Source organism: Apodemus sylvaticus, chromosome 3 (assembly GCF_947179515.1).
Source record: "Apodemus sylvaticus chromosome 3, mApoSyl1.1, whole genome shotgun sequence".
Taxonomy (NCBI): domain Eukaryota; kingdom Metazoa; phylum Chordata; class Mammalia; order Rodentia; family Muridae; genus Apodemus; species Apodemus sylvaticus.
The window spans coordinates 7,654,824-7,715,771 of NC_067474.1; the positions used below are offsets into that span (position 1 = coordinate 7,654,824).

Below are 60,948 nucleotides of genomic sequence, written 5' to 3' on the forward strand. Positions count from 1 at the left end.
AAGAAGGAAGAACAAAGTATGGATACTCTGGTCCTTCTTAGGACAGGGAACAAAATAACCACAGAAGGAGCTACAGAGACAAAGTGTGGAGCAGAGTCTGAGGGAAGGACCATCCAGAGGCTACCCCACCTAGGGATCCATCCCATATACAGTTATAAAACAGAGACACTATTATTGATGCCCACAAGTGCTTACTGACTGAAGTCAGATACATCTGTCACCTAGGAGGGTCTGTTAGTCCATGAGAAGTACAGAGGGGGACGCTCTCAGCCAGCCATTGAACTGAGCACAGGGTCCCCAATGGAGGAGCTAGAGAAAGGACCCATGGAGCTGAAGGGGTTTGCAGTGCCACAGGAAGAACAATGATATGAGTCACCCAGTACTCCCAGAGCTCCCAAGGACAAAAGCATCAACCAGGTAGTACACATGGTGTTACCCATGGCTCCAGATGCATAGGCAGCAGAGGATGGCCTTGTTGGACATCAAAGGGGGGAGAGGCCCTTGGTCCTGGGAAGGCTCAATGCAGCAGTGTAGGAGAATACCAGGACAGGGAAGTAGGAGAGGATTGATTGGGGAACAAGGGGAGGGGAGATGGGTTATGGGATTTTGGAGGGGACAATATTTGACATATAAATGAAGAATATATTGGGGGGGGGGAGAAGGCTGGGTGAGAAAACCCAGGAGGAGAAAAAGGGTCCCAAGAGCAGGCAAAGGAGTCAAAGACATTCCCACTCCACTGTTAGGGATTATTTAAAAAAAAAAACTGAAACAAAAAATCTCAAGCTAAATAACCATAGCATATACGTAGAGGACCTAGCACGGACCCACGCAGGCTCTGAGATTGACAGTTTAATCTCCGAGAGCCCCTATGAGCTCTGTGAGTTGATTCTGTAGGGCTTGTTGTGGTGTTATTGACCCCTCTGACTCTTAAAATTCTTCCTATCCTTCTTCTGAGGAGTTTCCTCTGAGCCACATGTGATGTTTGTCTGGAGGGGGTAGGTGTCTGCATTGGCTCCTTTCTGTTGCTGGAGGAAGCCTCTGTGATGACCGTTGGGCTAGGCACATCCCTATAGCAGAGTATCAGTAGGAATCATTTCAGTTACGTTTTGTTGTTGTTGTTGTTGTTGTTGTTGTTGTTCTACCTTAGGTCTCTAGGCTATCCAGCTTCCGGATCCTGGCTATCCAGACACTGACAGGCCTGGGCTCCATCTTGTTGCTTGTGCCTCAAGTTAGACCAGTCATTGGTTGGCTACTCCCATTGCCACCATTGCCTCTATAACCTGTTGCAGGCAGGACAGGTCATGCACAGGACAAGTGTCACAGGTTTTTTTTTGGCTGGGTTTGTATTCCAGTCCTACCACTGGGAGCCTAGCCTGTTTCCCTGTTCATTTTTTTTAAGATTTATTTATTTATTATATGTAAGTACACTGTATCTGTCTTCAGATACCCCAGAAGAGGTCAGCAGATCTCATTACAGATGTAATGTAATGTACTGTAAGCCACCATGTGCTTGCTGGGGTTTGAACTCAGGACCTTCGGAAGAGCAGTCAGGGCTCATAACCCCTAAGCCATCTCTCCAGCCCCACCCTATTCTTTACTAGCATTTATCATTGCTCAAATATCTTCAACTCGCCAAAAAGGCCAATAATCTTAAAAATGTCTTGTCTCTAGCCATAGTTCCTCATCTGTTATAATCAAGCATGGTTTGCTTAATTCACCCTCAGTAATCCTTTCTTGACTGACAAGTGATCCATTTCAGTAACTTACTTAGGGCAAAGCCTGCTTTATTATTTTGGAGAAGAAATGTTGTTGTGGTTAGACAGCCTCTGCTGAATTTTCTGACTTTTATAAAAGTCGCTTTCCTGAGCCTGAAAGACTGTGAAAAATGATGTGGTTTGGTCAGTGCAGGCTGTCAGCACAGCTTCAGTGTGACTGAGTAAGAAACATGCTGTTCTATCAGCTGATTTGCTGACAAAACAATCCAGACTTCACAGTGCCTTAAAGCAGGATATCCAAATTCCGCTCTTCTGGTTTTGACATGATATGGATGTAGTGGCAATTAAAAAGTAAAGTAAATGTCGTGCCACAATGATGCACAGCTGGTAAGATGTCACTGGGTGACAACCGCATCAGCACAGTGCAGCAACGGGGAGCAACAAGCCATCACCTACGGTCTTCTTCACAGCCCTTCCACTCTGACAGCCGGGCCTGAAAGGCTCCACACACAGCACATAAACAAATAAATGTGGCTCTGCTTCAATAAAACCAACCGAGAGGTGCATCCCATAGTAATCCATTAGGAAATATTTATCATTTTGAATTGTTTTTAATCAGATAAAAATGTGAAAGCCAGTGTTTACCCACATAACTGAGCCAAAAACATCTGCAGACAGACGGTGGGTCCGTGTCAGAGCTGGTATCTTGAATGTGGTAGTGTACAATGTAGTTTTTCAACCTGTTACTAAAGGAACTTGCCCACTTAAAGCCAAGGCCCTAAACTGAATTCAAAGTTCCAGGAAGGATGAACAGCTCCTGGAGATGCCAAAGTTTTAAAAAGCAGCTGATCCCACCCCCAGACATGGACATGTGCGAAGGGCATCAGATGGATCCCTTACCCTGCAGGTCCAAGAACGGTGTAGCTAGACAACCATTCACTACCAGCTTACTGCTCCCATTCTGCCTCCAACAAAATCAGGAGAGAGCCAGTTTCTCTACCCCATGGTCCCATTCTTAGCTATAGTACTTCCATTCCCTACCCCCATGCCTCCCTGAGTAACCCAGAATTCAGGCAAACCACATGGCAGGAATTCTACACTCCTCTACACGTGGCTGCACTGAGGTGGGGCTTCTGGGAAGACCCTTTAGAACTCTAGGCTGTAGATGCTGGCCACTACCCCTGCACTTCCTTGTCAATATTGGGAATGCCATTTGGAACCTGTGTGAAGATTCTTCACAGACATATCTCTACCAGGTTTCCACTTCAATGAGAACTGTGGAGCTCTGAGGCAAAGTTTCTTCCCCACGATCTAGAAGCATTCGGTAAGCCGGGTTTCCACATATGATCCTGCAGAACTTGTCTTATTTCCTGAAAATGCAGTTCACGGGGTGTGTGTGTGTGTGTGTGTGTGTCTGTCTGTGTGTGTGTGTCTGTGTGTGTGTGTGTCTGTGTGTGTGTCTGTGTGTGTCTGTGTGTGTGTGTGTGTGTGTGTATGTGTGTGTGTGTGTGCAGCTCAGGGAGACCCCAAGGCCTGACACTATTACTGAGGCTATGAAGTGCTCACAAAAAGGGTCCTATCATGACTGCCCTTTGAAAGACCCAACAAGCAGCTGAAAGAGTCAGATGCAGATATTAACACCCAACCAATGGACAGAAGCTGCTGATCCCTGTGGTTGAATTAGGGAAAAGCTGGAAGAAACTGAGGAGGGGGAAAACCCTGTAGGAGGACCAGCAGTCTCAATTACCTCCCGCCCCAAGATCTCTCAGACACCAGACCAACCAGGCAGTTTATACCAACTGATATGAGGCCCCAACACATATACAGCAAAGGACTGCCAGGTCTGGGTTCAATCAGAGAAGATGCACCTAACCCTCAAGAGACTGGAGGCCCCAGGAAGTGGAGAGGTCTGGTGGGGTGGGGAGTAGGGTTGGGGACATCCTCGTGGAGATGAGGGGAGGAAGTATGGGTTGACAGTCAGAGTAAACCGGGAGGGGGACAAAGTCTGGACGGTAAATTTAAAAAATGAAAAAAAAAAATCTGTTACTGAACATATAGCGTGGCTCTTCTGGGCTCTCTGTCTTAAGCAAGGCTGCATATGCTAACATTCACCAGATGGAGGAGACCCTGAAATTGCCAGGCCCGCCACAGTAGCCTGAAGCTATTGATGCTTTTGACCTCAGGTCCCATGTCCCTAGACATAGAACCCTCAGCTTCCTCATTCCCTGGGATCTAAATTACTCCATGAGAGGGTGAACATGTAGGGACTTTGTTCTAGGTTCTAGCCCTAGTCCTGGCATAGCAAACTGCCCAAAGGGAGATGAGAGGAATAGCAAACTCCTCATCTTCCTGACCAACCCATGAAGGATGGCTCACTGACAGGACAAGCATCTGTGACCTGACCTTGTAAATAAGACCATCCACACCTGTGAACAGCATCTGCGGCCTGACCCATGAAGGAGCACCAAGGCATGTGACAGTCTTCTGCAAGCCAGGAAGGGGCTAAGATTGTAACAGGGAAGACGTCATTCAGACCCTATATCCCTGCCAGCTCCCAGGCCTTCATGTTTAGTTCCCCTTTATTTACTACCAATGTTAACCTCATAGGCTGATCATGTCTTCTCCTTCCTGTATACCTATCTCTTCATCTTTTCTTCTTTTTATTCTCTATTATTTCCTCTCCTCCCCTCCCTTCTTTTCCTTTTCCAAAGACTGTTTGCTAGCTTGGTATGCAATGACTCGGGGTGTCAGCTCCCTAAATCCTGAAGCTCTCTTCACTGACCCCACAGTAAAGTCCTCTTATAAGAATGAGGCAGATGAAATTCCAAACAAGAATCCAAAGCAACCAAAGGAGGCTCAAGGAGGCCCTAAAGAGCCCAACCCAGCAGCTGAATACAGTGAGAAAGCTGACACAGAATACAGAGAGGGTCCACTGATGGCTACAGTAAAGGAAATCAAAAGGAGACAAAAATATTGGAAATGAAAATTAAAAGCCCCACTGAAAGCCTCAGCAATAGAATGTGGGGGGCAGAATATCAGGACAGCAGGGCAGGGCAGAAGAACTAAGACCTCAGCACCTTAAAAAGATAAATTTAAGCCAGGTGTGATGGCACCTGGCTTAGTCCCAGCACTCAATGGCAGAGGCAGGTATGTCTCTTGAGTTTGAGGACAGCCTGCTCTACACAGCAAATTCCAGAACAGCCTGGGCTACACAGAGAAACCATGTCTCCAAAAACCAAAATAGAAAAAAAAGATACATTTATAAGAAGTATAAGCATAGCATTTATGATCCATAGGACAGTGAAAAGGTCATATGCATTAATTATGGGCACAGGAGAGCTTTATCCTAAATGTATAGAAAAGATTTTCAATAAAATTATACTAGTAATTTTCCCAAATCTAAGAAGAGATGCCCATTGAGGTACAAGAAGCATTTAGGTAGAATATCATATTATATTGTATTATAGTCAGAACATAGATGTCGACAGAGCATTCTATTCAAACACATTCTTCTCAGGAGCTCATGGAATCTTCTTTAAAATAGATATTAGAACACAAAGAACAAAAATAATACCTTGCATTCTATGTGATTCCAAAAGAGTAAAGCTAGAAATCAACAAGAGGAACTATAGAACAAATGCAAAATCGTGGATATTGAACAAAACTATTGAATAATAAATGAGCTTTCTGAGAAATCACAAAATATAAAGGTTTCTAGAAGTTCATGAAAATGAAAACACAACATACTAAAACTGTGGGATAGAATTAGAGGAATTAGGAAGAAAATGTATAGCTTTAAGTTCCTACATGTAAAAAAAAACAAATCAGGGCAGTGAGCAAGATGTAAAGTGAATAAGTAAAAAAACTAATTAAATTTAAAAAATCAGAGCATCGCAGATTAATAACTGGATTTTAAAGCCTTAGAAAAACAAGAACACAATTCACATATCCAATGATGCTCAAGAAAAAGGAAGAACAATGTATAGATACTCTGGTCCTTCTTAGAAAGGAGAAAAAAATACCCACAGAAGAAGATACAGAGATGAAGTGTGGAGCAGAGTCTGATGGAAAGACCATCCAGAGACTGCCCCACCTAGTGATCCATCCCATATACAGTTACAAAACCCAGACTCTATTATTGATGCCCACAAGTACTTGCTGACTGGAGCTGAATATAGCTGTCGCATGGGAGGCTCTGCTAGTACATGACAAATACAGAGCGGGACTGCCAGTACAATGACAGTGCCATGACAAATACAGTTCAGCCAGCCACTGAACTGAGCACAGGGTCCCCAATGGGGAGCTAGAGAAAGGACCCAAGGAGCTGAAGGGGTTTGCAGTGCCACAGGAGGAACAACAATATGAGCCATGCAGTATTTCCAGAGCTCCCAGGGACAAAACCATCAACCAGAGAGTGAACATTGAGTTACCCATGACTCCAGATGCATAGGCAACAGAGGATGGCCTTGTTGGACATCAAAGGGAGGAGAGGCCCTTGGTCCTGGAAAGACTTGATGCCACAATGTGGGGGGAATGCTTGGACAGGGAAGCTGAAGAGGGTTGTTTGGGGAACAGGGGGAGGGAAGATAGGTATGAGACTTTCAGGGATGGGGGGTTGACCAGGAAAGCAAACAACATTTGAAATGTAAATGAAGAATATAGAATAAGTAGATGCAAAGAAACAAGTAAGGTCAGGGAAGGAATTAATACAATGAAAATATAAAATATACAAAGAATCAGTGAAGTAAGGAAGGAGTTTTATGCAGCTAGGAAAGCCCCTGGGAGGAAGAGTCATCCGTGGCCTGACTTAGCTATGAACGCTGAATCCTACAATGCCACGCTGTGAGGCAAGATGCACCCACTTGTGCACTCGTGGCATGACTGTTATGGGGTAATCAATCATTCTCTGATTAGAATTTGGACCCACTCCACTGGAGAAAAAGCATGCCTTGTACAGTAAACTGGTCAAAAGCTCTCAGCTAGGGAGATCCTAGGCCCTGGGGTGTTTTGCTAAGTGGATGTGGTATCAAGCTGCTAAACATTTGTGTCTGTACTTGATTAGTGCTATTCTCAGCCTTAGTCAGATAGGTTTCTTTTTGTAGTGGATGAAGAAACTCATAATAATGAGTTATGAGATTAAGGTAATCAGAATAAATGATTGTTAGGTCATTAGCCTTAAGTAAGATGTTAATATCAGTCCTTTCAAAGCTAGAGAAACAACAGAGGATGACCATCCCTTCCATTATGCAGTGTTGATGGGCCCAGTGTTGAGCAGGTCTTGTGTAGGCAACCACTACTGCTGTGAGTTCACGGGTGCTACAGTCACACCATGTCCCCCAAACAGTATTCCTGGCGCTCCTCCCATCCTCCTCTCCCATTCTTCACACATCCTCATCTATGATGTCCCCTGAGACTTAAAGGGGATGATGATAATGTCATAAGCAGTAGTCCTGCTACTGAGATGTCCGCTTTGGGTGAGCTATACCCTCAAACTATTAGCAAAAATAAAAACATTTCCTTTAGGTTGCTTTTATCAGAGTATTCAACCACAGCAACAGGAAAAGAAACTAACATACAACCAAAACTAAAAATTCTCTCAATATTTTTTTATGAAGCATTCACTTTGCATTGAAGATTTCTGAAGAAAAATCATAGCATGGAGCCTTTTACATAATAACAATTATACTATAGTACAGTTACTATGCATGATATTAAGATACACATTTTCAGAGCTGGAGAAATGGCTCAGTGGTTAAGAGCACTGGCTGCTCTTCCAAAGGTCCTAAGTTCAATTCTCAGCAACCACGTGGTGGCTCATAGCCATCTATGAGATCCGGTGCCTTCTTCTGGCTTGCAGGCATACATACAGGCAGAACACTGTATACATGATAGATATTTGTTTTTTAAAAAGATACACATTTTCTGGTTTCTATCATGAGTACTTAAGGAGTTCATAACTCCCTCTTAGAGCAAACCCTTAAAACTAGAATTTTCTCTATCCTAAAGCATGTACATAAACTTTAATCTTCCATGATTTTTATCTTGTAGTCAGTCCTAAAGAAATGTTCTGGGCTTGCAAGTAGGTGCTTGCACTTTCTGTATAAGCCAGAATAGCAGAGTTTAATATTTAGAATATTTAAAAAGAAAACACCAGAATATAAAACTCCAGACAGGATGGCTTGCATTGTAACGCAGCGCTCCTACAATGAAATGGAGCAGAAGGAGAGGCCTAACTAGAATCTCACATGCGCACATGTATCACACAGGCACAACAGCAAGAGACACTTGGACTTACAAATGAAGGACACTCTAAACTTTGTACTCTAAACTCATGTGTGGTGTGACACATGTACCTACACATACAAGCACACACATAAACACACAGGTGCATACATGATGCACGTGCACATACACACATGAATGAATTAAAAAGGGAAGGAAGGAAGAAAAGGAAGGAAGAAGAGGAAGGAAGGAAGGAAGGAAGGAAGGAAGGAAGGACGGAAGGAAGGAAGGAAGGAAGGAAGGAAGGAAGGAAGGAAGGAAGGAAGGAAGGAGGGAAGGAAGGAAGGAAGGAAGGAGGGAAGGAAGGAAGGAACTTTCTGATCTATCTTTTCTTGTCTAGTAGTTGAGTAACTTGATTTCAGGAGTGCTGCTGCATACCTACAAGGAAGGAATGCTGTAAAAGTAAACTTTATTCTCCTGCTGTAATAGTCTCTGAGACTCACTGCCTGTGTCTGCTCACCTGGAAGCTTCTAGCCTCCATACAATCTTATCTGGGCCTTGTATGCTTCCAGCCTCTGAGACTTGCTGCTGAATAAACTCACCCTTTCTTGTTCTTTTTGATCTCTGATTGGCTGATTCAACTCAGCTGTTCTGGCTCAAACTCCTCTCCCAGCTGACTGATTCAATCTGGCTTCTCTTGGCTTCTAAATTGGTCCACTTGGCCTCAAACTAATTCTAACAATCTTTGCAAGTCTTCTGGCTCTTTCTCTTGCTTGTTCTGTCTTTACCTATGCCTAGCTTGTTCTCTAAAACTCTCCTGGTAAATCTGCCTCCTTCTCCCTCTCTGTGCGACTCTATTCTTCCTCTCAACTCTACTGTACAGTTCTCCATGGACTCTACTGTACTCCTAGACTGTACTCTCTTCTTCCTCTACTGTGTGTCTCTCCCTTAAATAGCTTCCCTCTCCTCTCTCTTCTCATGAGAGTTGGGCAGATCCTAGTCTGTCAAATCTTTTTCTGATTCATATGTCACCTCTCTGTCACCCAATTAGACATCACTTTCAAACGTGGTCCATCCTTCTAAAAATTAATTTTACCTTCATTGTTTGGCATTAAAGGTGAGTACTAAGTGCACGTCTGTATTCGAAACAGCCAGAGGGATTAAAGATGTGTGCTAAAGTCTAAACCATACCAAAACTAGAAAGAGCTTCAAATATCCTGTAGAATAATGCAGAAGAGTCTGAGTGGCCTTGCTGAGCTGACTTATTAGCATGAGATCATCTTCTTTTAGTCCAACCACATAAAACCCTAAGCAAACAAGTTTGAAGAGTTTCTAAGTAGCTAAACACCTGGAGGCTTTAAGTAAGGGAAGCAATAAATTCATATGCTGAGAAGGTGACCCACACTAACTCCCTGGGAACAAAAACTCCTATTTGAGACACTTCCCCACCATGACTTATATACCTGTTCATCTAGCTGCTTATTTTTAAATATCCTTTATAATAAGTCAGTAATTGTAAGAATAGTGTTACTAAGTTAGTGAACCACTCTGCAGAGGAATTTCCCTTAATTATCTGATTGGCTAACAAAGATGACAAATAGTCAATCACTGGGCAAAAATGAGGAGGCGGGTTTTCTGGGCAAGAGGGGAGGAGGAGGAGTCGAAGGATGGAGCAGATGGAGGAGGACAGAGGAAGAGAAGATGGAAGGAAGATGGAGCAGAAGCTCATGGCCTGGAGAATCTACAAGTATCAGGGATTTCATAGCTGGGGAAGAAAATGGTGTAGAGGCATATCTGCCCAATACAGGCTTTCCTTGCATGCGCTTATTGAGGTTGGAGATTTATTGCAACCGTACTCTAACAAACAGGTCAAGAGACCTCTAATTTTCAGTGGATCTCAGGTCTAGGCTTTCCCAGTTCAAATGAAATGGTGGAAGCACTGAGGACTAAGACCTCAACCTTCAGAATCTGGTGCTCTTTCCAAGTAAGAGCATCAAAACTGAACTGAAGAGTCTGTGACCAATTGTGTCCACTGTGGAACAGTTTTTGTTTGTTTGTTTGTTTGCTTGCTTGCTTGTTTGTTGCTGATATGAGGAAATTCCCCAGGCCTTTTGAGATCACAAAAGTGGAAAAGCTGAGGTCAACATCTAATTTGAAATATTAAAAGTGGATTCAAAACTATTTCTGCAATGCAGAAAATTAAGTGTGTTGTTGGTGATGATGTAACTCTTGGTAAAGCATGTCTCTTGATATCCTGCAAAGCAAACAAATTTCCAAGGGAACATGTATTAACTCTTTTTGACAACTATGCAGTCACAATTATGATTGGCGGAGATCTATATACTCTTAGACTTTTTGATACTGTAAGGCAAGAGAATTATGACAGACTATGGCCACTAAGTTATCCACAGACAGATGTTTTTCTAGTATGTTTCTCAGTGGTCTCTCCATCCTCATTTGAAAATATAAAAGAAAAGTGGGTACCTGAGATAATTCACCACTGTCCAAAAACTCCTTTCTTGCTTATTGGGACCCAAATGGGTCTCAGAGATGACTGTTCTACTATTGAGAAACTGAAAACAGAAGCCTATTTATTCCAGAGACTGCTAAAAACTTGGTTCAGGATCTGAAGGCTGTCAAGTATGTGGACTGCTCTTCCCACACACACAGAAAGGCCTAAAGAATGTGTTTGATGAAGCAATCTTGGCTGCCCCAGAGCCTCCAAACCTCCATAACTGGAAGACAAACCACAGATGTGTGCTACTATGAACACATCTCCAGAGTCCGTTCTGTATAGCAGGTATTGTCATCATACTAAAAGCAATGTTTAAATCAAGCTAAAGATTAAAAATAAAAATTCATTTCTACAAAAAAATCATAAAAGTTGTGTTGAGAAAATTATTATGAGAGCAGAGGAAACATAACTTGTTTTATTTATAGTCTGAGTAGATTTATCATGATATACATTGTGATTACATGCACAAAATAGCTTTTGACTTAAAAGTTCCAGTGTCAATTAATTTCTCACCAAGCCAATGAATATAATATTTGACACAATTCTCAAAATTATCAAGTTGAAACTAACAGTTCTTTATCCTTACCATTAAAACCCTTTGAAAAAACTGAAAATTTTGAAGTTCAAACCCCAACGATTCCATCTCATAAACTAAAAACAAAAGGACTGATTTTGGTGTTCATTTACTCACAAGACGTTTTTTTAATTTGTCAAAACACTTGAATGTAGATGTGAGGATGAAATGACAATTGCCATGGTATGTGCATATGTGGGTGTGGCCAATGGGTATAATAAGCAAGACTCCAGTTGGATATCAAAATAAAGTCTTTACAGCACTTGCTACTCCTGTCAGTGTTCCATGTCACAGAATTCCAGGCTTGTTATCTAACAAAGGTCTTAACAAAAGAGGCATTTCATCCTCTTTAAAAACTGGGTTGGACCCTCCAGTTTCTGTCTGAACACAGAGCTGATCCTGTGCCACAGGACTCCATACCAAATACCACCAGGAAAGACCTGGTCTCTGAGGAGTGTCAACACAACTGGGAGCACAGGAAAGACTAACACTTCTGCTCAAATTCTTGGCACAAGAGGGACCTGCGCTGAGCCATCAGGATACAGGAACCAAGGAACAGGTGAGGACAGGATCCTTCCTATTTCCATGTGCGCCCTGGAGCTGTCCCTGTACGCTAGCTCTCCATACCCAAATTCTTCCCAAATAGAACTGGTCTCCCAGGAATACTGACACAAGAGCTTGCAGGAGGGACAGGCCACGGTCAGACAGCAAGAACAGCTAATATCAGAGATAACCAGATAGTGAAAGGCAAGGGCAAGAACATAAGCAACAGAAACAAAGGCTACTTGGAATCATCAGAACCGGGTTCTCCCATCACAGTGAGCCCTGGACACCCCTGACACACCAGAAAAGCAAGACTCCCTTAAAGAAATACAGGAGAACACAGGTAAACAGCTAGAAGCCCTTAAAGAGGAAACACAAAAATCCCCTAAAGAATTAGAGGAAAACACAACCAAACAGGTGAAGGAATTGAACAAAACCATCCAGGGTCTAAAAATGGAGCTAGAAACAAAGAAATAACAAAGGGAGACAACCCTGGACATAGAAAACCTAGAAAAGAAATCAGAAGTTATAGATGCAAGCATCACCAACAGAATACAAGAGATAGAAGAGAGAATACAGATGCAGAAGATATCATAGAAAACATTGACACAACAGCCAAAGAAAATGCAAAATGCAAAAAAGATCCTAACCCAAAACATCCAGGAAATCCAGGATACAATGAGAAGACCAAACCTAAGGATACTAGGTATAGAAGAAAGTGAAGATTCCTAGCTTAAAGAACAAGTAAATATCTTCAACAAAACTACAGAAGAAAACTTCCCTAAAGAAAGATGCCCATAAACATAAAAGAAGCCTACAGAACTCCAAATAAGTTGGACCAGAAAAGAAATTCCTTTCATCACATAATAATCAAAGCACCAAATGCACAAACCAAAGAAAGAATATTAAAAGCAGTGAGGGGGAAAGGTCAAGTAACATATAAAGGCAGACCTATCAGAATTACACCAGACTTCTCACCAGAGTCTCTAAAAGCCAGAAGATCTTGGGCAGATGTTATACAGACCCTAAGAGAACAATAATGCTAGCCCAGACTACTATACCCAGCAAAACTCTCAATTACCATAGACAAAGAAACCAAGATATTCCATGACAAAACCAAATTTACACAATATCTTTCCACAAATCCAGCTCTACAAAGGATAAAAGTTGGAAAATGCCAACTCAAGGAGTGAAACTACGCCCTAGAAAAAGCAAGAAAGTAATCTTCCTTCCAAAAGAAGATAGCCACACAAACATAAAAATAACATCACAAATAGCAGGAAGCAACAACCACTATTCCCTAATATCTCTTAACATCGATGGACTCAATTGCCCAATAAAAAGACATACACTAACAGAATGGTTACATAAACCCAGCACTTTGCTGCATACAGGAAATGCACCTCAGTGTCAAAGACAAGCACTACCTCAGAGTAAAGGGCTGGAGAACAGTTTTCCAAGAAAATGGTCCCAAGAATCAAGCTGGATAATAATCTAATATCTAATAAAATCAACTTTCAACCAAAAGTTATCAAAAAGGATAAGAAAGGACACTTCATACTCATTAAAGGAAAAATCTACAAAGAAGATCTCTCAATTCTGAACATCTATGCAAGGACACCCACATTCATAAAAGAAACTATACTAAAGTTCAAAGCACACACTGCACCTCACACAATAAAAGGGAGAAATCAACACCACACTCTCATCAATGGGCAGATCATGGAAATACAAACGAAACAGAGACACATTGAAACTAACAGAAGTTATGGACCAAGTGAATTTAACAGATTTCTGTAGAACATTTCATCCTAAAACAAAAAATATGCCTTCTTCTTAGCACTTCATGGTACCTTCTCCAAAACTGACCATCTAATCGATCACAAAACAGGCCTCAACAGATACAAGAAGACTGAAATAATCCCATGTGTCCTATCAGATCACCACAGACTAAGGATGGTCTTCAATAGCAACAAAAACAACAGAAAGTCCACATATACATGGAAACTGAACAATGCCCTACTCAATGATAACTTGATCAAGGAAAAAATAAAGATATTAAAGACTTTTTAGAATTTAATGAAAATGAAGGCACAACATACCCAAACTTATGGGACACAATGAAAGCAGTGCTGAGAGGAAAACTCAGCTCTGTGTGCCTCCAAAAAGAAACTGGAGAGAGAGTACACTAGCAGCTTAACAGCACCTGAAAGCTCTAGAACAAAAAGAAGCAAGTACACCCAAGAGGAGTAGATGGCAGAAGATAGTCAAACTTGGCACTGAAATCAACCAAGTAGAAACAAAAGGAACTATACAAAGAATCAACAAAACCAGGAGCTCATTCTTTGAGAAAATCAACAAGATAGATAAACCCTTAGCCAGACTAACCAGAGTACACAGAGACAGTATCCAAATTAACAAAAACAGAAATAAAAAGGGAGATATAACAACAGAAAGTGAGGAAATTTAAAAAATCATCAGATCTTACTACAAAAGCCCATATTTTAAAAAACTGGAAAATTTGGATGAAATGGACAATTTTCTAGACAGATACCAAACACCTAAGTTAAGTCAGGATAAAATAAACCACCTAAGCAGTCCCATAACCCCTAAAGAAAAAGAAGCAGTCATTAAAAGTCTCCCAACCAAAAAAAGCCCAGGACCAGATGGGTGTAGCGCAGAATTCTATCAGACCTTCAAAGAAGACCTAACACCAATACTCTTCAAACTATTCCACAAACTAGAAACAGAAGGAACACTACCCAATTCATTCTATAAGCCACAGTTAAACTGCATATTCTCCCTTAGAGATGGAATGGTTTCTGTCTAATCATGAACCTATTACAATTTTCTTTCATGGAGGACTTCATAAGACATTTTTTTCTACTTCTATCATGTTTAATGTTCCAAATAGATTTTAAAGACTGGTTGAGTGCACATTACTTTTACCTACAGAAGGCAGCATGTATATTTAAGAGGCATTTAATTATTACAAATTATTTTGATGACTTAAAAATGTCAATACTGAGTTGTATATTTTAAAATAAATTTTATTAGTTTAATATAAAAGAAATTAAACACACAAAAAATGAGTTGGATTTTTAGAAACAAGAAGACTATTTTTATCTAAATTTCCCTATTATTACATTAGACCTTGCAGAACCATGGCTGGGTCAACACAAATTGGAATGAAAATCTTGAGGGTCCTTTATCATGGAGTACTGGCCCCAAAATGAACCACTGAAGAGACATGTATTTCTCTTCATGGTCTTTCACAGAAATCTATCCTGAGATTACCAAGTATCTATACAGAAGCAATATCTATCAGCATCCAGTGTCTCAGTTGTCACGGTCGACTCTAGAGCAAAGAATGGTCAAAAGTTTCCTATTATCTAGTAGAAATTTCAAAAACTAGAAGCAATCCTTGTGGAGTGGTCAACTATCTTAGCGAAAATCTAGCTTCAAAAGTGCTTGATAGTGCATTAGACATGGCAGAAAATGTGTTATTCTATTTTTCTAAATTCTACATAGAAAATATTCTTGGGCTTTAAAATAAATCAACTTTAGTTTTTTCAAAATATATTCATGCAAAGATCTTATTGATATCTATACTTTTCTTTTTAACTATGTCCTAAAAGATTCATTCTATAGAAGGATTGGACCATCTACTTTACCCAGGTCTCCAAAGAGTGAGATTTGTAATGGAGGAATGGCTTCCCGGTCTTTAAGACACTATTAGTGGCTGGAGTTAAAGGAGCATTTCAGCCCTACTTCCTTATATGTCAAAGAACGTCAGCCTGGTAAATCACAAATGAGGAATAAAGTTGATGAGACTGACCCAGGGCCACAAATTCTCCACTTCTAGTTTAGATAACGCCAACCTGAAATAGAGGCATTCTGACTTCACGTGGTAATCTCTAACCAATTCAATATTCATTTAATGTCGTCCATGTGTATATGGTCCACAGATGATGAGCTTAATATGTTTTTAAGTATACTGCACTTTCTTATTTAAAGTCCTCATAAATATACTGAACTTTAGGGCCTAAGGCATCCATCTTCCTCAAGAAGTGAGATAAAAAGGGATAAGGGTGTTACCTCACACACAATCATCATTTGAATCACAGAACATCATGTTCAAGTCAACCAGAATTAAAAAGTCCTAAAAATTAAGCTTTGCAAGAGATAAAGGAATTTTCTAAATTTAATGAATAGTCAAATATAACTGCCTTCAGAATGTATTCATATATTTTTACACAGATGACACCCAGATAGGACAGCAAACATTGAGCTGGAAAGATATCTCAGTGGTTATAAATACTAGCGTCTCTTCCAAAGGATAAAGGTTCAATTCCCAGCACCCACATGCTGGTTCACAATCCTTACTTGCCAGGCACATGAGTGGTATACAGACATACATGCAGGAAAAGCACCCATATTCATAAAAATCTTTTAAAGACAACAAAAATTATGTCTACCTCTTTCTTGACCAATACACTTTGAGGATAGGGGGGAAGACATAAGAAAGGGGAACAAAAAAAAAGATTTCTGACCTACCCTACCCTCTCTGAACTAAAAGTCCTATAGAAGAGAAACTTTTAGACAAAAACGAAGGCAGTCTCAGTGCTGAGGGGTTTCCATTGCCCTCTGATTCTCAGAAGCAAACAGCTATAGAAGACAAAAGTCCTGCTGCCCTGAAGAATATACATGGGGGGAGGGGGGAGTACAGCCAAGGAGAACAAAGTCCTAATGTCATTTCCAAGCTCTCTTTTGGTGGAGGAGGCCCAGGGTTCTCTACTTATTTCCAAGGAACAAACAAGGTGGAGTGGCAGCAGTTGACATGGGTCTTCTTGGAAAGCATTGGTCAGAGCTCATGGGAAAGGTTGTGGGAGGTAGGGGTAGGCTCAGGGATATCTGCAGTAGACAGTGGAGACTTAGGACAAATATAGCATAATGAAGAGCTCACATAAAGACATGCCAGACAGCTGCATCTACAGCTCTTGAAAATCCTGCACCTAGGATTACATCAGGAACTATATCATTTATAAACTCTATAAGCCAGTGCCAACTTATTGTCTACAGATTCAGCCTACAAAACCTAACTCGCCAATTATTAACTAGTGCATATCCAAAAATCAGCACAAGGCCAGGGTATAAGATCCTCTTCCCCAAGGTACTTGAACTTTGAAAAGAAGAAGAAGAAGAAGAGGAGGAGGAGGAGGAGGAGGGGGGGAGGGGGAAGAGGGGGGAAGAGGAGGGAGAAGAGGAGAAGGAAGGAGGAGGGGGAAGAGGAGAAGGAAGGAGGAGGGGGAAGGGAGGAGGAGAAGGAGGGGGAGGAGGAGGGGGAGGAGAAGGAGGGGGGAAGAACAAGGACGAGGAGGAGGACAAGGATGAGGATGAGGAGGGCAAGGAGGACGAGGAGGACGAGGATGACGAGCAGGACAAGGAGGACAAGGAGGACAAGGAGGAGAAAGTCATCCACTGTTTGCATGCCTACTTTTACAAACAGAAATCACTAACTACAAATACTGGAAGATGAGTGGGGAAAGCGAATTTCAGAAAAGACTTCTAGATCTCCTTTGAAATCTGCAAAATATTTTTAGGAAACAGTTTAAATTAATTAAATGTATATATTATTTTTTACAAGGGCCTGTTTTAAATCTGCATCAAATAGAATCATTGTACATACTAATTATACCTAAGGGCATTTTCATACAAATATATATTGAATGTTGTATTATTATCTATGAAAAGTATGTACCATAAATAGGAGAATAACACTAATGAGAATTCACAAGGACCAGAGCAACAGCTATGAATTCTCATATCCTATTTCAGATTAAACTTGCATGGAACCTCTGCCTGTATCTATGTGTGTATTCTGTATATGTGTGTATTTATGTATCTCTGTGGGTATATAAGTATATGTATATGTCTGTGGTTGTGTGTCTCTATGTTTATGGGTCTCTGTGTGTGTATGTATATATACAGATACATATAATACATATGTTTCTGTGTGTCGGTTTCTATGTGTGTATTTTTATGTCTTTGTGTGTAATGCCTGTATATGTCTGTATGTCTGTATGTTTGTGTGTCTCTGTGTGTGTCTGTGTATGTCTGTGTCTATGTATGTACATATATGAACATGCTTGGGATAAATCCATACTACACTGAAACATATCTCCAGCCCCTACAGGGGGTTCAGATCCTATCCTCAAATCCCTAGAAATGGCGAAAGCAACAGAAGACAAACTCACACCATAGCTTTGAGTTCTGTGTAAGAATTCTAACACAGAATTCTGCAAAAGAATTCTTCCACTACATGTTTTAAACTTTCTCTAGGGAAAAAGCAATCTTTAAAAAGACCTTAAAGACCATAATTTCCCCTCCTCTAGCCTCTTGCTCAAAGATCCAGGTTGAAATTCATTTCTATTAAGCATGTAAAGGGTCGGGATCGCTATATAGTACAATCTCGTTTTCACCTCTTGAGTCTCAGGAACTATGAAGATCACTTAAACCTTCTCCCACTTCTCACAGCATCAGTGGCTACTATGATGCCTGGAACATGGCTAGTTTTCTTTAAATATTTAGGAATGTGAATAACTATATGTAACCTTACCACGAAGAAACATTTTCCAAATTATGAAGCCAGGTGTGGTGGTGCACAATTTTAATTTTATTCCAGTACTTGGGAAACAGAGATGGGCAGATCTCTCAGTCTGAGGCCAGGCTAGTCTACATGGCTAGTTCCAAGACCACATAGGAAGACACTGACTCGAAACAAAAGCAAAAAACAAAAGTGTGCTTGTCAGGGGAGAGGAAGGAGAGAGAGATTTTGGATGGTTCACTTCCAAAGACAGAGAAAATGAGTCAATGAAGCTTTTAAGGGGCCTTGTGAGATTATTCCAAAAGGTGAAAACAGAGGACAATGCTGGACATAAAACTACTACACAATTCAACAATTCAACTCTAAAAGAACTCAGAGTAGGGATCATACACCAACATTTATAGCAGCATTCTCCACAGACAGAAGCAATACAGTTATCTGTTGGTATTTTAATTTAATAGTTTAATTTAATAAAAGAAAATGTGGCATATACATACAATAGGAAGGGGGCCACAGAAAGCAATACAACTCTGACATGTGGTACAGTGTAAATGAGCCTTAAAGCACTGTCAGTGAAATGAGTCCGAAATAAAGACGGTTCCATGATTCCACTTACACAAGGTACCAGAGTAGTTAAATAAAAGTGAAAAGTCAAGAGGGTGCCAGGGTCCATTAAGCGCCTGGCCCCTCCCTGTGTGTGACTGACAAGTGCATTCACATGTCATAGCTAAGTGAGGGGGTCCTCGATATCTTAGGGAAACAACCGCACCTGGGTAATCAGCAAATAAAACACAGTCTAAAGACCCCCTTGGTGCCAACACAATTATTCAGTGAGACTCTAATGGAGAGCTTTCCCTGTCATAATTCCTTAACTGAGTTCACTTTGCTTCGTATGAAGGCAATGGATGCATTTATTAAGAGGATAACAAATATGACTTTAAACTATCTAAGTAAACTCTGAAAATGGACAGTTTATCTCGTATAAAATTTTATAGGGCTCTGCATTTCTTGTTTGTATATCATTATTTAATGAGATAGAAGGAGCCTGACTATAGAGGCTTGCTTGATAGATCTCAGTATAACTCAGCCCAAACAACCACAAGTAGCATAGGCCAATGCAGAAATACTCTAGTGGCTAGGTTTGTAAGTTGACACTTGACCTCTTGCATTAATCATTTCCATTCAGTCCTGCAGATGACTTACAGAGGGCTAACCGAGCTCTACATGTGGGGGAACACTTGCTTGATTAGTCCAGGTGCAGATCTGTCTACTTAAAAAGGTGAGCCCAAGATACCCTAATCTTGAACCTTTAAAAAAAGGCCTTAAAACAGTTTTTAATTGTGAAAGGGAAACAAAATTTGCCAGAAATTGCATTCTAGAAGAATATTTAGAATATCTAAACTGTGAACTGGGTTGCTGTCTTAGATTGGGTTTCCATTGCTGTGAAGAGACCCCATGACCAAGGCAACTCATAAAATACAGCATTTATTTGGAACTGGCTTACAGTTTTCGATGTTTAGTCCATTGTCACCTGGCAGCATCCAGGCAGACATGGTGCTAGAGATGCTGAGAGTTCTACATCTTGATCCAACGGGAGCCAGGAGAAGACTCTGTCTTCCACAAGCAGCCAGGAAGAGGCTCTAAAAGCCCAACCCCATAGTGTCACAAGGCCACACCTATTCCAACAAGGTCATGCTTCTTAATAGTGCCACTTCCCATGGGCCAAACATATTCAAACCAGCAGAATCTTCCAAGGCAGCTTTGACTATACATCATCTGGATAGACTCAAGTTTTAAAAAAATATCTGGTTAAATAGGTACCTGAATGACCCTGAATTCTCACAAAAAAAGGAGAATGTAATGGTATATGTTATAGAAATCTTGATAGTACCAGGCCCGTAGACAGTTGTCAAGCACATCTATGAATAGTGTAAGGCAGCTGTCCTGGCTCGCTTTTCATTGGTATGAAAAACACCATGACCAAAAGCAACTTGGGAAGGAAACGGTTTGTTTGGCTTACACTTAGAAATCACAGTCCATCACTGAGGGGAACAAGGATGCAAGGATATTTTCTAATCTAACAGAGATCAATATTCTATCTACCTAACCCCCAGTTGATTAGATGCAACCCATCCACATTAAGAGAAGTGAGATTTTTGTGTTTCAAGTTCGTTAATTGCTAATGTCATTCAAAAATATTTGTAAAAATAATAATGTTTGACCACGTGTGCCTGATGGTCTAGGCTATGCTGGCCTGTGAAATAAACCATCTCAGACCTAGAGTTAATGCTAAGGGTTTCTTTCTGAGGTGACAAATTGTTCTCAGATTGATTTCAGAGATGACTGAAGTTCAGAAAAAGGTCAAGGCAAAGGACTCTAAGTAGATGAACTGTGTGGTGCATGACTTACATATGGATAAAGCTAATTTAGAAAAAGAACAGACTGCAACAGTCATTTTCACATTCTTGAAGAATGTCAAAATGTTATGTTCTTTAAAAACTAGTTTTTAATCTACAAACTACCAAAAAAAACACAAATCATTCTAGGAAGTAGTGGCCTATTAGTTAAACAACCAACATTTACTAAGACATTCTAACACTCTCATGAATACTATAGGCAGCCCTCAGGAAAACATACAGTTAGACCAATTCATTGCCCCTGCCACAACTGCTGTTAACCTGACACAAACCTAGAAGAGGGGATCCCAGCTGAGGAATTGCCTCCATCAGATTAGCCTGTGGAAGTATCTGTGGGGCACTTTCTAGACTCTTGATTGATGTAGGAAAGTCCTGCCTACTGTGGGTGGTGTCATCCCTGAGCAAATAATCTTTGTTGCACAAGAATGCTGGCTAAGCGCAATCCAGGGGAAGAAAGCCAGTGGCCAGTGTTCCTCGGTGGTCTCTGCTTCCAGCTCCTGCTCTGAGTGCCCGCCTTGCCTTCCCTCAGTGAAGGACTACGAATGGCAAAGCGAGTAAACCCTTTCTTCCCCCAAGTTGTTTTCGGTGTTTTACCACACCAACCCCAAAACCAAATACACCACATTACTGTTTTGTTGTTGTTGTTGTCGTCATCATCGTCATCGTCGTCATCGTTTGTTGTTTTGTTCTGTTTTTGAGAGTTTTGTGTAGTCTAGACTTGTGTGCTTCAAGGTATTCATGGTTAAATTTGAACTTCTTACTTTCTCGACTTGCAAGTTCTGGATCCCAGGTGTGTTTCACTACACCCATTTATACAGTATTGGGTGTTAAACAGCGGGCTCTGTGCATGCCAAGCAGCTTTACCAACTGAGCCCACAGTCACTTTTAGAGGGGTTCAAAAAGAGTAACAGCTTTCTACTACTAATGGACAACCCTGTACACAGTATGCAGAGCTATATGAGGGATATGGAATTATAATCCCTTACTTAAGAGGGCTATCCTCAAGTTTACAAACATACAACCAGATACAAAATAAAATGCAAATTGGACTTTTCTAGGTGAGCATTTCCCAGTGAATAATCTTAGAGAGACCCTAACTCCAGAAACTTATGGTCCAGGAAAAATGTAATAAAAATAACTGTATCACTATACATTGAAAGAAACCTCCTAGGCATCTAAGTTTGGGCATGCGTACACATACCACAAACATTCTTGAATCCTTCAAATGCCAGGGACTGACCTGGCAGCTAAGCTTTCTTTGTTAGCTCATTTATTATGAACTGCTTTATTTATTAGTAGTCCTGTAGGCTAGGCATGGTGGACAGGTTTTAATCTCAGCATTTGAAAAACAGAGGTAGGCTGGTCTTTCTGAATTGGAGTTCAGCCTAGTCTACATAGAGAGAATGTTTCTCAAGTAATAAAATGAAGTATCTGTTTATGACATTTTCCATATGTCAGGAAAGACAGGCAACATACAGCATTCCAATGAAAACTATGTTTATTCAAAAGTATTGAACTTGTCATTTTATTTCCAATTTCCATATGATTATTATTTCATACATAAGTTTTATACGTATAAATATGGCATCAAAACCATGCTCAAAAATACTGTATATTGGAGGAGAAGATCTCAAAAATAGAAAATTTGGAGGACTATTAAGAATTCTGTACACATTCTTGCTGTATATAGTATCTCCGAAGCTTCTCACAACAGTAATAACAACCATCATTATTCTTGCTACTACTATAACGACTCCAACTCTGAGAGTCAAACTTGGGGTTTGGATTTATATAAAAGTTGTCCAATAGCCTAATAACTAATAAAAAATATTTTTAAAAATGTTGAAATGGAGGTGCCCTGCATGGGTAGATAAAGTATTTCTAGAAGCCTTGGCTATTAAATGAAAATCTCAGCGTCATGCGTGAGCTGCCTCCTTACAAGTCGTTGGCAAGGATGGTCCTGGGCTCTCAAACAATCCAGGCTATTGCAACTTCTTTTGCATTTCCATCATAACTAGTTGTTAGAACCCCATTGCTAGAGACACTGTCGGCCCCGGTTGCATGACATACAGAAGTCAAACTAGAACTGAGCCGGAGGCTCGGTGACCATGTCCGTTAATATTAATAGACCAGAGACTGGTAGAGCTTTCCTCAAAGAAGCTTCTCGCAGTGTTCAACCCGATCAAAGTGGTGATAATGACCGTTGAATGCTCTGCCATGCATGGAATGTTTGTACTGTCCCCTCCAGGGTCTAGGGAACATGGTGGGAGGAGGAACACAAAAACAGAGCCAGAGGAAGGGTGGAAACTGGTGTCCAAGCTGACTTTCAGGCCTTGTGGACAAAGCTGGTGCACTCTTAGGCTCACAGTAGCCTGCCAACGTCCTATCATATTGGGAAGGGCCTCAGGGGACCTCTCCCTCCCTGAGCATTTATATGCAGCTGTGGTTGATGGAGCAAGGAGCAGCATTGTCTTCAATGGTGTAGACATTAAAGTGACCATACTCCTACATACAATACTCATCCATGCATCTGTTAACAATCCTAATAAAACTGGACTGGATCCGGAAGGAAGGAAGGAAGGAAGGAAGGAAGGAAGGAAGGAAGGAAGGAAGGAAGGAAGGAAGGAAGGGAGAGAGGGAGGGAGGAAGGGACAAAGGAGGGAGAGAGAGGGGTGGGAGATGGGAAGGGAAAGGGAAGGGAAAGGGAAGGGAAAGGGAAGGGAAAGGGAAGGGAAAGGGAAGGGGAGGGGAAGGGAGGGGAAGGGGAAGGGGAAGGGGAAGGGGGAGGGGAGGAAAGGGGAGGGGGGAGGGGAGGGGAGTGGGGGAGGGGAGGGGAGGGGAGGGGAGGGGAGGGGAGGGAAGGGAAGGGAAGGGAAGGGAAGGGAAGGGAAGGGAAGGGAAGGGAAGGGAAGGAAAGGAAAGGAAAGGAAAGGAAAGGAAAGGAAAGGAAAGGAAAGGAAAGGAAAGGAAAGGAAAGGAAGACAGGACAGGACAGGTAGTTTGGAGACTGTGGACATTTTCCTGCCATGATGCTCCCTCTGCTGCAGTTTTCTGACAGTCAGGTCTGCTGGCCCCATGGGTGTAGGACAACACATGGTGGCTCGACCATCAGTGAAAGGCTTGCATGGACCTAACGCCTCATGGCCATGTCTAAACATTACATGAGTGTGTTCCAGCATGCCCCCAGCTAAGTGTATCCTCACAGCAGCCTCCTTTAAGCAATGGTCCTCAAACCCCTGGTTTCCCAATGCCATATGACAGAAGTGAAGAGGGTAGAGAGTTGGCCTCCTCTAGACCTTGTAGTAAAATGCCTTAGGCTGGGTTAATTTACAGAAAGACAGAACATGCAACAACCACACGGCGCTCAGCTCTGCTTCTGGGCCTTGTGAAGGCTCATGTGAAGGAATAGCTCTGCATTTTCATCAGCTTGATGCCAGGGCCACTCAGGTTCCATTAGGCTTTGCTGCTGCCACTAACCACTCTGAAAGCTGCCACCTAGGAGGCCTTCGATTAGCAGTCTTTATGTCTTTGTTCATAAACTTGCCTTGCCCTGGCAACTTACCGTGTGAGAACCATCAACGGATGGTGTCTACACAGCAGCAATGAATAGCATCCCAGTGGCAGGCCGGCCACAGGAATCTCTGGCAGAGGGACAGAGTAAGAGTTACCCATCAAGCAGTGAAGAAAGAGCTGAGGGCTCCCCTCCCCAAAAGAGAAAGACAGAATTGTGCACCTTGGCCTGTGTCCATACAGAAGAACCAAGGTCAGGAGCTGCTGTGAACAAGTAGTGTGTGAAGCTAGAACAGGGGGAATCGTAAGCTGAGTGTGACATCATGGCATGAGACCTGTCGGTGCACAGGCCACTCTAAGTGAAGGAGCGCCATCGTTCACAGGAGTGTCACCACTGTCTTCTGAACCCTTCACATCTCAAGGGTTACTGTGTTAGACCTATGAACAGCACTGACAAAATTCCCACCAAATTAACACAGATAACAGCGATCATGTAATAGTAATCGCTGTGGTGTTTGCAAGAGTTGGCACACAGTCCTCTGATTTCTCATCATATTACTCATTATGGAACAAAGGTAATTTAGAAAAGGGGCAGAGGCATAAAAGTAGGAGCGGCTAGGTGAAAAGAGGAGGGTTTACAGGCATAGAAGGAGGACCAGTCAGGGTAAGGTGGGAAGTATGGTTGAAAACACTGTGTGCATGCATAAATTATCACAATGAAACTCACTGTTACCTACAACAAATATATACTAATAAAAATGTTGAGTTCTATAATACAATTGAGAGTAATTGGCGGTCAGTGACTAGTTAAGAGGGTGTTGTATTAGTTACTTGTTTCATTGCTGCAACAAAACTCATAACAAAGGGGAAGGGTTTATCTTGACTTATAACTCCATCTGGACACAGGAGGCTGGACGGCAGAACAGGGAGCCATGTTCCCTGCACCCATAGTCAGGAAGCAGACATCAGTGAACACTGACAGTTTGCTTTATCCTTTTAACTCTGTCCAGCAAATAGACTGAGTCTTCCCACCCCAATCAATATAGAAGATAGAAGAGCTAATATAGAAGAGCTCCTGCATATATGCCCAGACACTCATCCCTGGATGATATCTCCTGCATATATTCCCAGACACTCATCCCTGGATGATATCTCCTGCATATATGCCCAGATATTTGTCCCCCAAATGATACTAAATCCTGTCAAGTTGATAGTCAATATAACACAGCACAAGTGTTTAATGTTATCCATCAAAAGAGAATTGTAAAAGAGTAAGAGCATCAGTAAGCTAGTTTGGACCAGACACAGTGAACACTGAACATGCTGACACACATCTGCTAGTGTCTCGCATCGTTTCTGCTATTATAAAGGAATTGCGAGCTCACTACATTCTGTGATATTTAACCTCTGTACACTTGGGTTCCTTATACATAAAAGTCAATATTTTAAAACATGTTTTAACTTTATTTTCACAAAATAAAAGGCACAAATCTTAAAACAATGCATATCACACAACATGTATGTAATCTTCCTCTCAATAAAATAGATCTAGTATCAGAATGGAGTCTCTTAGGAAACAGCAAATAGTTTCTGTTAACTCTTAAAGATTACTAAATAAGTGTACAAATGTAATCCAGAAAAGGCCATGTTTGACTTTATTATAGGCATTGACCAGACGGAGAGACGCGCTATTACCAATGATACTCACAGTCACAAACACAAACTCTGCTCTACACTACATTGGGAGTGGCAACAATGTAAAAGTTGGTGAGTAATTTTAATAGTCTCACGGCTTGTGAACGTAACAAGTTAGCAGGAGAAAAGTCAGAAGGTGAAGCAGTGCAGTGCACCCGATTTCTCTGTGATTTTGTCGCCCTCTAATGGTTACTTTGAAGGTAGTGCGTAACGCTGTTCTTTAGAATTTAGAGGGTTGGTTCTCTAGCATCAACAGCACCTGGGGACTTCGGACATCAAAGCTCAAGCCTCACGTTGGTCTCTGGTGATGACATTAAAAGTCTATTTTAGTGGCTGATCAGGAAGATCAATGGAGTGAACTAACCTGGACCCACCAACCACACATGTGTGGCCAGACACACACACACACACACACACACACACACACACACACGCACGCACGCACGCACACGCACACACACATGCACACACACACGCACACGCACACACACGCATGCACACACACGCACACACACGCACGCACATACATGCACGCGCACACGCACACGCACACACACGCACACACAGCACGCGCACACGCACACACACGCACACGCGCACGCACACACACACACTGCGCGCACACACACACTGCACTTTTGTAAGCAGATGTGCAGTTTACTCTTCATGCAGATCCCTCAACAACTGTAGCAGGTGCTGGCCGACCCTGGTGCCTGCCGGTGGATCGTGTTCCCCTAACTGGGCTGCCTAGTCTGGCCTCGGTGGGAGAGATGTGCCTAGTCCTGCAGTGAGTTAATGTGCCAGGGTGGGTTGGTACCCAGGGGCTTCCTCCTTCTCTGAGGAGAACTGGGAGAAAGGAGGAGAAGTGGACTGTGATTGAGATGTAAAGTGACCAAATAAATTAATGGAAAAATTCTGAGTTAAACTACTCAGAGATAATAATTAAGACATATTATATCAAGATTTGATCCCTGTTCCACAGCTGGTTTGTTCAGCCCAGTTACGAGCCTATGACTGGGGCACATCATAGGCCCTGAGGAAACTACAACTGCTGTCTTGCTAATTGCATGTGATGTGACCATCAATCGCCGCCTTCTAAGCACCCATCTTGATAGTTGTGTGCTGAGAAAGCTTGATAGCTTTCCTCAGAGAAGCTTCTTTTTGTAGAAGAAATAGATATGTAGGCTACCTGATGACTACTGTTGAGTACTGAGAATGAGTGACTGTTGAGTGCCCAGCTGTAATGGTCATCTGTGTCACCCCTCCAAGGCTCCAGGACCAGCCTGAAAGAAGGGTCAGAAGGAATGTAAGAGCTGGAGGTGGGTGGGTAGTGGGGTGACATGGAGTGTAGACTTTCAGGAGTTACATGGATGTTGTGTTCTTGAACTCACAGCTACCTATGGGAAATTGAGCACATCGGCACTGTCATGGAGGAAGGAGAGCGAGTGGGGAGGTCCACTCCTCACTAAGGATTTACAGTCGGTCAATGGTTGCTGAGAAGGGAAAGACAGAAATGGCCAATGCTCTCGTAAACAACCACATTGAAACTCATTGAGTCGTAAAAATTAAAAACTAAGATATTAAAGTAAGGGAGCTGGTAGGGAAGTGTAGGTCAGCAGGCCTGGGAACGGAACAAGAAAGAAGCAGGGTGAACATGACTGAAGGACATTACATCCTGTGGGCCTCATGGGAACCACAGTGTTTATTCCACTTGAGAAACCACACAGCCGCTCTGTCAGACAGAAAGCAACTATCTCTGTACTAAAGACTTTGGAACCAGCGAGATGGCTGGTGGTGCAACTCAAAGGCAGAACACTTTCATAGCGTGCATAGGGCCTGATCCTCAGCAACACGAGAAGAAATTATTGTAAACAGTAAGATACTATTACGTTCTCATTCACCATTTGCCATAACTCATTTCAAGTCAGAGGGGATAGACTAAGTAGCAGCACATGCATATGACAGGCATTTTCTTTACTAAGCGATGAAACAAAAATTAAACATTTCTCATGAATTCACAACTTAGTCCATTAGAAAATATCTTATTCTACAGTCTCTCCGAGGTGCTTTTCCATCAGTTTCATCATGCTGTGTTTCTGTATTTCTATTTGGGTGAAAGGCTCCATAAAAAACACCAAGAAAAATAATCCCAAGGAGAAGAGCAAGAACTATGGTGGCGCTGATAGGGATAAAATAGTCGGAGTTAAAGATGGAGAGAGGGTAAATCCAGAATACAGTCAAGATTCCCAGGGTGCCTAGCACCCTTACAGTATAATAGCAAGACATTGGACATTTGGTATTCTGCCCCTTGATATTAAAAAATGTAAACACAAGGATGAATCCAACCACAGTCCTATACAAGAGCTCCATAGTTGCAGAATTGCAGAACTGGGTGTGGTTTATAAATGCCCATATGAAGCCTACGACCCAAAGAAATAGGAGCAGAAGCAAAGCGAGCCTCACATCCACAAACAGCAGCAGTACGACACTCAGCATCCAGGACAACAAGGTAAACAACTTGTAAAAGAGATACGTGAGCCTGGGCCAGAGTCCTTGGAGGTGATTTTTATCAGGCAATGATTTTCTTAAAGCTATTTGATAGTCGACAGTTGACCAAGAAATAGCACAGCAGGAAACCATGATGACCATGTCTACAAAAGAAAAAACAAAAAACACATTAGTTTAGGAGTAGTGACAGTAATATTAGTAATAATAAACTAGCATGTGCCATGCATGCTCTAGCAGTGTAGACACACACCAACATATCAGGTAGCCTACATATCTAATTCTTTGATATCTGCACATCAAGTTAGTGGAACTGAGGTTTGAAGAAAAATATTCCTTGACTCTTGGCATACAACTAGAAAGAGATGGAACCGAGATTATTTGGTATTCTAATCAACTGTATCATACTAGTTCAGAATTGTCTTGAATAGATTCAGTAAATAATACTTATGCTAAACACTACAACTGTAAATCTTGGTTTTCTATACTATTTGGTTTTAACCTTATACTCATACCTAATTCACTGGGAGATAGCTTAATGAATTATGAGACAGTTAAAAAGAAAACTTAACAAAGTATATATCATTAGCAAAGTAATTTTTCAGAACCTACAGACCCTAAATCACATAAACAAACAGACTCTGAAATTCACAAAGTTCTATAGGTTTGGGACCTTTAACTATCTGTCTGTCCCAGGACACAGCAGAAGTTCATTACCATTCTGGAAATACTAGTCATTACTACCTCACTGTCAAACAGGGAATGGTTTAAAAAGTGAAGCAAATATAAGACAAAACCAAATATAAGAAAAAATATAAGACAAAAGCAAATATAAGAAAGAAATAGTCACAAAGAATACAGAATATGAGTCCCTTGGAGTAAGCAGTATCTGATACTGCCACCCAGAGCTAAAATAAGCAAGGCGATACACTATGGTATGGTGGGAGGCAACCCAGGAGGGCTTCAGACTAAATTCTTCCAGGCTCTGCCCAAAGATTAAAATATGGATAAGATTGGACTTTGGAGCCTGAGTCTGTCATCCTGCCCATGCATGCAGCTGGGCTGATGTGTGATCAATGAAACCAACCTCATCACTATTGGTCCTTTGCCACTAGTGACCTTTTTAACTAGAGAACTCAGAACTCCCCCTTTTTCAGACAACCTCCAAGACTTAATTAGTCTCTTAGAGACAGTCCTCTTCACTCACCAGCCCACTTGAGATGATTTCGAAGAGCTCTTGGACATTCTTTTCACCACAGGCAGAGGACAAGAAAGAGGCCAGGAAACTGGTTCCTGGCCCCACGGAGGAACCAAGCAGTGATTGATACTGGCTTTCCTTAACCCACCCAGATTAGGACTTCAACACCACTAAAGATAAAGAAAGACTCTTAAATCTGCCAGGCTCTGTTGGCAGGTCTCAAAGCAGCTGTAAGACAGCCACTAATTAGGCCAAAGACAATCAAAAACAGCAATAACTCCAGCCTTTATTAACTAGACAACACCAGATATCAGTAAACTCCAAATGGTTCAAGGACAAGAAACCAGCCAAACCAGAAGCCTGTAAGAGAGATCTCAAACAAACAGCTTCCAGAGACCAATGTACTTACCCAGGCCCTGATTCCTCGGACAGTGGCCTGCCTGTATAGGACATGTCTAAAACAAATGACTTCTACAAAAAAAGGTAAGAGGGGCCCTATGGACCAAAATGCCCCCACTTAGAAAATAAATGTACTTATTATAAAAAAAAAAAAAAGAGGGCCACTGGCCGGAAAATGCCCCAGGCATGGGGGAGCCTATTCAAACCTTGGCCTTTGTTCTGAAAAGACTCAGTGAAGCAGTATAGAGCAAAATCAGAACAGGGAAGTGGGAAGGGTTGGGTGGGAAAACAGGGGGAGGGAAGGGGACTGATGGGACTTTCTGGGAGTGGGGGTCCAGAAAAGGGGAAATCATTTGAAATGTAAATAAATACATCAATAAATTTTTAAAAAAATTCAGGAGACAAAAAAAAAAAAAAAAAAAAAAAAAAGATGCCCAGGATAACCCTGAAAGTAGAGAAAAAAACCACCAGCTTCCTTAGATTTAATAAAACTTAAAGTTTATAAATGACCTCCTGGTGACAACAGAAACCAAACAAAACTGTCTAAAAAAAAAAAACACAGGACCTCTTAGAGGCCCTGAAAATCTTAGACTATTGAGCCTCTGCTAAAAGAAAAAAAAAAATACTCTGCCTACTCTGCCAACCACAGGTGACCTCTCTAAATCCAGGGGACCAGAAAAATTTCTATGCCAGCTTTGAGTTCACCAGTCAATGGCCTACCTGTCAAAGAAATTGGACCCAGTTGCCAGAAGCTGGACCCCCTGTTTACACATCATCACAGCCTCCTGGTTAAGGATGCTGAAAAAACTATCACTGGGCCAAAGCCTGACCATAGCCAGTGCCAAAGTGACTCATTACCAGTCTCTCCTCTTAAATCCCCTAGGATAACCTTCAGGCTCCAGATTCCCTAAGCCCAGCTACCCTGCTGCCTGACCCAAACATCAATGGACCATATGTGACGGCCTGGACAGCTTGGATCATATCCATGGGACCAGAGCAGATCTTCAGAAAGCCTCATTCAGGACGAACAGGGGTATGCTGGGACAGTGATAGCCTGTATGCCTTTACTACCACTCACATCCATGGGCCTATTTATAGGGAGAAAGGCCTTCTGACAACAGAAGAAAAGAATATCCTCTCCATACTAAGGGCTCTGTGGGGGCCTAAAAAGCTGGCCATCATCCACTACTTAAGACAGCAGGAAAAAAATTTTTAAAGACCCAGTTTCATATGAAGCAGCCTGTCACACTGCCCTAGAAGTCAGACCTCTCTTGCCCCTGACTTCCCTGCATCTGGGGGGATCCTATACTCCATGATCACCCTAAATATTCAAAAGATGACAGTCTGGGCTAGACATATGCCCATGTCTTAACAGTATGGAGGTGGTGGAGAGCAGCAGATTACAAGTCCATTGTGCCAGAGGAAATGGAAGTCCACTCTCCTCCCACAGGGGTGTCCGGAAATCACAGAAACTGACATCAAGATTAAAATGACTGAGACTGTCAAAAACTATAAAGCCTGCCGGGTAACTAGTGCAGTGACCAACAAGAGCCCTGGGAATAGGTTCAGAGGCTCAAAGCCCAGAGTGTACCGACACACAGACATCAGGTTAATTCAGAAAAATTTGGATATAAATATTTACTGATGTTTATAGATACCATTTCAGGTTGGACTGACGCTTTCCCCACTCAACATAAAATTACATCCACAGTGCCAAAGAAGCCCTTAGAGAGCATACTGCCAAGGTAGGGGCTTCCTCAGATGATAGGGCCAGACAATGGACCAGCGTTTGTGTCCCAGGTAAGTCAGAGACTAGCCAATAGTCTAGAGATTGATTAGAAACTATTGTACATATAGACCCCAGAGCACAGGACAGGTAGAAAAAATAAACAGAACCCTAAAAGAGACCTTAACTAAATTGACCTGAGAGACTGACAATGACTAAGTAACTCTCCTTCCTTCACTCTTTACTGGGTATGAAGCTCCCCTTACCAGATGGGACTCATTGCTTTTGAAATCATGTTCGGGATGCTACCCCACACACACTGTTCTTATCATACAGGCAAAGGTCATTGCTGGGTTCGAGGAGCGCCAATTGCTCAATGATCTCAAAGGTGGCCAATGAGCTCCGAAACATGTTTGCCCTAAACTTCATATGCTCTATAAAACAGGCCCCCTCCAGCTAGGGGTCGTTAGAGCATCCTTAGAAAATCCCTCCCATCACCCTGGAGGTCGATGGATTGCAACATAGAATCACAGACCGGTTTACAGTAGAAAACAACCCAGACCAGTAGAAGGAAACTCAGCCTCAAGACTTCCCACTGTCTCCCACTATTGGAGCCCCTACCCCAGCCCCAGAGACACCATAAGAACTGGACAATGACAACCCCAACCCCCTCTAAAATATAATGGTCCAGTCCTTTCCAGGCACCAATACATCCAGGCCTGGTTTAACTGAGTCATAAAGACATAGCCCTGTTACTGTTTTCATGAAATTAGATATGCTACCAATCCCTCAGAACAAAGTCTAAAAACTTCAGGAAGTCCCATGATTGGGCCTCATGAGAGGCCAAACCTGCTCCATTTTAAGACAGGCCTCCATCTTAAAGAAAAGGGAAAATGTGGAGATCTGAGAACAACCTGCAGGAGAACCCAAGCTGCACCCAGTGCCAAGAAGGACCCCATGGCTTGTCCTTGGCCAGAGTTACTCCCCAGCTACTTCCTAGCAACAGTCAAAGATTAGTCTGATGGTTTCAGGTGCACTTTCAGATCTTTTGTGACTGTATACAGTCTTGCTTCAGAGCACCCCCTGCCGGCTTACAGTAGACATTCAGTTAGATTCTTGCCAGGACAGAGAGCCCTCACTTAACTTCCATTTCCTATAAAACGTAGTCCGGCTGAGGGTTCAGGGCTGCTCCGCCTTCCCTTCCCATGCTACTGTGTCAGGGTTAGGTTGGAGGAGGGCCCAAGCCTGAGCTTGTAATAAAGAGACCCTAATGCTATGACACTGGAAATGGCTCCTGGGTGGCCTATTGGGGTTCGCAAACACTCCCTGACACAGCCCCTCAGCTGCTTTTTAATAACTCTGTTGGTCTCTTTTCCAGGTTTGTATGCTTTGGTCACATTTATGTCCATCTATATACATACTTGCAACCTCACAGGGTAGAGCCTGTGTAGGTGGGGAGCATCTGGCTTTGTCTAACTGAGTTTGGGTCATCTCATTTAATATCATACTTCCCAGATTCATCTACTTTCCTACAAATCTAATAACTTCATTTTATGTATAAATAAGTAAAACTACATAGTATATATGTACCACACTTTCACTAGCTATTCATGAATAGCTAGATGTGAATGAGCGCCTAGTCTGGGTCCATTTCCTTCATAGCAGACTAATAATAAACATGGCAGTGTCAGTATCTCCCTGCTAGGATATGGAGTTCTTTAGTTATATGGCTGCGTATGGTATAACTGAGTCATATGGTGTGTCTACTTTTAATTTTCCTAGCTACCTCTATATTGGTTTCTCCTAGAGTGTCTCTCTTTTTTTACCATCTTATCATCATCATCTGTGATATCCACTTGACTTGGGAGAGATGAAATCTCAAAGTCATTTTAACTTAAGTTTCCCTGATGGCTAAGAATGTTGACTACTTTCTAAGATACTTACTGGAAGCCAAACATAGTGGCATATGCCTTTAAATGCAGCTCTTAGGAGGCAGGGGCAAGCAGACCCAGCCTAGGTCCTCCTGGTCTTTTGTCTGAAGTGTATGGTGACTTCAGCAATAGGGCATATAGAGCAAGTTCCAGGACAGCCAGGGCTACACAGAAAAACCCTTCCTCAAACCAACCAAGCAACAACAATAACAAAAAGGTACATAATAGAAATCCGTGCTTGTATTGTTGATGACTTTTTGTCAAGTCTAGTAACCCATTTGCTAACAGAAACTATAAAAATATCGGTCCAAAACTTTGGCAGCTCTTTGTAAATTCTGTATATTAGCCCTTTTGTCTTAAGAACAGCAGTATTCGGCAAAACCAGAACGGGGAAGTGAGAAGGGGTGGGTTGGAGGACAGGGGGAGGGAAGGGAGCTTACGGGACTTTAGGGAGTGGGGGGCTAGAAAAGGGGAAATCATTTGAAATGTAAATAAAAAATATCAAATAAAAAAATAAATAAATAAATAAAAACAGCAGTTAAAGATTTTTCTCCCAATCTGCGGGCTGGTCACTCTGCGGACATTTTCTTTTGCTGTGTAAGTCTATGTCTTGGTTCTGGAGGCCGGATCCTGTGCTGTCCAAGTTCTGTTCAGAAAGTTCTTGCCTATGCCATCCCATTTCCCTCTAGCAGTATCAGCATTTCAGGATTTAAATTATGGTCTTTGTTCTACAATGAATTGATTTTTCTGTACAAGGTAAAAGATATGGATTTAATTTCATTCTTCTATGGGCAAATAAGCAATTTTGTCACACCATTTCTTATTAAATTCTTTATAAATTTACTTTTTAATAAAGATATATCATTTTCTGCTTTTCTTTTCTCCCTCCAACACCCCATATGTCCTGTGCCGGTTCCCTTGTAAAGTCATTGCTTTTTTTCTTTAACCATTACTGTTACACACACACACCTAAATATATAAATACAAGCTGTCCTTTTAGTGTTTCTTATATGTATATGAATTCAGGTCTGCCCATTTGGTGTTCTATAACTAAGTAGGGGGGCTCATCCCTGGGAAAAACGATTTCTCCCAGTCTCAGAATTCCTTAGTTGCCTAGTTCTCTGTTATGGACGGGCTCTGTGAGATTTCCTCCTTGTCTGTTGGTGTTACACTTCTTCAGGTTTTGTTTAGGCAGTCATATGGGTGAGGTGTTGTGGGTGAAACTTTCCAGTCATTGATAAGAAACACATCTCACACAAGATTTCCTGGTGTTCAGAACAGGTTGGTGGGTGGACCATTGTCAGAACCGAGTTCCCATCGGGAGAGAACATCTGGACATCAGCAGATGTGTCCAGGCCAGGCCCTAGTGTTGACTCCATTAAATCATCATTATTAACAGAGGAATAGTGATCTGTTCCATTCCCACAATCCTCGGAGACAAACAAGAGTAAATCATGGCCCAAGCTTTCTTTTTCTGATTCTGGGGAAATGTCTGTCACAGACAAAGCAAACGTAAAAACTGCCCTTAGCAAAATCAAGGAAAAAGCAAACTAAGCATTCCCTCAGGAAAGGCTAGGAGGTTCTGCACGGATATCCCCCCCACACACACCAGGTCCTTGCCATGTGGGGACGCAACTCCTCGGGCCATCTGTATTATACTCATACCTTTCCCAGAAGAAGCTTGGCCACAACTAGACAAATATTAAAATACTGTTAGGAATGACCATGTTTTAGTAATGTGGCAATAGTAAGTCCTCATCAAAGGTCCCTGAACTCACTGGTCCTACATAGTTAACTAGTAGAAACACATGATTTTCCTCCTGTTAAGGTAGCCTTAAGTCCAATTAAAGAGCTGTTGGTTACCACCAAGATATCACAACTGCATCTTAGGATCTTGCCTGCCATCCTAGTTGTTGTGGTTCATAGATGTTACAGCTGGGTAGGATCATTGATTGCTTTTCTCCCCTGGAAACTTTCATAACAAGTTCCAGTACTGTGAAAACTAATTCCTGTGGGGCCGGGGAGCTTTCAAGTCAGATCCAGCCTAGGTCCTCCTGGTCTTTTGTATAACATATGTGGTATCTTCGGTAATGGAATATTAACGTTTACCTCTGGGACATATCCAAGGACAGCAGCAATAGCCTATATTGTTTGGGTAATCTCTTGATCACCTCTGACCGACAACAGGAAAGGGAGCTTCTCATGCCTGGTCCTGGGGATTTTGTTAGATAGTTATGGCTTTGGGGGAGCACATTATCCAAGCCAACACCATTTCTTGGATAGACTTCCTTTTTTTTTTTTTTTTTTTTTTTTTTTTTTTTGGTTTTTCAAGACGGGGTTTCTCTGTGTAGCCCTGGCTGCCCTGGAAATCACTCTGTAGACCAGGCTGGCCTTGAACTCAGAAATCCACCTACCTCTGCCTCCCAAGTGCTGGGATTAAAGGCGTGTGCCACCACCACCCAGTTTTTGGATAGACTTCCTAATGCATGCTTCAGACACCTTTTTGAAAATTGGGCAGCCATAGCTTATTGGTTTTTTTCCAGATGTTCTATTCTGTTCCATTGGTCTTACCTGCCTGTTTTACGGCAGTACAAGACTGTTTTCATTACTACAGCTTTATAGTATAATTTGAAATCAGGTATTGTAATAACTCCAGCCATGCTCTTTCACTTTATTATTGCACTGAATATTTGTTTTGTAGACTTCTGTAGATCTATGCAAATTCTTAAAATATTTTTACTAGTTATGACACTGGAATTTAGATAGAAATCACATTAATTCTGTAGATCACAGTCATTTTCACCATATTAGCTCTGTCAAGTCAGGAACATGGAATATCTTCCCATCATCTAGTATCTTTTCTGTTGTTGGTGGAAGGTCTTTATTGTTGTTTTGTTTTGTTTGTTTGTTTTCTAGTCTCAAAGTTTTCATTATAAAAGTTTTCCCCTTCCTTGATTAGGCTTATTCCTTGGTACTTTATTTATCTGAGCTATTATAAATAAGATATTTTTCTATAAATTTTTTCTCTCAGAGTTCTTTGTTGTCTATATGAAGGGTACTGATTCTTGTTCTACAACTTTACAGAGAGTACTTTATTTAGTTTGCACCTTCTCTGGAGTATAGATTAAGTATAGATTGATAGTCTACAATTAAGGACACTTTGAATTATTCCTTTCATGTTTGTATTCCTTTATGTCTTTGTGTTATCTTGTTTATTTAACAGGATGTTTGAGTTCTCTACTGAATAAAAGCAATGAGAGTAGAGATTCTTGTCTCTTTCCCAATTTTAGAGGTAATGTATTTGGTTTTTATTATAATAATATCAGCTATAGGTTCATTGTATATGGCCTTGACCATTTTGAGGTATAATCCATCCATTCCTAACTTCTTCAAGACTTTTATCATGAAGTGTAGAAGAATTTTAATCCAGCACAATGACTGCTCTGACAAGGGATCACATCTAAAGAACCTTCTAGGTTTGTGGGATCTGACTGAAATGCAGACACACCTTTAGTACACACCTTTAATCCCTAACAATAATTGTAAAGTTACTTTGTAAAAGAAAGTAGACATGTTTGAAAGTGACATCAATGAGGGACAGACAAAGTGATGAATCAGAGAAAGATTTGGCAGAATGAGTCGGAGATAAGATTCACCCAACTCTCAGGAAAACAGACAAGAAAGAGAAACAATTTAGAGGTCAGTTCAGTTGAGTAGAGTTGAGTTCATTCATGAGTTCATGCAGAAGCAGTTGAAGCCAAAGAATAAGATGAAGCCAGAAGATTAGAACAAATTGCCAGAGTTACTTTAAGGCCAAGCAGAACAATTCAGTCAGAAGCCAAGAGAAGCCAGTTTGAATCAATTGTCTTGGATAGAAATTTGGGCCAGAACAGCTGAGTTGAACCAGCCAGCAAGAGTTCAGAAAGAGCTAGAAAGAGTGAGCTTATTCAGCAGTAAGCCTCTGAGATGATAATAACATCTGGTAAATAAAAATTACTTTTACAAAGAAGACAAGTAAAACTTTTTCAAATTTTTTCTGCATTTCCCACCCTTAAGTTTATTTCTACAATACATTTATTAAATTGAGTGTCTTAAACTAACCTAGTATCTCTGGAATAAAGCTCATTTGGTCATGGTGTATGATATTCTCAATGGTATAGCATGATATTTTTATACTTTGAAAATTTTATTATTATCAAATAAAATCCAAAAAACATTTAAAAGATGAAAAATATCATTCAAAATTCTACTGTCAATAGCAGCCATACTTACCAGTTGGTCACACTTTCATCCAAACATATCCTTAAGAATATACGGATGAACTCTAGAAGTTCCCCCTCCCCAATGTAGAGCATTTCTTCTAAGGTCCCTCCCTTTGAGTCCTGAGAGTCTATTACCCCCCAGGTCTCTGATATATTCTAGAGAGTCCCCCGCTTCTTACCTCCTGAGGTGGCCTGTTTCCATTGTTTCTGCTGTCCCTGGGGGGGGGGGGGTTCAGTCCTATTCTCCCACATATACACCAATACCTGATCATGTTCCCCTTTTCCCTTGTCCCCTCTCCCACCCAAGTAGGATTGAATCATCCTCACGTGGGCCCTTTGGCTTGTCTTAGAAAGACAGAACATCAAGTGGAGGGATGGGGTTGCCGTCCCACAGTCAAAAACTACGACCCAGAATTGTTCCTAACTGAAAGAACTGCAGGGACAAAATAGGAAAAGCGACTGAGGGAAAGAAGGTTTAGTGACAGGCCCAAACTGGGATCCAAAGGGAGGCTCCAAGGACTGACACTATTACTGAGGCTATGAAGTGCTCACAAAAAATGGACCTGTCATGACTGCCCTCAGAAAGACCCAACAAGCAACTGAAAGAGTCAGATGTAGATATTTACACCCAACCAGTGGACAGATATCAGGTACCCCTGTAATTGAATTAGGGAAAAGCTTGAAAGAGCTGAGGAGGGTGACCCCATAGGAAGGCCAGCAGTCTCAACTAACCTGAATCTCTGAGGTCTCTCAGACACTGAGCCACCAACCAGGCAGCATTCACCAGTTGATATGAGCTCCCCCTCCCACACACACACACCCTCCCTGTTGGCATCAAGAACTCCGAGACCTGTGATATCACATAGGTGACAACGTGACCTATACTCCTGTTGCCAAGGCAACAGCCACCATACTCCCAGAATCCACTGGGCTCACCTTTACCTGCAACCATGTCACCATCCCTATAGATAGGAGAAGCACTCCGCCCCAACTCTTCCCCTCTTCTCTTTCCTCCCCCACCTTTTCCCTTTCCCTTCTCAATATACCTCACGTGGAACTGTTTGACCTGGTGTGGCCTTTCTAGAGCGGCCACTGCCACCTGCCAACCCCCAACACTCCCCAACACATACACAGCAGAGGACTGCCTGATGTGGCCTCAGTGAGGGAAGCTACACCTAATCCTCTTAGAGACTTGAAGCCCCAGGGAGTAGGGAGGCCTGGTGGGGGAGGGATGGTGACATCCTCTTGGAGATGGGGAGGGTGCAAAGAGAGAAGAGGAGAGAAGGTATGGGGTGAGGAACAGAGAGCACACCAGGAGGGGGATAATGGCCGGACTGTAAAGAAAGATTAAATAATTTAAAAAATGAATAAAAAGAATATGCTGATGGAAAACCTTATAAAAATTAAGTGTGATCTCATAAGTGCTTTTCTATGCATTAAATTTCTTTGTGAAGACTCTTTTAAGAGCTACAAGTTTATTCTAAATGTCTACAGAAACTTATTTACTAAGTTCTCTGTTGCTAGTGCATTCTCTCTCTCTCTCTCTCTCTCTCTTTCTCTCTCTTTCTAAAATTAACTTTTTTCCAACTCTTCCCTTTAAAAAAGAGGTATGAAGAAGAGACACACGTCCCTGTCCCTGTCCCTGTCTCTGTCTCCTGACTCTGTCCCTGTCCCTGTCCCTGGTCCAGAAGCTCTCTCCTACTGACAACAACTTGCAGATGAAAGTTGCTTGGGGTTTTTATATCATATCATATCATATCATATCATATCATATCATATCATTATCTCTTAGATGCTTGCTCATTTTCTAAGGAGAGACAAAGGAAGATCCAGAGGGGTGGAGGATGGGGGTAAAGGAAGAGGAAACTACCGAGATTATATTGTAGGAAAACAATCTGTTCTAATTTTTTAAAAGATCAATAAAAAAAACAGTAATGATAAGGGCAGAATCATAACATAAAGATTCAAAAGCTTAATTGACTCAACACTTAATAGTCAGTTTTAAACAAAACAACCTAAATTTACATAAATAACAGACTGGCTGGTAAACTGTGGTTTATCTCTTATTTGTAGCACAATGTGTGTGAGAAGAAAAATGGGGAAAGTTTCCACACCGATTTGGACAGTCCTGCTAGACATAGAACAAAAAACAAGCCAATTGCTACCCTCTTGGTCTTAAGGAGCGAAATAAAAGAAAACATAGTATACGCTTTTTCCAAGTTCTCCAAAGGACTGTCTAGTAACTGACAGCAGCCATTCCCCTTTGGGGCAGACAAGGGAAGGAACATGAAGATCAGAGAGAGAGATTATATCTTTGCACGTCTTAATATTTGAAACATGATTTATACAGTTATCGTAAGATCTCGGTGGCACACATTTAGCCTGGGGTATTAAGAAATACTCACACTGACTTAAATTTGCCTGGCCACGCTCCAGAAAGGCGTAGAGCTGGAGAACGAGCTGAGGGCAGCCTTCCAGGTAGGCCTCAAACAGCCTGAGCATGCTCAAGTCGGTGGCCATGTCCACTGCTGCTTTGTGAGGGTCCGTTTGCCCCTCCATGAAATTACTTGGCCTGTCACTGTGTTTGAAAACCACATGGTAACCTGTTCTCAGGGCAAACCAATACCTGTGAAGTAAACGTATTTCTTTTCAGTCATATCCTTTTAGACATTAAGTTCATTTTAAATAATGTATAAAAGATAAAATATTTATGACACATGGATGCTTCAAAACATGGATATGTTCAATGTTTAAATCAGGTTAAACATGTCTATCACCTGAAATATTTATTAGTTTTTTATAGTGAAAATACACAAAAACTCCTTCTAGATTTTTTAAATATATAATAGATAATAATATTGTTATCTATATACATCCTAGCATGCCACAGACCTTAATTTTTTCTCTTACTGTTATTTAGCGTCTATAGATCAACTCTCTGTACTTTGTCATTTTATGGTGTATATTTGTGTATATATTGAAGTAATATATAAATACATAATTTTTGCACGTATATTTTCTAATACATTACTTTATAATCACTTCAGAGACTTCACTAAGATTTGTACCTCATGAAATTTTAATGTCTGTGTGATATGTCTACTGAGCAAATATGATAATACCTCATGTTTACAATAATCATGAGATAATTAGGAGCTGGTTTCATTTCACAGTTGGAAGGGCTAAGGTGCTACGGGTAAAATGGCTCGCTGACACTTTACAGAGAGCCCCAACCCAGGGTGTCTGTGTACCGGAGGCTATCTGTGGAGACTTCTGGCCCAGCCTAGCGAGCTAGAACAGTGAACAGGAAAGGGTGGGAGCGGGGAGGGGAACTGCCTCTGCCCCCTCCACTGCACTGCTGGTGCAGAGCTGAGCAGAGCTAAGCCAAACCAGCTTCCTATTGGCTTGGCCTGAGATGCCTCATCTACACGAGGAGGGATTTGTGGGCGCTGTCCCTATGTGACTGAAGGCCACAGTTCTCTCTATGGGGACTGTGGCTACATGGCAGGCGCTTGGAGTCTGGAGCAGACAACGTTCCTAACATCCCTTCTGGGTCTCCGGTGCTTCAAGCCCAGCTCAACCTTCCCGGGCTGCCTCTCACGGTCCACCGCACCACACCAGGTTCTGATCCTTACCTACTGTACTCCAAAACAATAGCTCCAATTTAGTCTTCATCTGCTTCTTTTAACTACAACTCAGAACATTTCCTGGCAGAATGTGAAGACTCAAGAAGAGATTTATCAAGGGTTCTCTAAGAAATTTTCATAGTAGAAATATAAAAGGAAAACAAAACAAAAAACTCTCAAAGATGCTTAAAAAAAATCCTGCCAAGGCCTCTCATCTGAAAGAACTTTTAAATAAATACTAGCTGCAGCCTACAGATAAAAGTGATATTTTTAAAAAAAAAAATTGACTTTTATTTAGGAACAATTTGAGACTTGGTTGAAAGGAAACCAAGACACTGCTTTAAAACTTACCAGAACTTCTTATCTACCCTCAATTTTTTCAGACTTATAATCTAGACAGATGATGGTGACTAGATAGATAGATAGACAGATAGATAGACAGACAGACAGACAGACAGACAGACAGACAGACAGATAGATAGATAGATAGATAGATAGATAGATAGATAGATAGATAGATAGATAGATGAATGGATGGATGGATAGATAGGCAGTCAGACAGACAGATAATTTGCAGACCCTGTAAGAGTTCTTTCCAAATTTCCTGGGATTCTAACATCAAATATATCCAGACCACTCCATCCCCAACTTAATCAGGCAACACCTGACCCAGATTATCTCACTAGTCCACAACTGTTCTTCCTGACTCTATTCTTTGGGGCAGGGGTGTGCATAGCATATAAGTGGAATTCAGAGAACACCTTTGGGGAGTAGAGTTCTCTCCTTCCACCATATGTGTTCCAAGAATCAAGTTGTTATCTAGCTTGCAGCAAGCACCTATACCTTCTGCAGTGGTTTGAATAGGCTTGGCCCATGGGAAGTGACACTATTAGGAGGTATGGCCTTGCTGAAGAAAGTGTGTCACTGTGGGGTGGGCTCTGAGACCCTCCTCCTAAGTTGTCTGGAAGTCAGTTTCTTCTGGCTGCCTTTAGATGAAGATGTAATACTCCCAATTTCCCCTCCAGCACCATGTCCTCTGCCATGCTTCTCTCCATGGGGATACTGAACAGAAACTCTAAGTTGGCCCCAAAGTTTGCCTTTATAAGAGTTGCCTTGGCCATGGTGTGTCTTCCTAGCAATGGAACCCCTAACTAAGACAGGTTCTGACTATCTTGTCCACCACTGATTCTATTCATGTCCCTCACATAACCTGCCCCCTTCACAATCAGATTGAACTCCCTAAATATAATTCCTATGTCATTGCTCTGGCCAACATGGCCCAATGGTTTCCATCATATTTAACATCCCAAATTCTTACCATGTCTTCTAAGCTTTCCCGTGACCTGCCTCCACACAAACTACCACCACTGCCTTTTTGTCTTCTCCCAATTCTGGTATGCCTCCTTGCTACTCTTCACAGATTAAAGGACCCTGTCTTCACTTCTAATTCTACATGGAACTTTTCTAAACTCAATATTTTAATAGTTGGCTCTTTAAATTTACTTAAGTTTCCACTTGACTATCACATCCACAAATTAAATTCAGTTTGGGCCAGAGGTCAAGGTAGAAAAAATATCAAAATAAGGACAACTAATCCATCCTCAATGACCTTACAACTCAACAGATGTGACAAGTCATTATACTACTAGCTGCAAAATAAAGCAGAAGAGATAAGTGATTATTAGAAATATAAATACCACACTGTGAAAGCATAGCATAGAAGAAAAACACTGCCTGGGACTAATTTATAGTAGAAAGCTTTACTTGAGTCTGTTCTGGGTATCTAGCATAACAGGAAATATCTGATTGCTATTCCTGAAGTGAATATAAACCAGTAGGTTAAATACTACTTAAAAACATGAAAATTGCATAAGCGTTATCAGATGCACATAGAAAGCCTAATTAGCACCGGAGGCAAAGACTGGGAGAGGAAGCAGATGCCAGTGTGGGGTAGAAATTCAACTAGATGTAGCAGTGTGCACATAAGTCACTGGGTGACTGTGAGACCATGTCCGTATCTATAGATAGACAGGTAGGTAGGTGGGAAGATAGATAGATAGATAGATAGATAGATAGATAGATAGATAGGGATAGTAGAGAGTAGATAATAGACAGACAAATGTCTAGGATCTCTTTGAGAAAATATAGATTTGCCTGAGAAAGGGTCATCATGGTATGCCTTTTGTGGATTAACTGGATTTGGATAATTAGTGTAGAGAGATCCATCTTACCTGTGGGCAGAGCTATTCCCAGGGTAGGGGGTGCTAGACTCTACAAATTGGCATAATGCATACTCATCACTTCCTGTTCCTCATTGTGGAACCGCAAAGTGACCAGCTACAAGTTCCTACTTCTTTGACTTCCCCACAATGATGGATTATACCTTGAACTATGAGTCAAAATAAGCCTGTACTCTCGTCAATTGATTTTGTTGGAATATTTTCAATCCCAGCAACAGGAAAAAAAATTGAGACAAGTAAAAACTCTAACAACGCTAAAATATCTTGATTCAAATCCAGATTCTGCCAGTTCCTAACTTCTCTCTCTACTCAGTTTCCAAAACTGAAAACGGGAGTTCTTTGTGACCTTTCTGCTAAGTGGGCTGCTGCTCCACATGAACTATCTTAGGAAAGATGCTGTGACTAGACCATGTCAGTGCTATGTAAGCCTCTGGGAAACAACGTAAATAAACTGATTATAAAGTGCACAATCCCGTCCAAGGAATTAAAGGAAGAGTTTTGTTCAATAGTGTAATAATTCATGGACATTTTATACAATGTTTTATCTATTTGAGGTTAATTTCATAAAAAAAATAGATTTGAGTGTAATTTCCTAATTGGTTGATCATTGTCTCAGCTTTTGGAGCAAGTGGTCCAACAGCAATAAGTCCAATAAAAAGGATGCTTTCTTAGCTCCATATATTCTTTCATTTGAGAAAAAAATAAGTATCAAGTTCTGATTTCCAGTAATGAATTGCTGTCACCAGACAAACCTTCATAATCCACAATGAAAAGTTCTGGGAAACACACACATACAGGAGAGAGAGAAAGAGAGGGGGTGGGGGGTGAAAGGAAAGGGAGAGGGAGGGAGGGAGGGAGGGAGGGAGAGAGGGAGGGAGGGAAGAATGGAGAGGGAGGAAGAGGAAGGAAGAGGAAGAGAGAAACCAGAATTAGGGAGAACTGATGGATCCTATGTGACTTGAACAGCACATTTATTTGTCTTTCCCTCTGAAGACACTCACAGTCCCAAGGACACAACACAGCTTAAGACCTGTTGGCATATTCCTGATGACAAGTGAGGGCGAGAGCTGACCAGAGTAGTTAGGAATTCAAGGAATTTCAGAGAAGAGGAAGCATCTTTCTTCTGCCCTGCACGCATGGGGTTAGACTTCAAGAAATAGTAAAACTCAAGTGAAGGAAATCCCAGAGCTCTCGCCAGCTGCCAACAGCAGAGAAGATCTCAGACTTAACTCTCACCAAATTAAAAGTGATAGGCAAGTGGCTGAGAAGCCCTCCAAGTTCCAGAAAACGTCGCAATATGGAAATATAAAGCATATCTCAAAGCTAAGAGCTTGTGTCATGAGGAAGAACAAACAAGACTTTACGTAATCTTCAACCAACCTTCTGCAAAACATCAAGGGAATTTGCCTGCAATTTGGCTGGTGCTTTGAAAGAAACTAATGTCTTCACAGGCTATCAGTCACCTTTTACTCACAGCACAATGGAAAAATAATTCCTTGACATACAGCCAACAAGAAAATGTGACTCAAAACAAAGATGAAAAGCAGGCCAAAGAAATACAGCAACTAAAAGAAACATAGCAAGACATGGCAAAGACGCAAGAGGAACAGCAAGCAGCTTCAGAACTCGTGGATGCAGAGGCCCACCAGGTAGCACGATTACTAGATTGCTGTGGGCATGCCTCGTGGAGGCAGAGCCCGAAGCACTATGGGTCTCCACTGAGCACGCTGTTGCACAGTTCTGCTGTGCTTGCAGCCCTCGTACTACCTCCCACCACCCTTGGAAAGAACTGAATGCTGTAGAATGCTAGCAGTGCCCATCACCCTTGGAAAGCATCTGGAGACATAGACTGTTAGTAGTTAGGCTAAGTAGTTTTTGTCAGTGGCTCTGATGTAGAAAATCTTAGAGAACAATTTAAAGCTCAGAAAGGCATGCTCTTAAACCAGGGATTTTTGAGGTCAGAGAGCAAGATGGCAGCCCAAAGAGCACTGACTGGCACGACTCTTGCTGAAGCTGGACCAGGGTAAAGGTGTGATTAATTTCTTGTACCTGTTTTTGCCATCAGCTTCCTGATATACGAGTCACTGAAAAGGTGATGATGAGTAGATGTGCATTCTGAGGATTTAACGTAAAAATGATTGTTTTCTGTGTAAAAGCTTATAATTCTTTTAATATTTTTATAGGATTACTTTTTAAGATAAATAGTAAAATAATTGATCCTTGCGGTAACCACAAAGGTTGTTGCAGCCTGCCGGTAAAGAGAAACTGACTAGGAAAACTGCCTTGTCTGCTCATGCTTTGTTAATCTATAATAAGTTGCTTAGTTATGAATCTATGTGGATTCTCAGGAATGATTTGCCTTTCTTCACCTGTAATGTGTAAAATGTTTTTCATGTAAAGGTATTGGGGAAACATACTGCTTTTTTATAATCATTAACTAAGAGAAAAATAGATTGTAATCACGTTGTAATTTTGTAATGCTTCAAAGATTTTGGTGTGATAAGCTGTGAGATAAGCTTATCACACCAAAGATTTTGGTAGATATGCTGTGAGAGAAAAATAAAGCTGTTAAAGCACGCTTTCAGAGCCTGCTCCACCCACCAAAAGCATGTATGTGTATGTATGTAAAGGGATTGGACCTGTGCTCCATCTACCCAATGACATGGAAACTTCTGGTTTCTTTGGAAAGTCAGTTATGTCAAATAATGTTTTGCTGGGGCACACATGTGAAAGGATCTTTTGCAAAAACAGACGCATGAAAAAATGTTTTGCTGAAACAGACTCAGGTGAAAGGATGTTTGGCTATAGCAGACATGTGAACGGACATGTGATGTTTAGCGTGCACTGCTCCGTTTCACTACTCTTTACTGATGGCGTTCATGACTGGTTGGCTTTACACTGTCTTGCTGAGCTTCTCTGGTAGTGACTTGCCAGAGAGAAACTCGCCAAAGAACTTCCCGCGAGGTTCCTGCAGCTTCTTGCTCTTCAGAGGACACAGGCAGTTGGTGAGCCCTTCAGTTTCTTCTGGAGTTGCTGATTCATGTGTGGTGTTTGTGGAGTGAATTGGTCTGGACTGCCAATTCATGCTTAGTGTTTGCTATTGAATTGGACTGAGAACAACAAATATTGGAATCGCCCCAAAGATCTATTTCTAAACATGTCCACTTCCCCCATATCCTAATAACCTTTCTTTTCTACTATCTCAGGTGGATGGTGGCCTAGAGGAGAGGATGAACCTTTATTAAAGTAGGTTGAGAAAAAATATATGCCAACAACCCAATGTGTGAATGTGGATGGATGGATGGATAGATGGATGGATGGATGGATGGATGTGTACGTGTAAAGTTGTTGGAGGTTCATGAAGCTTGCCTCATCCATGTGTGTGTGTGTGTGAGAGAGAGAGAGAGAGAGAGAGAGAGAGAGAGAGAGAGAGAGAGAGAGAGTGTGTGTGTGTGTGTGTGTGTGTGTGTGTGTGTGTGTGTGTGTGTATGATTCCTCCATTTCACCATCCTCCAAGGAGTCTTTAAACTGGCTTAAAAATGTTTCTTACTGGCCCCTCAGAAAGTATTTCAACAGCCTCAGTGAATCAGGTTTTGTTCCCTTAGAGAAAAGGAGGAAAGTCTGCTGAGTGATTAATCACTCCACCTCAGTTCATGGTCTTCAACTCTAAAGTAAACACGAAACTATGCTAAGGAGTCTATGACAGACAGGATATAATGGGTGAAAGTAGGAAACTATAGAAAAGGCATGTAAGCTAGAATAAAGCATTGAGTTTGTATACAAGTAAAACATGTGAATCACAATTCATTGGACAGAATTAACACAAATTTAGCCAAAGCCAAACAGATTATTGAACTAAAGATGAGTGCTGTAGATTGAATACTTGTGTTTCCCCAAATTCATATATTGAAAACTAATTTCCATTTCTATGTTGGCAAAGGGTTTCAGAGATAAATAATGGGATTAGTGCCCTATAAATCAGACCCAGGAGCATCTTACCCTCTCATCAGCTAGATGGCAACTAGGAAACCCCTGAGAATGAGAAAGCAGGACTTCTGTGGTGGTCAGAATAGAGTGGCTCCCATAGGTTCTAATATTTAAATGCATGGGGCATGGCACCATTTGAAAGTATTTGGAGGTGTGGCCTTGTTGAAGGAAGTGTGTCATTGGAGGATGAGCTCTGAGGTTTCAAAAACGGAAGCCAAGTGTTCTCTCTCCCTGCTGCGTGCTGATCTGGATACAGAACTCTCAGCTACTTCTCCAGCATCATGTCTGCCTGTAAGCCACTGTGTTTATATCATGATGATAATGAACTGAACCTCTGAAACTGTGAGCCAGTTAATTAAATGATTTCCTTTGAAGAGTTGTTGTGGTCGTGGTGTCTCTTCACAGCAATGGAACATTAACTAAGACAATTTCACTAGACCATAACCTGCCTTAACAGGCTCTAGAACTGTGAGGTGGAACTTAATTTTACTTAAAAGCCACCTGGTCTGTAATATGCTATAAATGTTACAGGAACCTCACCAGACTAAGGTAATAATAGTTCACCAGAAACCAAACTAAAGCACATAGAAAAAGCATGGTGGAGACCTATGAGATAACTTCAAAACACTGTGTAAGACGAACATCAATTTAACAAAACATTAATGAAAACACACTTTTCACATGATCAAAAACAGCAATTTACAGATCCAAGGAGTTTCATGAGTCAAGACTAAAATAATACAAACAAAACCACACAGGGTCACATCATAGTTAACTGCTCAGCGTACAGTACATAGAGAAAATACATCTTCTATACAGGAAAGCAACTACAATGTTAGGTGCTTTATTCTCAGTTTTTATGGAGGATTAACAAAGAGAAAGAGATAAAGAGAAACACGTTGATATCATTTATGTAAGGATCAGTTCACCATGACTGTGTAACACTCCTAAGTCTGCATCCCGTGCTACATAAGACATACCATACTCAGATGCAGTAGACACCAATGAACGATTCACGGCAGCACACAGCCATCTACCAACACAAACACTATTATTCTTAGCCTTTAAGAAAATGATCTCACAATTCAGTAAGTCTTGAGTTTCCAGTCCTCAGCCTGAACAACCCTGTGAATTTAAGAACGTGCTCTTAACTGTTGCTTGCTGCTCACGACAAGTCTCAGTCTGTTACTTTGAAGGAACTTATGTTACTTGCCTTTCAACAACAGGCAACATAATTCAGTGGATCTTCTTTTTCTACTTCATTTAATTGTTTACACAAGTAAAATATTGACAGAATTTTTTAGAGCCATAAGTTGATGAATCTCCATCCTAATCTACTTGGCTCTCATCCTCTCCCAGTGACCAAAATTCATTATTATTAGTTTCATGTGATCCTCTCGCTTCTTTATGTGCATATAAACAGGCATAAACATAGATTCCTTTCATGACCTTAGTCATTGCATGATTGTAGCATGCTGTCTGGATCTTGTCTTCACACTGACTTCCTTTCCTTTCAGTAGTATTCATTCTTTGTAATAGCTATGCGCTTTGCTGCTGCATAGACAGACCATGAACTCTACTCAGCAGAAATTAAACTTAGATTTGCTTATTACAAGCAATGCTACAAAACTAAAGAAAAGCACAAAGAAGAGAAACACTAAGAAAAACACTTGCATTTATAGTCTGAATTTTAGGGATGTGGGTGAGTAGGACAGAGCTTACCCATCATGCAGAAGGCTCTGGATTCCAACCCCAGTACCACAGGGAGAGTGGGTGGCTTTTCTTTAGTTTTGTTTGTTGTTTGGGAGGTGTTGTCTTTCTCTACCACATTGTTCTTTGTTTATGGCTGAATCAGCACTACCCATCCTAACACTCAAAGTGTATCCTGAAAGCACCAAGATTTTGAGCCATAGGCTTTCTCCACTCCACTCCACATTATAAACGATTTCTCTCATTTTCTTAGTTTTGTTAATGCTTTATACATATTAATTATTTGTTTCAATAAAGTGCATCCTGTTGTCTAGTGTCCTGCCTAGAAATACAGCTCCTAACATGCTATTTTGACTCTACCAATTCCAAATGAATTGAAACCTTTACTGGTCTCATTCTACACACACTGTCCTCTGAAACTGTTCCTCCTACAAACCCAGAAACCAAGTCACCACTGTCCACACTTCTCTCTGCATTCTTTCTCTTAAACTCCCATCATGAAATCCCACTGAGCTCTGCCTACATCATTACAATGCTGCTCTGGTCCAAACTCTTCCATATACTCCTACAAACCAGTCCCAGCATGCTATGGGCCATATGAGCAGATTTGTCAGAGCAACAACCACCTTTCCAGGGACAACTTTTCTATATTAGTTATTTTTCTCATTGCTGTGATTAAACACCTAAAACTACAACTTAATAAAGGAAGAGTATATTTTGTCTTCCAGTTTTGGGGTGCAGCCCTTCCGGTGGGAAAGGCATCAAGACAGGATCCTAAGGCAACTGGTCACATTGTAAACACAGTCAAGAAGCAGAGACTGATGAAAGCTATTACCTTCGCATCATCATTCCAAAGCTCACACCTAAGATATATCTTCCCATCTCAACTAAGCAGACCTATAAGTTCCTTCCTGACATGACCATAGGCTTGTTCCATGATTCTCTAAAGTTCATCATGTTTGACAATGAAGACTACCATGACAACCTTCCCTAGCCAATGGCCTTACAGAATTAATGATGTAAAAAAAATAGTCATATTACTAAAATTGTTCTACAAATTCAAAGCCAACTTCATAAAAATTCTAGTGATATTCCTCAAAGAAAATAAAAAACAATCCTCAAATTCATATGGAAACACAAAGACCCTGACATAAAAAACAACTTTGAACAGAAAAATGGTGGGGGAGGATCATAATAACTAATTTAAAATTATACTACAGAGCCATAGTAACAAAAATAGTATTGGTGCTACCACAAGAACAAACACAAAGTCAAAGGAATAGACTAGAAGAGTCAAAATTAAGCCATAGGACTCCTGACAAAGGGACACACCCAAGAGAAAAGAACCTCTTCAAACAAATGGTGTTGGAAAACCAGATATCTGAATAGCAAAGGCTAAAATGAGACTGCTATCTCTCACCCTATGTGAAAGTGCACTTAAGATAGATAATTATGTCAACCTGAGACTTTTTACTTCAGGGCATAGGGAAAACACTTCCACATATAGTAATGGGCAAGGACTTTCCAAAAGGGACCTCATACTGTCATGAAATACTAACAAGGATTGAGAAGCACAGTTGCATGGGATGCAAATCTTCTGAAATACAAAGAAGACAATCACTAGAGTAGAAAGTCAGCACAGAATGAAGATCTTTGCCAAATACTGGAGAGTAATATCTAGAACATACAAAGCATTCAAAGAACTGAATACCAAAACAATTGATCATCTAACCAGTAAACACATTAATTAGACAGTTCTCAAATAAAGTACAAAGGGCTAATGAAGTATATGAAACTCAAAGCTCACGGATATTCCCTCTCAAACCAGTCAGAATAGCTGTTATCAGGAAAATTAAAAAAAAAAAAAAACTAAATATGCTGGTGAAGATACCAGGGTAAATGGACTCATGCAGAACAATGGAAATTATTAAAGCACTGTAGCCACTAAGTAAAACAATATGGAGAGCTCACAAGACATTAATGATTAAATTCCCACATCAGTCCATATGTCTACTAATAAACAAATGGTTAAAGAAAAGGGAGGGCGCTGGAGAGATAGCTCAGTGGGTGAGAGTGTTTGCTGCATGGGTTCCAGCACCTGCACAAAGTCAAGGATGACCAAGTGAGTGTGAGTAGCCCTGAGGGTGTTGAGGCAGGAGAATCACTGTGGCTTCCTGGCTCCCAGCCTGGATTCCCACGCGGGGGCAGCGGGGAAATCCTGTCTCAAGAGAATAAGATAGAAAGTGATACTCAACATCTTCCTCTGGCCTTTACATGCATGAACTCATGTGTATGCAGCTGCTCAGGTGTGCAAGTACACATACAGCACACATACACATACAAACACCACAAACACACATACACACACACACACAATTACATAGACAAAAGAAAATGTGGTATACATTAGCAATGGCATTTTACTCAACCATAAAGAATGAAATTGTACCATCCATTTACATGAAAATGATGGAATTTGAAACCATAAAGTAAGCAGAAGAAACCAAACTCAAGAAAGAAAAATATCATATTTTGCCTAAAATACTGAATCCTAGATATATATGACATAAAGTTAGGAGGAGTACTCTTCAAGGAGAGGAAGAAAGGGGTCAAAGGTGAAAGGGTGGAAAGAAAAACTCTGTAAAGGTAGGGAAAGGAAAACATCACACATGTTCTCCTATGTGTGAAAAGTCAAAGATAAAAAAAAAATCATAAAAACAGAAACAATCCTACTGCAGTAGAAGGAACTGGGGAAGAAGTCCAAGAGAGGGCGGCAGAGGGCGGGTGTGTGGAGGGAAGTGAGACAGTGTACTCGAGGGAGGACGTCCTAATGGAATGCACTAGATTACAAGCTGGTGGAAAAGAGCAACATCAAAAGAAGCCTCATAAGCCAACGCTGGTGCCCTTTGACCTTGTGTGACTACATGACTCATCGATCCTCTTGCTTCACATCCCGTCTTATCTATTTGCACATCAGCGCCAACCTCTACTCCATTTCTTTTCACCTAGTTGAGAATGTGAACTTCCAGAACTGCCTGAAGTACTGTTTTCCCAGATCCCCTAAAGCCAGAAAACTCATTTATCATTTCACATTTTGTCTTTCTTAAACAAAATAAAACACTCTATTAAATTAAACTACTGGCTTAGTGAATCTGGAAAATTCTGGCAGTACAACAATGACTCAAAGAAACAGCAATAGCACTGAGCTTTGTGCTGTCTTCACATAAGAACTTTGTGCTTCCGTTCATCCGACTACTCAGCTCCAAAGTATGACCGTGTCTGTTTGAAATAAAGAATGACCACTTGGTGAAAATCTCTCCCGTTTCCAGGCAGTGGTGGCGCACGCCTTTAATCCCGGCACTTGGGAAGCAGAGGCAAGTGGATTTCTGAGTTGGAGGCCAGCCTGGTCTACAGAGTGAGTTCCAGGACAGCCAGGGCTACACAGAGAAACCCTGTCTCAAAAAACAAAACAAAACAAAACAAAACAAAACCAAATATCTCCAGTTTCACACACAGTCCTGGGCAGCTTGTCAGAGCCCCTCCTCCTACCCTGACTCTATTCACTCAAAACTTCACCTCTTGGAACTGACCCAAACTGACCCTGCACCTCTCACCCCTGCCTCTCCACCTGACCCTGCACCTCTCACCCCTGCCTCTCCACCTGACCCTGCACCTCTCACCCCTGCCTCTCCACCTGACCCTGCACCTCTCACCCCTGCCTCTCCACCTGACCCTGCACCTCTCACCCCTGTCTCTCCACCTGACCGTGCACCTCTCACCCGTCTCTCCACCTGACCCTGCACCTCTCACCCCTGCCTCTCCACCTGACCCTGCACCTCTCATCCCTGCCTCTCCACCTGACCCTGCACCTCTCACCCCTGTCTCTCCACCTGACCCTGCACCTCTCACCCCTGTCTCTCCACCTGACCCTGCACCTCTCACCCCTGTCTCTCCACCTGACCGTGCACCTCTCACCCCTGCCTCTCCACCTGACCCTGAACCTCTCACCCCTGTCTCTCTACCTGACCCTGCACCTCTCACCCGTCTCTCCACCTGACCCTGCACCTCTCACCCCTGCCTCTCCACCTGACCCTGAACCTCTCACCCCTGTCTCTCCACCTGACCCTGCACCTCTCACCCCTGCCTCTCCACCTGACCCTGAACCTCTCACCCCTGCCTCTCCACCTGACCCTGCACCTCTCACCCCTGTCTCTCCACCTGACCGTGCACCTCTCACCCCTGCCTCTCCACCTGACCCTGCACCTCTCACCCCTGCCTCTCCACCTGACCCTGAACCTCTCACCCCTGCCTCTCCACCTGACCCTGCACCTCTCACCCCTGTCTCTCCACCTGACCCTGCACCTCTCACCCCTGTCTCTCCACCTGACCCTGCACCTCTCACCCGTCTCTCCACCTGACCCTGCACCTCTCACCCCTGCCTCTCCACCTGACCCTGCACCTCTCATCCCTGCCTCTCCACCTGACCCTGCACCTCTCACCCCTGTCTCTCCATCTGACCCTGCACCTCTCACCCCTGTCTCTCCACCTGACCCTGCACCTCTCACCCCTGTCTCTCCACCTGACCGTGCACCTCTCACCCCTGCCTCTCCACCTGACCCTGAACCTCTCACCCCTGTCTTTCCACCTGACCCTGCACCTCTCACCCCTGTCTCTCCACCTGACCCTGCACCTCTCACCCCTGTCTCTCCACCTGACCCTGAACCTCTCACCCCTGCCTCTCCACCTGACCCTGCACCTCTCACCCCTGCCTCTCCACCTGACCCTGCACCTCTCACCCCTGTCTCTCCACCTGACCCTGCACCTCTCACCCCTGCCTCTCCACCTGACCCTGAACCTCTCACCCCTGTCTCTCCACCTGACCCTGCACCTCTCACCCCTGTCTCTCCACCTGACCCTGCACCTCTCACCCCTGTCTCTCCACCTGACCCTGAACCTCTCACCCCTGCCTCTCCACCTGACCCTGAACCTCTCACCCCTGTCTCTCCACCTGACCCTGCACCTCTCACCCCTGTCTCTCCACCTGACCCTGAACCTCTCACCCCTGCCTCTCCACCTGACCCTGAACCTCTCACCCCTGCCTCTCCACCTGACCGTGCACCTCTCACCCCTGTCTCTCCACCTGATCGTGCACCTCTCACCCCTGTCTCTCCACCTGACCCTGAACCTCTCACCCCTGCCTCTCCACCTGACCGTGCACCTCTCACCCGTCTCTCCACCTGACCCTGCACCTCTCACCCCTGCCTCTCCACCTGACCCTGAACCTCTCACCCCTGCCTCTCCACCTGACCATGCACCTCTCACCCCTGTCTCTCCACCTGACCCTGCACCTCTCACCCCTGTCTCTCCACCTGACCCTGCACCTCTCACCCCTGTCTCTCCACCTGACCCTGAACCTCTCACCCCTGCCTCTCCACCTGACCCTGCACCTCTCACCCCTGTCTTTCCACCTGACCCTGCACCTCTCACCCCTGCCTCTCCACCTGACCCTGAACCTCTCACCCCTGCCTCTCCAGTCTTCCTGCAAGAGCCTCTCTTTCCATAACACCTCCATTCCCTGAGAATCCCTCTTGGTGCTGACTCAATACACACACACACACACACACACACACACACACACACACTTTCCTATAGACCCTCCCATCTCAGCTCCTTTTGGTTGCCTACCAACTTGCCAAAGCATGATCTTCCAGAGAGCAGACAGCTACAACATCTGCCTAGGATCCAGAGAAAGCAACAGCAACTGAAAAACCCATCCTACAATAACAAGACCAGATATCAACATCAAGAAATACCTCAAACATAATAACTCAAGACGCCCAGACCTGATACAATACACCGCATGAACAGCCACGACAAGATGCCTCCACAAGAAGGTAACATTGTAGGCCCTGAGAAATGCGATATGGCTGAAGTACAAGACAAGGACGTCAAAACAGCAAGTGTGACTGTGCTCAAGGAGCTCAGCAAGGGTATGGCTAAACTCCTTCATGGCATCTGTGAAAACACAGACAGCTGAATAAAAGAATGAAACCAACTCAAGACCTGAGAGTAATTTAACAAAGAAATAGAATCACTGAAGAAACCAAACTGAAAGAAACCAGAAATCAAAATGCTAGGATTTCAAACAAAACCTCCAAAAGTCATCTGACCAGCTGTGATGGTTTGAATAAGAAGGAGCAGCATAGGCTCCTGCATGAGTGCTTGGTCACTTGGGAGCGAGGCTGCCGAAGAGGGGTTCGGAAGTGGGACCTTGCTGGAGGAAATGTGGCACTTGGGATAGGCTCTGTAGTATCAAAATCCAAGCCAGTCCCAGTGCTCTCTCTCTCTCTCTCTCTCTCTCTCTCTCTCTCTCTCACCCCAACCCCTGCTGCCTTTGGCCATGTAGAACTCTCAGCTACCAGGTCTACCTGTGTGCTGCCATGTTTCCCATCACAGAGATAATAAACTAAACCTCTGAAACTGTAAGCAAACACCAATTAAATGCTTTTGTTTACAAGAGTTGTCAGATCTTAGTGTCTCTTCACAAAAAACGTAACACTGGATAAGACACCAACAAAGTGCAAGACATAGAAAAGAGAATCTTGAGTGTTGGAGACAAGTTAAAGGATATTCAATCAAAGAAAATGGTAACCTAAAAAAATGCAGACTCAAAACATCCAGGAAATCTGGACCACTATGAAAAGACCAAATCTAAGAATTCCACAAAAGGAAAAAATTTTTAACAAAATCATAGATGAAAATTTCCTCCAAACTAAACAAGAAAATGCTTATTAAGGTACAAGATGTACACAGAGCACCAAACAGACAGGTGCTCTGTCTATTTCCCATGACACATAATAATCAAATAATAATGTTTCATCGCGCATCAGAGATATTTAACCCTGTCATTCAGACCACTACAGAGAAGAATGGGGGGCAGGGGGTTAGGGGGAGTGATGAAAACAGAAGGCTCTGTTATTGAATCTAGAAAAGGTCTTTGAGTTCAGTGATGATTTACATTAAAACTAATGCTTGAGAAGCAATTAATATGTGCCCTTCTTGCAAACAAGGAACCCTGCACACTTAACTCTATTATTCAAAAACAGACCTTCTGCTTGGATAAATGTCGGTGCTGGGGATTCGGCATGCACTCACCTTGTAAAAACTCCTCCTTGTAAGCAATGGAGTAGAAGAAAACCATATTCATTTTCTTGTCCCGCTTTCTCCAGGTCAGCCTTCAACCACGAGTAGCTGAAACAATGGATGATGAGTGCTCCACAAAGCACAAAGCTCAACGTTAAAGCACCGAAAACATACTGTCCATCATGGAAGTACCTAACAGACAGGACAATGTCCGCAACCAAGTCGGTTACATAGATTATAATGCCCAAAACTGACATCATAAAATTGCACTTGGTATATTTCATTATGTAGGACTGTGCCTCTTGCCTAGCCACTCTTTTTCAGATACAAACGTAAGGAAAAATGCCACAATGGATACTAGTGTATTTGGGGGTTAGCATTGAATTGTAATTTCTACACTGAGTCTAATCAGTGAAAGGAATATGGTTATACAGTTCAGTGACAGGGTGTTTATCTAACATTCATAAATTCTTATATTAAGTCCCTAGTACCAAAAATAAATAAACATTATTAAATTGGAACACTAAAAACAAAAGTAAATAACTTTAACTTCCTCTTTTTAAAAAGAGTCTCTCTGCTCCAGATCCAGTGGTACAAGGAGGCCTTGCTGTATCTTCCCCTCTGCTGTGATCTTCATTACAGATAACAATGTCTAAAACAGAACAAAACCATGTCGTTAACTCTTAGCTATAAAGCCTGGCCCATGGTGTTACCAAGATTCTGTGTTTCTAAATATAATATTTGCACAAAACATATTTCTTATATTTGGAAAAGTTGAGTCTCAAAATTATAATCATTGCTGATAATGCCATCTCAAACTCAAATACTTGCCATTTAAAACTATGTCTTCTCATGGGATATCCATTACAGGACCATTTCAATTGACCTAAAAGGACATGCAAACAACCTAAATGTTACCTGATTCCAAATCACACTACAAAGCCATAGTAGCAAACGCAACACACCCTTGGCCCAAAAGCATACATGTATACCAACAGGTCAGATTAGAGAACTAGAAATAAGCCCCCACAGCCAATAAGTCCTTCACAAGTGCCAAAGCATGTATGAGGGGAAAGACAGTCTATTTAGACATGGTGCTGGGGGTCTGGATATCCACACATAGAAGACTGAAATTAGATTCCTATCTCTTACCTACAAAAATCAGTTCCAAATTAATCAAAGACCTTAATCTAAGGCTTGAAAGTTTAAATGGAACTTAGGAGAAAAAACTGAAAATGCAGGCACAGGCAAAAGCTTTGTAAAAAGGATTCCAACAACTCAGGAAATAATAGGAAGAACTGACAAATAGACATTAGGATTGTCACCTAGATTAAACACACACACACACACACACACATGCATGCACACACACTTTTAAACAATGAAACAACAACAAATTATCTAACCAATGGAAAAATGAATTGAACAGACAGCTCTCAAAATAACAAAAAAAACTAGCCAATAAACATTTTAAATATGTTTATTTATAGAAACATTATGGAAACATTCATCAAAACTTCATTGACAGGCTAGAGAGAGAACTCAGCCAGTAAAAGCATGTATTGCTGCTCCAGCAGAGGACCTGAGTTTGAGTCCCAGCACCCACCAGTTCCCAACACTCATATCAGGCAACTGGCAACTGCTTGTCAACTTCAGTATCAGGGGATGTAATACAAGAATGCAAAAGTATTCATGGCACACATTCAGATTTGTACAAACCTAACAACACACACACACATACATGTAATTAAAAATAAAGAATAGATCTGCAATAAATAAATAACTACATTGAGAGTCCATCTCAATCAGAACATTAAATTATCAGGATATGGCATGTAAGAAACCTTTATATACTATGAGTATGGATATAAATTTCTGTAGTCACAACAGACATCAGTATGAAAGTTCCTCATCTAGGTATCAGCATAGACATCTACCAGTGAGCGAATGGATAAAGATGTGGAAGAACTATTCAATAGTTGCCATTTGCAAGAAAATGAGTTAAGTTGCAGATTGTTGTGTTAAATTAACGCAGCTTCAGAAAGACAAACATTGCATCTATTCTCTCATGTGCAGAACCCAAACTCAAAAGGAGTTCTATTGGGAAAAGAGGAAAGGACAATCGGAAAGTTGAAGCAGAAAAAGGAAGCGTTTGTGGGAATGAACTAGGGCAACACATAGCATATGCATGCACAAAAACAGCACTAATGATTTCTGTAAATTAGAAACAACTATTTATTTCTAATCTCATTAGGTTACTTTTATGCCCACATGCACATATCTGAAATAAGTAGACTGGAAGACAGGACATCAGATATTTTCATTCTTCTTATTGTTAAAAATAATCCCCTCTTAGGTATCATTTATTTATAATAATATATAAGAAATTTACAATATATGATATATAATATAACAAATATAAGACTATTAAAAGGTATTAGACTACATTAAACAACAGATTAATAGCTGTATAAATTCATAATATCCATTTTACCTAGAAATTCCATGCAGGATTCTAACAGAATTATGTTTATAAGTAGGCAGAATAGGTACTCTTTTATAATCATGAAAAATGGAAAGCTACCTAAATGAGAGGCCTGGGTCAGTAACTGTGACACTTATTTATAGTCAAATGATGCAATCGTAAAGAAGAATAGTAACTTCATTTGAGATATTAGGACAGAGGATATAACGAAGAAATCGTCATCTGCAACTGGAGAAAAACCATCCCCAGAAGGCTCCCCCTACCCCTGCCCCCTGCACCCTGACCCTGGACTTTGGTCTCTAAAACTGTGATAAAGCGAATAGTAATCTGATGAGTCTGTGGAGTTCTACCTGTGAACCTCAGGAGCTGGCACGCTGTTCTCTGTAACGAACACTCAGTCTCTAAAAGCCCCGAGAGGAAGGATCACAAAAACGCATACATGCAAACTACTGCCTGCTGTTCTGTCTTCTTTTCACTTATAAGCATTTTGTTTAAGAATCTACAGAATAACCCTGACAGTATTTTACTTTATCTATGAAACATAAGTAAAAAATCTTTAATTTGTTTTCCAGATTCTTCCAGCAGAACTATAATCGGTGATTTCAGAATATTCAAACTGAAATACAATAGTTGAACTGAAATTTCACACAGAACTTTTAATGTAAGTAACTTACTCAAGGTTATAGGCTATTACACCCAAGGAGTCTGTGTATGTATTTATCAATCCATCTATGAAAAGAACTCCCTTTGTCTGACATGATTAAGTAAAATCCCAGCAGTTTTCATTAACATTTCACAAGGGAGAGTCATTTCTAAGAAACAGAAACTGTATTATTACCAGAACATCTGACTTAATAAATTTGTTAACATAACAATGTCTGCATTCTTGATTTGGCCAGACAGAATATAATTCCAACAGGAAGTAAATCTATACAATAAACAATGCACCCTCCACACAGATACCGCACAACTCTCTAAATAATTACACAGTTTTATAACTTGTCTTACAGATAGCTCATCTTTACCTCCACAGTAGATCACTGTTCCAATACCACCAGAGGAAAAATAATACCACGTACAAAATGTGGCTTCTCCTCAGGACTGAGTGAGGCAACTCAATGCATTTCACCGAGAGAGCAGCTCAGCTGTATGGCTAGCTGGCTGCCAGCCAGGATAGATAATCTTTGCCCGAGTACATGACCATTCTTCAATAAAGCAGATAGGTAAAAGAAATTAAAACTGGGAAAGTTTCACATAATCAACCAAACAATTCACTTAATCAACCACTTAATCAACCAAACAATGTAAAACTAGACTTACATGTGACAAATATAAAAGTCTTCTTTAACTCAGTGTTCCTTCGTGGAAAGCTTCAGCTTATGAGTTTTATTTCTTCACTGTCTAACTCTTTAGGATAGGATACTAAAATGAAACCGGTCACCTCTTAGTCATATGTCCCACGTTATCTGTTGATAGGAGTCTGTACAACTCGATGACAATGCACCTCTTATAACCCTCACTGCAGAGACATAGCATGCTTCCTTCTTTATGGGTAGATGCCAACCTTTAACATATTTACAATGTAATAGTTAAGAAAATATAATTGAGGTAGTGTGTCCCATTCATGACAACTTTAAAATAAAATAAAATAAAATAAAATAAAATAAAATAAAATAAAATAAAATGCCTGGAAACAAACCTGACCAAGGAACTAAAACTGACTGAACTCTACAATAAAGACATGAAGACACTGGAAGACAGAGTATTCATGCTCATTGACAAGCAGATAAAATTGTAAAAATGGCTATATTAGCCAAAAATGATCTACAAATTCAATTTACTCCCATCCAAGACCCAATGGCCTCTTCACAGAATGAGGTAAAAGTCCTAAAATTCACATAGAAGCAAAAAAGGGCAGCATATAGTTAAAGCAGAAAA

At 41.7% G+C, this 60,948-nt stretch overlaps 1 protein-coding gene and 1 pseudogene across 2 annotated transcripts; one reads left to right on the plus strand and one right to left on the minus strand.

Moving 5' to 3' along the window:
* The first annotated feature begins 10,126 nt into the window (after positions 1 to 10,126).
* On the plus strand, positions 10,127 to 10,706 carry LOC127679751 (cell division control protein 42 homolog; annotated as a pseudogene).
* A 15,697-nt stretch (positions 10,707 to 26,403) lies between these two features.
* On the minus strand, positions 26,404 to 60,603 carry Xkr9 (XK related 9). Of its 2 annotated transcripts, XM_052175404.1 has the most exons (5): positions 60,331 to 60,603; positions 60,036 to 60,215; positions 56,538 to 57,177; positions 40,225 to 40,445; positions 26,404 to 28,449 (listed from the first exon to the last, which is right to left on the minus strand). In XM_052175404.1, the coding sequence occupies exons 3-5, from the start codon at positions 56,807 to 56,809 to the stop codon at positions 27,821 to 27,823; spliced, it is 1,122 nt and encodes a 373-aa protein (XP_052031364.1). In that variant the 5' UTR covers positions 56,810 to 57,177; positions 60,036 to 60,215; positions 60,331 to 60,603; the 3' UTR covers positions 26,404 to 27,820. The 2 variants fall into 2 exon arrangements, with proteins under 2 accessions (XP_052031364.1, XP_052031365.1); XM_052175405.1 differs by lacking the exon at positions 60,331 to 60,603 and having other exon boundaries at positions 60,036 to 60,272.
* Between the last annotated feature and the right edge of the window lie 345 nt (positions 60,604 to 60,948).

Excerpts from the sequence above, each read along its gene's own strand:
- Xkr9 (XM_052175404.1), bottom strand. The coding sequence starts at position 56,809 with ATGAAATATACCAAGTGCAATTTTATGATGTCAGTTTTGGGCATTATA. Across the intron at positions 40,446-56,537 it reads CAAGGAGGAGTTTTTACAAG|GTATTGGTTTGCCCTGAGAA; the intron begins GTGAGTGCATGC and ends TTTACTTCACAG. Across the intron at positions 28,450-40,224 it reads CCAGGCAAATTTAAGTCAGT|ACATGGTCATCATGGTTTCC; the intron begins GTGAGTATTTCT and ends TTTCTTTTGTAG.